The 70,865-nt window shown below is 48.2% G+C and overlaps 1 protein-coding gene and 1 long non-coding RNA gene across 2 annotated transcripts; both read left to right on the top strand.

The window, feature by feature from the left end:
- Positions 1 to 18,446: 18,446 nt before the first annotated feature.
- On the top strand, positions 18,447 to 32,274 carry LOC118998937 (uncharacterized). The gene is made up of 2 exons (XR_005069004.1): positions 18,447 to 18,721; positions 31,936 to 32,274. It is a non-coding gene; the product is annotated as an uncharacterized LOC118998937 (long non-coding RNA).
- Positions 32,275 to 33,663: 1,389 nt separating this feature from the next.
- PNPLA1 (patatin like domain 1, omega-hydroxyceramide transacylase) lies at positions 33,664 to 70,163 on the top strand. The gene is given in 9 exon segments (XM_037063308.1): positions 33,664 to 34,211; positions 53,572 to 53,804; positions 55,273 to 55,338; positions 56,908 to 57,117; positions 58,035 to 58,095; positions 64,997 to 65,587; positions 68,803 to 68,920; positions 70,033 to 70,108; positions 70,110 to 70,163. Coding segments are annotated over 9 exon segments (1,614 nt in total). The 5' UTR covers positions 33,664 to 34,006.
- The last annotated feature ends 702 nt before the right edge of the window (positions 70,164 to 70,865 follow it).

Here is a 70,865-nt window from a genome sequence, read left to right as displayed (position 1 = left end):
CGCGGTTGCAGGTTCCATCCCTGGTCAGGGCACACACAAGAATCGGCAAATGAATGCATAAATAAGTGGAACAGCAAATCCCATGTTTCTATCTCTCCCTCTCAAACCAATTTTTGAAAAAAACCTCCATTGTGCTGACAGTCCTTGTATTACACATTGGGCATGCGAAGCTACGCCCCAACACACAGATCATAGCCAACTCTGAATGAGGCGGGTGTGGGGCTCCCCGGTGGGAGGAGCTGGGGAGAGAGGCTTGTTTGGTTGGGGGAATAACCAGAACTTTCAGAAGAATGAAGCAATTAGTTCAAGCCTTGAAAAACCAAGTTAAAAATTCCTATTTATAAATTTCTTTTTTGAATTGCAAAGGCAATTTAAAGCGAAATTACAATCTCATCCTAAAAAAAACATTTTGAAAACAAAGTAAAAGAAAAATGACTGGATAGGCAGGATTTTAGCTGGCAAGGAGAAAGAGAAGGCGATGTAAATCTATGAAGTGGCCGAAGCAAAGGCAGGGCTCAGAGATAGTGCTCCATATTCCAATAACCACCACCTGTTCCCTTAGACTGAAAGCCCTGTCACTCTGGCTGTGTGACCTTAGGCAAGGTCTTCTACACCTCTGAGTCTCTCAGAGACTGACTTCCTAGAGGGTGCTGAGGCCAGGGCGAGGCATGAGTGCATTGCGGGCAGCAGCATCCATTGAAGAACTGGAACAGGGAAAAGGCTTGGCAAACAAGCAGACACCAGAGGCAAAACGAAGCAATGTTAAGACAGGGTCTCTGGGTGGGTTTGGGCGGAGGAGGAAGAGTTTGGTTTTTGATGAGTTTGCCTACAGGACATCCGAGAAAAAGCCCCAGCAAGCAGATGGTGCTGGGCTGGGCTCAAGAGGAAGGTAGTAGATGGCAGAAATGTGGGGGCACTGGAGCCCCCACCAGGTCAGTTACCAGAATGTCCAAGGAGAGAGAGTAGGGAGGACGGACCTGAGGAAAGCCCCTTACATTTGGAGTCGGAGGGTGGAGACAGTGCCTGCAGAGGGTCTTGTCCCCAGGGTCTGGTCCCCAGGGCCTGGCACAGAATGTCAAGCTTTAAGGATCCAGGCGCACCGACTCATCTCACAGAGGGGCAGCACAGATGTGCAGCATTGCAGACCAGGAAGGGCTGGTGCTGGGCGCTAACCCAGCATTTTCCACTCTCTTCAGGCCCACGACTCAGCCCTCGAGGTGAGCAGAAGTGCCCTTAGGCTATTTTATCAATACTTAGATTGAAATTCATGTACTTGAGTCTGAAATATGATATTGGAGCATGGGGTAGGGGGCACTCTGACTCTTAATAGAAAATCTTATTTTTCTAACAAGTTTAAAAATACCATGACAAGCATTTGCCGAAACTCTGGTCAGCTTGGCCACTTCCTTTAATGTGTCAGTTTCCACTAACACTTGAGTGTGAACTTGCCTTCCAGATGGATTCTTCTGTCCTGGCTGGGCTGTGAGCTTTGACTTCGAGAAAAGAGGGGTGAGTGGTGGGAGGGAGGAAGATGGGACTCAGCTTGGCTACCCTGGGTCTGCAGGGCGGCCGCAGCCAGCCTGGCCTTTCCCAGCGCTGGACAGGGAAGGAGGTCTTTGGAGGAGAGAAATGGTTTCTCCGAAAGAGGGTGCAGAAGTTTCTGCCTCACGGTGTGGTGTGGAAGTGGGGCCGGCGAGGTGTGGGTCTGCTGGCCCTGAGCTGGAGGGAGCACTGACTTGACCTTGGCCCTTCGGGTGCCCTTCTGCTTGCCCTTTCCCTTCAAGGGTGGCAGAGGGCACTAGGGGTGAAAGAAAAAGAAAGTATATATATTACTATTCTCTACAATTTTACTATTCTTAAGAGGACTGGGACTCACAGGCATCCAGAGTAGGAAAAGCTAACTTTTTATAGTTATTCTATAATAATACTATTATAATAATGCCATATCATATTATGTGTAGTGATATTATATAGTATCATAATACTGTAGTTAATAACACTATATAAAATATTGCACATTGGAAAGTGGCTCAGAAAGTAGTAAATCTTATATTCATCAGAAGAAAAAGTCTGTAGCTATATGAGGTGATGGATGCTAACTAAACTTACTGTGGTAATCATTTTGCAGTATGTACAAAGATAATTATGTTGCACACCTGACACTAATAAAATGTTTGTCAATTATACCTCAATTTTTTAAAAAAGTTGCTTGTCCCCACATTCCAGCAGAGTGCCGATGTGGTTATTTCAGAGGATGCGGTGTGCCCTGGGCTTCCTGACTGGAAGCGGCAGGTGCCCGTCTAACTCCCCCACTTCTGAAGCAGGGTCTGCGTGCCTGCCTCTTCCTTTCTGCTTTGCATTGGCCCCTTTCAGGGACATAGAGGCAAGACTGGGGTTGCTGGGCAAGGGTGCAGGATACAAGGGGGCCGAGGGGAGGGCCACTCCCCAGCTTTAAAGTCCAGAAAGACCCCTGAAGGATTTTATCTGAACTGGTCATGAGAGAATATAAAATTTGTTCTTGTTAAGAAGTTAAAAGGAGGAACTAAGATGATCCTAACCACCCAGAAATAACTATTCCCACCATATTAATGTAATTCTTTATAGGCTCTTATTTTTCCTAAGTAGAGGGTGTATTTTAGTTTCTTGTACGAGCAACTGAGGGTCGGCTGCTCTGAGAGGCTGTTGGCTGCCTGCCATCTCTGCAGAAGTGTTTGGTATGACTGGAGCCCAAGGCCTGACACGCCTCTGCCCCAGTGTGGGGCATCCTCACTTGCTGTGTATGGTGAACTGGGCCATGCCCACCTTTGCCAGTTATTTTTTTTACCCTGCTTTGTTTTACTAAAATCTTTGATAGTCTCCAGCAGTTGGAATCGAAATGCAGACTGGTGCAGCCACTGTGGAAAACAGTACGGAATTCCCTCAGAAAACTAAAAATGGACCTGCTTTTTGATCCAGCAATTCCACTACTGGGATTATACCCTAAGAGCCCTGAAACGCCAATCCAAAAGAACCTATGCACCCCAATGTTCACAGGAGCACAATTTACAATAGCCAAGTTCTGGAAGCAACCTAAGGGCCCATCAGTAAATGAGTGGATCAAAAAACTGTGATACATTTACACAATGGAATACTACACAGCAGAGAGAAAGAAGGAGCTTATACCCTTTGCAACAGCATGTTTGGAACTGGAGAGCATTATGCTAAGTGGAATAAGCCAGGCAGTGAGGGACAAATAACATGTGATCTCATTTTTAACTGGAACGTAATCTACAAACAAAAGCAAATGAAATATAAGCAGAGTCATTGAAAATAAGAACAATCTAACAATAGCCAAAGGGCAGGGGCAAAGGGACAGAGAGGAGAAAGGTTTTCAGGAACTACTATAAAGGGCACATGGACAAACCCAAGGGGGAGAATGGAAGCAAGGGGGTGGGTTTGGAGGGGGTGAGGGGGTGAGGGTGAGGAGGAAACAGACAACTGTAATTGAACAATAAAATAATTTTTTAAAAAAGAAAGGGAGCTATATATCTCCATCCCAAGAACTTTGCTATTGGGAGTGCATTTCCATGGAAATAAGTCCTGTTCCAAATTCTAGGAGTAAGGAGGACCCCAAATGGCCATAGAATTTCTTCTGCAGCTTGAGAAGCCCTGGGGCTTGGCCCTCAGGTGCAGCTCCAGCACCTGGCAGGAAAGGTCACTCCAGGGTGCACACCACACTCTTCCGAGGGGAAGACCAGCTGCCAAGTGGTCAGGGCCGGGGGCAGGAGCAGGGGGGCTTTACACCTGGAATATTTATTATTGTTTTAGATTCAACTTTACATATAGTAATTAAGGTACACAAACCTTAAGTTTAATCTCCATGCATTTTACCCATCCATGAAACCATCACCCAGATCAAAATATAGAACATTTCCAGCGCCCTAGAGAGTTCCCAGTGTTTCCTCCCAGGCACCATCTCCCCTCCAAGGGTAACTACCGTCTAGACTTCTATAGTCACAGAGCAGTATTGCCGCTCTTGACCCTCATGCAAATGGGACCATGCAGTGTGTGCTCCTTTGTGTCTGCTTCTTTCATTCAGCACTATGTCTCTGAAATTCTTCCGAGTTTTGCGTATCATTACTGTTTGTTTTTGTAATTTCTGAGTGGTATTCCACTATACAAACACACTGGAGTTTGTTTAACCAACCGTGTTTGGTCCTCAGCTCCTCAGCTCTGGCCATTGGACTTGGGGTTCTGAGCCCAGCCTTAGGGGCCCATTTTCTTCTCCAGCCCAAGCGGCCACTTCATCCTCTTGTGCTTAGGCACCCTAAACACAAGCAGGGCAGAGGGCACCCCCTGCACACTGGGTCCACATCTTTCCTTGCCCACTGCCTGATGCCTGAAACTCCATTAGCACTTCATGTCTTTACTGCTCAAGGCCGTGATCCTTGGAGAGCTGCCTGTGATCCTCCTTTCCTTCGAATTTTTGATATTCCAGTGTGAATGAAGAATATGGGAGCAGGTCTTGATGAGGCAGTATAGCAAGTGACCCTGAGTCCTTGAGGATTAAAAAGGGGATGAAAGGGCCCATTTGCTGTTGACTGACTTGGGTGACAGACACATTTCAGAGTCATCGAGGATGAAGGCTCAGAAGACTGAAGCAACTGCAAAGGAATTGCTCAGGTCATCCGTGGGGCGAAGGTCTGAGATGAGAAGGCAGGGTCAGGAAAAGAGACCGAGGGAGCCCAGACTGGGAACAACGCTGTGGAAACAAAAGATTGTAGAGCCAGAGTTCACGCCGGCAACTCTTTGAAGCCAGCCCCATCCTCAGGTGCAAGGGCAGGGTCTGGGTCTGGGTCTGGGTCTGGGTCTGGGCCAAGTGGAGTGTGAAGACACAGGCTTTCCCAGGTGGCTGTGGGGCTCCTGGCTCCACGTGAGTCTGAGCAAAGCTGGGTTTTGTGCCTGGAGTGCAGCCAGCCCTCCCGTCCCTCCCCCCTCCCACCCTCCCTCCCTCACACCCTCTGGTCCTTTCCTCCTTCCCCTCCCTGTCTCCCTCTTAGTCTCTCTCTCTTAAAATTTTATTATTTTGAATTTCAATTGCTTATGTGATTTAAATTTTAAAAAATTCAGAAACATCTCCCTCCTTGTCCCCAGCCTCCCAGTTTCCTCTCACAGGCAACCAGTTTTTCCAGTTGCACATGTAACTGCCCAGAGCTACTTCAGTTCCGCAAGAGGAGGCTTTTCTGCCTCGGCTGCTGCCATGGCGCCTGTGGGAAAGCTGGTGATGAGGGGGCAGGGGCAGAGTGGTCCCGAAGTTTCCCCTTGACTGCACCACCTTGTAGAAGATGGAATTATGGGCGCTGCTAATCTTGAGCAGTTTTCACAGGAGTCAAAGTGGGTGGAAAAGCTGGGAATCTCTGTGAAGGGTTATAACCATTGGAAGGAGCAATAGCAGATCACTGTAACTTCTGCGGGGCCTTTTTCCAAAAGGTGTTTGATATGTCTCACTAAACACTATCTGAAGAAGAATAAGCTGAGACTGGTTGCACATAGTTGTTAACAGAAGAGAGTTATGAATTGCATTACTTACAGATTAACCAGGATAAAGGAGAGGAGGAAGATGAGGATTAAAACTCATTTATCTGGTTCTGGCCAGGATGGAAGTGTAGGTAGAGACCCTTTGCTTCCTCACACAACCAAAAGGAGGATAACGACCAATATGAAATCAATAAACAACCCAAAGTGCCAGAAAAATCAAACTGCATGGAACTCCAACAACAAAGGAATTTAAAAAATCAGCCAGAACAACCAGACCAGCAAGGCAGCGGACCGAGCTGACCAACTCAGAAAAACCATGGTGACATGGCGCACCATGGGGTCAGGGCTGGGTGTGGCTCTTGGTGGGCTATGCAGGGGGGGCTGACTTAAGGAGACTCAGAGTTGGCTGTGGGCTACTGCGGGCGTAGGAGCAGCTCCCAGTCTCACATGAGGGAGAGTGTTGAAAAGTGCACTGGAGAGGAGCAGGCAAGCTGCATTGTTCCCTCTCTGGCCCCTCCCCCACAGGCAGCACCACAGGGCAAGGAGGTGCCCGGCCCTGGTGAATACCTGAGGCCCCACCCCCTTACAACTTATCAGCTGCACCCAGACAAAGAAATATGGCCTAAATGAAAGAGCAGAGTAAAGCCTCAGTAAAGAGAGCTAAGCAATGAGGAGATTGCCAACCTATCTGATGGAGAATTTAAAGCCCTGGTAATCAAAATGCTCACAGATCTGATTGAGCTTGGTTGAAAAATGAAAAAACAAATGAAGGATACCCAATGTGAAATAAAGCCGAATGTTCAGGGAACCAACAGTGACAGGAAGAAAACCAGGACTAAAAGCAATGGTTTGGAGCAGAAGATAAAAATAAATATCCATCCAGAACAAATGAAGAAACAAGAGTTTTAAAAAATGAAGAGATTCTTACAAACCTCTGGGAAAACTTGAAACGTTCAAATGTCCAAATTATAGGGGTGCCGGAAGGAGAAGGGGAAGACCAAGAAATTGAAAACATATTTGAACAAATAATGAAGGAAAACTTCTCCAATATGGCAAAAGAAATAGACTTCCAGGAAATCCAGGAAGTTCAGAGAATTCCAAAGAAATTGGACCCAAGGAGGAACACACCAAGGCACATCATTGTTAAGTTACCCAAGATTAAAGATAAGGAGATAAATCTAAAAGAAGCAAGAGGAAAGGAGAGAATTGCCTACAAAGGAGTTCCCATGAGACTATCAGCTGATTTCTCAAAAGAAACCCTTCAGGCAAGAAGGGTCTGGAAAGAAGTATTCCAAGTCATGAAAGGCAAGGACCTCCATCCAAGATTGCTCTATCCAGCAAAGCTCTCTATTTAACTCTCTATTCATTTAGAATGGAAGGACAGATAAAGTGCTTCCCAGATCAGGTCAAGTTAAAGGAGTTCATCATCACCCAGCCCTTATTATATGAAATGTTAAAGGGACTTATCTAAGAAAAAGAAGATCAAAAATATGAACAGTAAAATGACAACGAATTCACAGCTATCAATAAATGAACCTAAAAGGAAAGAAAGACAATGGAAACAAAAGCTAAGCAAACAACCAGAACAGAAACAGAATCAGAGAAATGGACATCACACAAAGGGAGTTCAGTGGGGAGGGGGAAGGGAGAAATGGGAAAAGGTACAGGGAAGAAGAAGCATGGTTAGTAGGCATAAGGTAGACGGGCAGAGATTAAAAAATGGTATAGAACAGAGGACTCACAGAACTTATATGTACAACCATAGACACGAACTAAGGCCAAGGGGGATGCTGGAAGGTTGAGGGGGCAGGGTTGAGGGGGGATAGTGGGAGAAAAATTGGGAACATCGGAATGGCATGATCAATCAAAAATATTTAAAAACTCATTTATCTGGCATATTTTGTATGTTTTTTTAATGATGATGGTTTGGAACTCCAACTTTATTTTTTTTATTGATTCTAGAGAGAGGAGAAGGGGAGGAGAGAGGGAAAGAATCATTGATGTGAGAGAGAAACATTGATCAGTTGCCTCTTGTACATGCTCCAACCGAGGACTGAATCTGCAACTCCGGCACGTGTCCTGACCGGGGATCAAAATGGCGACGTTTGGCTTTACAGGATGACGCCCAACCAGATGAGCCACACCAGCCAGGGCTGCATTGTATGCGTTGGCTAAAACTTAGCAACCGTTGAAAACCCAGCACAGGTGTGTGTGTGTGTGCATGTGCGTGTCCCCTTTCCATACGAATGGTAACATACTGTTCACACAAGTCTAGGCCTCATTTTTAAAAGTTTGTTTATTAAATACTGAGTAGATACAAAAATAGTAGTTATACAATATATATAAATTCTTTTAAAAACCACAATGCAGTAAGCCACCTGGTCCTCACCACCTGCCCCAGACAAAGGAGCAGAACTTTTAAAATCCTCTCTGGGGCCCTTCCCCACCCTGGGTCTTCTTCCCCTAAATACTACCCTAAGTGTCATGCTTATCATGCCCTGTTTTATTTATAGTCCTGCCACACATTTTTGTCACCACAGAATAAATGTTGTGTGGTGTCTCAGCTTTTTAGATTTTGAGAAGAAAGTATGTATAGCATGGAGCTTTCTGCCACTTCTTTCCCCCATCCCCACCACGGGTCCTGAGATTCGGTCGTGCTGGTACAACGGCTACGCGAGTTCCTTTTCACTCCGGTACGGAGTCCTTGGTAATCAGATAACACAACTTTTTGTTGTACTAGTTAAGGACATGTGTGTTGCTGCCAATATTTTGCTTCTAGAAACAGCCCTGGTGTGAATGTTCTTTTCAATTACAGTTGATGTTCAACATTAGTTTCAGATGTATAGTGGTTAGACATCTATATAGCTCACCAAGTGTCCCCCTGATAAATCTAGCACCCGCCAGGCACCACACATAGTTATCACAATATCGTTGACTGTATGCCCTGTGCTGGACTTTACATCCCTGTGACTCCTTTGTAACTGCCAGTTTGTACTCTTAACCCCTTCACCTTTCAGCCAGTCCCCTAAGCCCCTCCCATCCGGCAACCATCAGTCTGTTGTCTGTGCCTGTGAGTCTGTTTCTATTCTGATTGTTCAATAATTTTTATTTTTGTTTTTTAGATTCTACATATAAGTGAAAGCATATGGTATTTGTCTTTCTTTGGCTGACATTCCAGCCATGTTGTTCAAATGGTAATATTTCATCCTTTTTGTGGCCAAATAATATTCCATTGTGTGTATGTGCCATGTCTTCTTTATCCGGTCGGTCGTCTACTGACGGACACTTAGGGTTTCCCCAGGGTGTTTGCGGGGCCCGAGGCTACACACGTTCCAACTTCAGGAGACGACACCACACTGTTTTCCAGAGTGGTTGTGTTGATTTGCACACCTGCCACTGTGTTTGAGAGCTCTCTTTGCTCCGCTTCCTCACCAACACTTGGAAGTACTAGTTCTTAAAATTTGCCAAACTGATACATGTGAAACTGTAACTCGTGGTGATTTAAATTTTCATTTCCCTGACTATACACATTGCATTTTTACTTAAAATACATTTTGATGATTGCTGCATATCAGAATGATGAGAAACTTCCTCCCCTTTTCCCTTCAGTTTTATTGAGAAATAACTGACATATGTCACTGTATATTTTTTAAATATATTTTATTGGTTATTGATTATGGGACAACTGTAGTTGTCCCATTTCCCCCACTTTATTCCCCTCCACCCTGCACACCCCCTCCCATCCACATTCCCCCCCTTAGTTCATGTCCATGGGTCATACATATAAGTTCTTTGACTTCTACATTTCTTATACCAGTCTTACCCTCTCCCTGTCTATTTTCTACCTACCATGTATGCTACTTATTCTCTGTACCTTTTCCCCCTCTCTCCCCCTTCCACTCCCCTGTTGATAACCCTCCATGTGATCTCCATTTATGTGGTTCTGTTCCTGTTCTAGTTGTTTGCTTAGTTTGCTCTTGTTTTTGTTTTAGGTCTGGTTGTTAATAACTGTGAGTTTGCTGTCATTTTACCATTCATAGTTTTGTTCTTCCTCTTTTTCTTAGATAAGTCCCTTTAACATTTCACATAATAAGGGCTGGGTGATGACGAATTCCTTTAACTTGACCTTATCTGGGAAGCACTTTATCTGTCCTTCCATTCTAAATGATAGCATTGATGGATAGAGTAATCTTGGATGGAGGTCCTTGCCTTTCATGACTTGGAATATTTCTTTCCAGCCTCTTCTTGCCTGAAGGGTTTCTTTTGAGAAATCAGCTGATAGTCTCATGGGAACTCCTTTGTAGGCAATTCTCTCCCTTCCTCTTTCTTCTTTTAGAATTATCTCCTTATCTTTAATCTGGGTAATTTAACGATATCTGTGCCTTGGTGTGTTCCTCCTTGGGTCCAACTTCTTTGGAATTTTCTGAGCTTCCTAGACTTCTTGGAAGTCTATTTCCTTTGCCATATTGGAGAAGTTTTCCTTCATTATTTGTTCAAATACGTTTTCAATTTCTTGGTCTTCCCCTTCTCCTTCTGGCACCGCTATGATTTGGATGTTGGAATGTTTAAAGATGTCCAGAAGGTTCCTAAGCCTATCCTCATTTTTTTGAATTCTTGTTTCTTCATTCTTTTCTGGTTGAATGTTTCTTTCTTCCTTCTGCTCCAAACCATTGATTTGAGTCCTGGTTTCCTTCCCTTAACTGTTGGTGCCCTGTACGTTATTTTTATTTCACTTTTTTTTAGTCTTCATTTTTTTCCTCTAATTTGTGATCATATTCAACCAATTCTGTGAGCATCCTTATTACCAGTATTTTGAACTGTGCACCTGATAGGGTATCTCTTTGTCATTTAGTTGTATTTTTTTCTGGAGCTTCGATCTGTTCTTCCATTTGCCCCCCCCCCTTTTTTTAGCTCAGCTCACCTGTAATGCAGTAAGGGGTGGAGCCTTAGGCTTTCGTCAGGGTGGGGCAATCCATTTGGCTTCATTGTGACCTTGTATGTGGGGAGGGGTCCAAGAGGGAACAATGCAGCTTGCTCTACTCTCTGCTGGTTTTCAGTCACTTCCTCCACTACCCACAAGCAAATTGGGCCTTTTCTGGTGTTGATTCCCATGTGGGTGGGCTTGTGTATGTTCTAGGATCCTGTGGGTCTCTCCAAAAAACTCTCCTGTGAGGCTGGGAGTTTCTCCCACTGCTGCCTCAATCCCCACAGGTGTTTTCAATCAGAGGCTTTGAGGCTTTATTTCCCTGGGCTTGGACCCTGGGTTGTGTTGTCTGTCTCACCGCCAGTTGTTGCTACCGGGTTTATCTGCATGTGAATGTGGGACTGCCCAGTCTGCCAGCCACTGCCTCACCCAGTCCACCTTGCTGCGAGCCCTCTGCGCTCCAACTGCCAGTCTGGATGAAAGTTTCTTCTTTAACTCCTTAGTTGTCGGACTTGCATACATTCCAGTTTTCTGTCAGTTCTGGTTGTTTTTTGTTTTTAAATTTGGTGTCCCTCTTTTGGTTGGGTGAGGAGGCACAGTGTGTCTACTTATGCCACCGTCTTGGCCGGGAGTCTCATTGTGTAGATTTAAGGAGTACAGTGTGATGATTTGATTTACATATATTGTGGAATGATTACCACAATAGGTTCAGCTAATATCAACCTTCTCATATAGATACAATATAAAGAAAAAAGAAAAAAATTTTCTTTGTGATAAACACTCTTAGAATTTACTCGCAACTTTCCTGTATGTCCTACAGCAGTATTAGCTATAGTCACTATGCTGTACTATATTTCTAGTACTTTTTCTCATCTCCTACCTGGGAGTCTGTACCTTTTGACCACCATCCTCCAGTTGCCCTTCCTCCCACCTCCTTCCTCTAGTAACTACAAGTCTGATCTCTTTTTCTATGTATTTTGTTTTTGTCTTTAGAAATCACATATAGAGAGATCATACAGTATTTTTCTTTCTGTCTGACTTATTTCACTTAGCACAATGCCTTCAAGTTCCATTCATGTTATTGCAATGGTAGGATTTCCTCGTGTGTTTTTTTTAAATGGCTATTCTGTGCGTGTGTGTGTGTATCACACCCTTTTGATCATTCATCCATTGATGGACACTTAGGGTGTTTCCATGTCTTGGTTATTGTAAACAATGTCACTATGAACATGGGGTTACAGGTTGCTTTTTGAGTTAGTGCTTTTGTTTCATTTGGATATATTCCCAGGAACAAGATTGCAGGATCATAGGGTCACTCTGTTTTTAATTTTTTGAGGATCCTTTATACTGTTTTCTATAGTGGCTGAACCAATTTACCAAACCAGGCCATGTGCACTGGGGTTTCTTTTTTTTCTGCATCCTTGCCAGCATTTGTTATCTCTTGTATATTTTTTAAAGATTTTGTTTGTTTGTTTTTAGAGAGAGGAGAAAGGAGGAAGAAAGACAGGGAGAGGAACATCAATGCATGGTTGTTCCTCACTTGCCTGCTACGGGGGACCTGGTCCATGACCCAGGCGTGTGCCCTGACTGGGAATCAAACCAGTGACCCTTTGGTTTGCAGACTAGCACTCAACTCACTGAGCCAGAATCTCTTGTATTTTTAATGATGGCCATTATAACAAGTGTGAGGTGATATCTCATCATGGTTTTAATTTGCAATTCCCTAATGGCTAATGATATGGAGTGTCTTTTCATGCACCTGTTGGCCTTTCATGTATCTTCTTTGGAGAAAAGTGTGTTCAGGTCCTTTGCCCATGGATCCAGTGCCTTTCTTTTATAGTGTACTCCTCCCATCTTGGCCTGGAGAGGGTTCCATTATATGAAATTCTGACTGATTTAATCAGTTCCTCACTGATAGACATTGAGTTGGCTCCAGTCTTTCACAGGCAATTCTGCAATGCACAGCTTTGTATCCAGATAGTAAAGGATGTCTGTGCCTGGGGGAGTCTATAGGCAGGTTTCTCACACAGGGACATCCTGAGAGGTTTAGATGAAAATGAGAGACAGTTTTGCTCCCTTCTGTCCCTGCATCTGTATATACCCAGCACATTCTCTTAACTCCTCAAGTTCCCCAAGGCGGGAACCAGATCTGCCTTCCTGCTTCCACACACTGTCTTTTCATCCCTCCAGGGGGGGTGACCTGATACCTCCTTCTACCACCAGCCCCATCTCGACATTAGTATTCCCAGAGGGGCTGGCCTGGTCCTGAAGGGGGGAAAAGAAGGTGACCGCCACCCTCAGAGAGCGAGCGTCTGGCCTGGGAGGGACTGACACAGACCCAAAGCCAACCAGAATGACTAGTACAGATCCCAGTCTAGCACCCATTAGCTGTCCAGTCAGGGCAAACCCCCATGTCCCTGAGCCTTGCTTCTTTAAAAAATGGGGGCAGTTCCATTTTTAGTTTTGGGGGAAATTCGATACTGTTTTCCACACTGCATTCCCACCAACAGTGCACCAGGGATCCCTTTTCTCCACAACCTTACCAGCACTTGTTTGTTGATTTATTAATGATGACCATTCTGACTGGTATGAAGTGATACCTCATTGTGGTTTTAATTTGCATCTCTCTGATGGGTAGTGATGCTGAGCATCTTTTCATATGTCTCTGGGCTCTGTATATCCTCCTTGGAGAAGTGTCTGTTCAGGTCCTTTGCTCACTTTTTAATTGGATTGTTTGTCTTCCTGGGGTAGAGTCCTGTGAGTTCTTTATACATTTTGGAGATCAAACCCTTGTCTGAGGTATCACTGGCAAACATGTTTTTTCCCGTACAGTTGGTTCCCTCTTCATTTTGCTAATGTTTTCTTTAGCTGTGCAGAAGCTTTTTAATTTGATGAAGTCCCATTTGTTTATTCTTTCCTTTATATCCCTTGCTCTAGGGGACATATCGGTGAAGATGTTGTTGTGTGGGATATCTGAATTTTTCTTGTCTATGTTCTCCTCCAGAACTTTTATGGTGTTGTGACTTATATTATACCCTAATAATCCTGAAACACCAATACAAAAGAACCTATGCACCCCAATGTTCATAGCAGCACAATTTACAATACCCAAGTACTGGAAGCAACCTAGGTGACCATCAGTAAATCAGTGTATCAAAAAACAATGGTACATTTAAACAATAAAATACTATGCAACAGAAAGAAAGAAGGAGCTCCCACCCTTTGCAACAGCGTGGATGAAACTGGAGAGCATTGTGCTAAGTGAAATAAGCCAGGCAGTGAAAGAGAAATACCATATGATCTCACCTACAAGTGGAACCTAATCAACAAAACAAGCAAGCAAAATAAAACCAGAGACAAGGAAACAAAAAACAAACTGCCCGTAACCAGCTGGGAGGAGAGAGGAGGATAACTGGGCAACAAAGGGGAAGGGTCATCAAGGAACATGAATAAGGGGTGCATGGACAAAGACAACGGCAGTGCAGGGTGGATTGAATGTAGGAGTTGGGATGGACAGGGCAGGGGAGAGTAATGAGGGAAATGGGGACATCTGTAATTGCACAGCAATAAAAAAAGGAGGGAAGAAAAATGTGTTACATAAATTAACAGGCAATTCTTATCATTCATTTACGAAATAATCTCAATAAAAACTCTATGCTCTGCTCAATTAAAGAAAAACATGACAATTACACTCCTTTGGGGCTTGGGGTACAGGCGGCGGTATTTTCAAAGCACCTCACATTCATGCACTTGAATATCATAGCTTTCCTTGTTATGACGAATCCTTCTAGTTCAAGGACACCATGATAGTGCTGTGATAGATGCAGATTCAGAGTCTGTGAGCACCTGGAGGAAGGAGAGGGAAGCCTGAACTGGAGGGCTTCCTGGGGGAGCAGATATTCGAGCTGCATCTGTCTAGACAGGCATCGTTAAAGCAAGTGGGAAAGCTCTCCTGTGATCCTGGAAATCAGAAGAGTGGAGGGGAAGGTACAAACGCTGTGGTGTGCCTGAGGACTAGCGAGTAGTTTGGGGAGAAGCATGGAGGGTAAAGGGGGTGGCACTGAGCGATAGACAGGTGGCTGCAGCCCCATTTGCAGGCCTAAATGGGCAAAATGGGGTCCTAGGGTGGGCCCAGCAATCTGGTTTGCACCAGCAATTCCAATGCACACTCGTGTTTGAGAATTGCTATTTTCAACAGAGTGAGGAGGCGCAGGCAGGGTGGAGAGATGTGGGGTCAGTAGAGCTGGACTTGGTTACCAGACAGCCCAGCAGATGGCCTGCATGCAGAGCTTTTCCTCTGGAAAGAAGTATGAGAGGAGCATTTTATTGCATTTGACACAGGACACCCCACAACTCCCACTCTCCTTTGACCTGGTGTTGAAGGTGCAGCGATTCTCAAGGCTGGATGCCTGGGGCAATGCATGTGAAAGGGAAAGTCAAACCACGAAAGTCCTCTGGGAAGTTTGGAAGTTGATCTGGAGCATGGGAAGCCCTGGCTGGTTAAGCAGCTATAGCAACCATTTTCCATCCAGTGCGTCAGACTTACCGGACTCAATCTTCCCACAGGCAAGGTGGGTTGGAGGCATCATCATATTATCATGCCCCTTTCGCGCAGAAACTGAGCCTCAGAAAGGCTGAGTAACTTGTGCAAGGTCACATAGCTGGGAAGTGGTGGATCTGGGAGTCATGCCCAGCCATCCGATTCTGGAGTGAACACACAGTGTTCCTCTCTCCCTCCCCCACACTCCCCACCCCACAGCTATTGCATGTTTATGTCTCAGACCAGAAGGTGCAAACAGATATGCAGTGATATTCCTCTTCCTACCCCTGTGTCCCAGTTTCCCTTCCTAGAGGGGAAACTAATAAGACTAGTTTCTTATAACTAATGCTAGACTATTCTATGCATACACAGACACGTAAATTCTCTAGATATTATTCTCCCCTGCTCTTTTACACAACATATGGTAGCATCCTACAGTCCTGTTTTGTGTCCCACTTTTTTCTTTCTTCATTCAGTGTTTCCCCTGTCAGTTCACAAAGGGCTTTTTCTTTTTCTCCTTTCTGTCGCATCTCTCTTTAGTGGGTGAGTCGGAGCTTCTGAACCTATTCAGCTATAAACCGTTCCGAACAGCCATGGTCCCACGTCATGTTGCATGAGCAGAAACATCTGTTGGAAAACTGCGGGCCACCCTCCACATCATTCATTATATCTTCCCCAAATCTGTTCATAAACTTAACCGTAAAAATACTTATACCTTCCATAGTCCAACCCTGGCCCCCCAGTGCCTTCTCCCATAGACTCTGGTTCTCTGGTAAACGTCCTGTCTTCTGGGTGCTGCTCTGGGAGGGTGCAGGCTGAATTTCAAACCACAGCAGGCAGACACCCAAACCAGTGAGTCGCACACACCCTTCCCACGATCTGCCATTTTCCTTCATGGGACAGTTCCTCATTTGGTGCTCAAAACCATCTTGTGTGGGCCTGGCAGAATCGTCCCCACTTTACAGATGGGCAGACTGAGGCTCAGAGACACCCTGCCTTGCCTTCAGCCATAGTTGGTCGTGTCCTTGAAGGCTGAGGAAGAGGGGAAACCTAAGGCTCCTGACTGCTGGCACAGCCCTGCTCCCCGTGGGCCACACTGCCTCCCAGCGGCTGTTGAAATGCAATAAACAGAAATGCAATTAACTTTCTGGTTGGTTTTCCATACACAGAAATACTAATGGCACATGGCCTTCAAAGCCTGTTTTTGCCAACAAAGATTAGACTATCTGGCCAACATTTTTTGAGTCCTTACACAGTCTAGTCTCTACATGTATTAGCTCATTTGCTTCTCAGAAACAGGAGGGATAGGTGTTGTTACTATGCCCATGGTGCAGATGAGGGTAAATGACTAATAAATAGCAGGGCTGAGATTTAAACCCATGTTCTTAACACCCCTGCACATTGCTTTTGATACATGATACTAATAAATTTTCGTTACGATATTATTTCAAGCCTCCTGAAATAGTGGCTATCTCCTTGGTATTTCAGGGATGTCAGGAAGTTCCTTCACCCTTACAGAGCTACGGCCATGTGATTGCACAAGAAGCGCTACATGCCCTTGGCTGGCAGCCTTGATCTTGACGAAACAACATACTCCCAGGTATTTCGTAACCAAACGCTCAGGCCTGCTTTACCTGACATCAGCAGCTCCCTCTCTTTCTGTAGTTCTTATAAAAACAAAAGTTTTCCTCAAATGCATCATTATATCACACTATTAAATATGTCTTCACAAACCTCACGCTCACTGCTGCCCCTGCTTTACAGACTCCCAGAGGGCCTCAGCTCCCGCCCCTCTGCCCTCCTGAGCTCATCCTGCCACCATGCTGGGTGCTTTCGCCACCCACCATGCCCTGGCCTTCCAGTTCCTAGTCCTTCTCTCTGGCCATGACCTCATCTCCCCTGGATCAGCTGCTCCACTCCCCGGTCAAGCTCTAGGCCCTCCAAAGATACCAAGTTCAAACTTCTTTGTAGCTTGTTCCTTCAAGCCTACACCCCCATGGGCCCCACAGTCTGCAGACCTCACTGCCCCCTTCAAATCCCCCCTCCCCTCCTAGCCCAGTCTCAATTCCATGGTCAGTTATTACAACTCCTTTCCTGTCTACACCCTCCCCCCTCACACCTTGAGCTTGCTAGATCATATTCACTGTGCAAAACTCCAACCAGTTAACTCCATCTCTCCACTACTCCACCTGCTCTGCTGTATGTCCATGTTTATTCTGCTTCATTCTGCCCCTGCCCCCGCTACAAGGTCAGCCCCACGAGACTGGGGAGTCTTCAGTACACCCACTGTGTACCAGGTATTCCTCTGGGGGTGAGACTTTGGTCCACCCCCAGAGGAGTGCCTGGCACACAGTGGGTGCATATTTGGTGAATGTGCATGTTTGTTGAATGAATTTCAGAGTGTGGGGAAGGGTCTGAGAGCAAGTTTACGGTACTATGTGTGGGGGAAAGGTGGAAGATGGAAGTCACATTTTGTCGGAGCAGGGCCAGAGGAGGGTGGGAGGGCAGAACAAGGAGCACAGGCCTGGGGACTCCTCAAGTCTGCCCCAGGGCTGCTATTGGCTGTCCTAATTGGCTCTCCTTGGTGCGGGGTGGGGGGACTTGAAAGAGTTCTTCATTCTGGAATCCAAATTCCAGGATTCTGAACTTTTGCTGAATTTGGTGGTCTTGGTGACTTAAGCTTCTGAGATGATGTTTGGGTTGCTGTGATTAGTGAGAACATCCAAGGCCAGGAGGGACCTGACCCATGACCCCTTCTACCCCGAGACTTTACAAACAGGGATCTGAAGCTGAGACAGAAGGATGCGTAAGCAGTGACGAAAGAGCAGGGACTCCAGCCCAGTCTCCTGCCCCGAAGCCTTGGGTCCTCTGCTGCTGCCTCACTCTGCCACCTCACTCTGCTGTCACAGGCAGTCACTTGCCCAATTGTCCCTATGTTAAAAGAAGCAAAGAAAATGTGTTGTGTAAGCCACACTGAAGGTCGGATGAAACACGCTGTGGAAGGCCTTCTAGGACCTGGCAAGGCTCCAGCATCTGTATGATGTGCTGACCCGGGACACACAGACCTCAGACCTGTGCTCACACTCCGCACCGAGTCCCCACAGCCGCCCCGAGGTGGCTACTCCTTTCGACCCCATTGTGTTGCTAGGGAAACTGAGGCACGAGAAGGGCGCACAGCCACACACAAAGTGAGGAAATGGCAGAGTCTAGATTCAAACCCCCATGTGATTCAAGAGCCTGTGCTTATAACCTTTACTCCCCTGGGCTTAAATGCCCCACCAAAGTGACTTTCCACTTTAAGCAAACTTTTTCCTTAAGAGATTTGAGTTCTGTTGACAAAACACGTCACGGCTTGTGATTTAACAGGACGCTTGCTTGTTCAACTGGCATTTCAGGCCCAAGTCTGAGGGGTTAGCAGCAGGAACCGAGAAAGGGAGCCGACGCCATAGGCCGAGCCGCGTTCGCACCAGGTCAGCTGCACTTCACTCTGACGTGGGCCCGGCGGCCACCGGTGAGTCACGCAGCTCACGCAGCGCATGCAGAGCGGGATCCGCCCTAGGAAAGGCTTCCCCGGACAGGACGGGTTCAGACGCGCCATGGGGAGGCACTTCCGGGTCAGAAGTTCGGAGTCGGAAGCAACCCGGGTGAGTCCGGGGGAGGTTCTCTGACCATGGCCTTCTTTCTTCCTGTTGCTGAAGAGCTCAAAAATATTGTGCAGACTGGAGTTTGCACCGAGAGAGGTAAAAGATTTTGAAGTATCTAGTCATCAACTTTTGATTCCAAAAATGGAAACAGCTTGTCCTAATTTGCCAAGCCTTGAGTATTAACTAAAAGTATTTACATGCTTTTAAACTGAATTGTCCATGGAACTCCAAGTTTGGCCATTTGTCTTTTGAAAGATCAGTGAACTGATGTGAGGTTTCTAAACAAAAGCAACCCAGGGTGATAGAACCGGGGCCTGGGAGCCCTGGGTCCTGGGCCTGGCTCTGACGTGCACTTGCTGTGTGGCCTTGAGCTGGTCAGCTCCCACCTCTGGGCCTCAGCTCCATGAAATTACAGGGCTCGGCTCTGAGAGGCCCTCTGTGCCCCTCTGGACCTGAAGTTCTAGGACAGGAACATGGGCTCTGGGGTCAGACGCTGGAGTTCGAACCCCTGTTGCATCACTTACTAGCTGGTAAGTGAACCAGTTGGACAAGTTGCTTGACTACTCTGCAATTTAATTTCTTCATATGTAAAACAGATGGATAATACCTGTGTCACAGGTATTGCGAAGAGTAAATGAACAAATTCAAATACTATGCTTCGCATAGTGCCTGGCACAAACAGGAGATGTACTCAGCGTCACAACAGCGCTTAGTGTTCTTTGTATATTTTTTAAAAATCAATAAAACCACTATGCCATACACCTGAAACTAATATAAAATAATATTGGACATAGACTATAATTGAAAAAAAACATTTTTAAATCAGTAAAGAACCAAGTCATAAAAATATGAACTCCCCCCAGTAAATATTTATTGAGCACATATTCTCCATTTCAGTGAACACTGTCGGTTGGCCATGCAAACCATTCCAGGCCCTTGTTGCCATTTCCAACCACAGAGCCTGGAAATCCAGAGCCCAGCCTTGCTCGAAGCTTAGGATGGCCATGTGATCCATGTTTTGGCCTTGAGACATAGGCTACTGGTGGCTTCTAGGGACCATCACCAGAGGAGAGCCCCTTGCCACTGTCCCTTCTGTTTCTTCCAACCTTATATAAATATTATATGTGGAGCAGTGGCACAATCACACGGAGGAAAAGTCAACAAGCCAGGCATGTCCGCGTGTAAGGTTGGAAAGAGCTGGGCCCTGGGTGAACGGAACAGACACACCAACCACAGCAGCTGCTGGCTGTTAGACTTCTCCCCGTGTGAAAATACAAACGGTTTATTTAAGCCTCTGTCAGCCAGGCTTCCTGTTCCTTATAGCTGAGCCCATCTTCTCTCATACCTCATTCGGCAAACGTTTATTAAGTTTCTAGTCATGCTAGGCACCATTCCAGGTATTAGGTTTTACAGCCTATTTAGGCAGACAGCCAAGTCCTTTAAAAAAATGCAGTAAAACGTGTAACAGGTGGTACAATTGAAGTATTTATGTGGTAGCATGAAGGCATGAAGGCAGGAAGAGATTATTCCTTTCAGACTGTAAATGCTTTTAGAACAGATGCTTTGTTCTTACCAATCCGTCTCCAGCCCCTTACCTAGCATATAGTCGAAGCTCAGTTTGTTCAATGTGGTAACTGTTAGTGCTGCTCCCTTGTGAAGTTAGGTGTGGCTATGCGACTTGCTTTAGCCAATGAAATGTGAGGAGGACTGATACATGTTAATTTCAGGCGGAAGCAGATAAGAGCTGGTACAGATCTCTATGCTGTCTTTCTCTCTGCTGCGGTGGCCAGTGAAAATCAACCCTGATGTTCCAAGCTACTGGTAGTTGAAGAGTGTTACTGGAACATAAGCTAGCCAAACCTGATGGACCAACCCAATGGATGAATCATTAATTAAATGAATTTATAACTAGATAATGGCGGCGTTGGGAATGGATTAAAGGGGTGCGGAAACCCAAGCAGGGAGTCTGAGACAGGCACCCGTGTCCCCTCCCCTATGCAGACTGCCCCTTCACCCTTCTCTCCTTCCTGCTGGCAAGCCTTCATTCCTCTACAGAGAAAGCAAATGCCCTCTGGTGGTTTTCCCAGCCTCCCCTGCAGCTAAGGCATGGATGTGTGACCCAGTGCTGGCCAGTGGACCCTGAGGAAAAGTCACTTGGAGAGCTTCCTCATTATTTAGGCTACTCTGCAGTGAGTTTTTTGTTACTTGCTTGGGAAAATATCCTAACTGATATAGTGTTGCTAGCTATAATGTTGCAGGAATCCTCCTGAGAGATGAGCACAGCTTTTCCTAGAAAGGATAGAGAAGGGAGGAAGCTAAGAAAAACTAGAAAGTGAAACTATTAGGATTTGGTGGTTGATTGTATGCAGGGGTTGAGCTGTGTGCTGTGCAGAGGAAAAGAGGTCTAAAGCCTCAGACATAACGTCAGGGATCCCGGTGTGAGACACATAATGAAAACACCAACTGTACAAGGCAGCCCATGCATGCAAGGGCCTGTACAAGTCGGACAATGAATTGGCAAACGTTCCAAAAGACAATATAAGAAGTGTTACTTTTCTGTTCTGAATCTAATGTCAGGGAACCTTTGGGTTGTGTTCTGAACATTGCAAATGATACATTGTAAAGAGTCTGGATTCCTTTTGTTCTTCTGAAGAGTATTGCTTTTTAAATTTATTTTTTGTTTGTTTGTTTTAGCAGTCAGCTCATTTGGCTGAACTGTCCAACCGCAGGTACTGTCTCCTCTCTGGTAGATGGGAGCTGAAATCTTCGAGTCTGCCCTGCACAGGTGGGGCTCTGCCTTCGTGGGTCCTTACCGTTTCCCGGGTTTCTTCTCACTCTCCAGCTGCATGGTCACCGGAACTGTGACCTGTGGCTTTTCACACCATTACCAGGGGCTTCCACCCACCCCACAGCCCAGACCAGGGCTTTTCCTCAGCCAAAAAACTACAAAAAATAACAAACTTATCCAGGGCGATTTCCTCCTCCAGAGTGCTGACTCCTCTCTGCTGCGCATGCCTGGACCGCTCTCCGGAGTCTGCCCAGCTGCTTTCCAGCGTTCTGTCGGGTGGGGGGCTGTGCTCTAAGGGGAGCTACTAGCCATTATGGAGGAACAAAGACAGGGAGAGAAACGTCGATGTGAGAGAGGAGCGTCCATCAGTTGCCTCTCATACACGCCCACCACACCCGGTGACTGAACCCACAGCCCCAGCATGTGTCCTAACAAGTCCCAACCAACTGAGCCACATGCTAGTCTCTTTTTTAAGAACAAAGATGACCCTGGCTGGTGTAGCTCAGTGGATTGAGCACGGGCCTGCAAACCACACAATTGCGGTTCGATCCCCAGTCAGGGCACATACTTGGGTTGCAGGCCAGTTCCCAGCAGGGGATTCACGAGAGGCAACCATACATTGATATTCCTCTCCTTCTCTCCTTTCCTTCCTCTCTAAAGATAAATAAATAAAAATCTTTAAAAAAAAAAAGAACAAAGATGATGACTTTCTTGGAATTCCCCCCTGAATTACTCTGGGTTTTTTGGTTTTGTTTTTTGGGGGGATTTGGTCAGAATTGTGTTTATTTGCTCTTTATTAATCCTTTTTGTTCTGGGATTTGCTGAGGAAAGGAAACAGAATTAGGGTTCAATTAGCCCAGGGAAAGGTGGGGAAGGCTGTGAAGCGGGAACCCAAGGGAACTTATCACACAGGGTTTATCAGTTGTCTTTAACATGCGTTTTACATTGTGGATCTCCAGTTTATTCCAGTCTTACCCCATATTTCTTAAATGTATTCGTTTGAATAAGAAATCCTTTACCCACAGCACCCGAGTCACAATGGGTCCTGCAGGACACACTTGGAACCCTTGTCCAAATGGAAGCAGCAAGGATGCCAGGCCGCCTCGTCCAGGCTCTCGAGGCACTTCAGCGCCCAGGCGGCCTGAGCCATGAACACCGGGCTTTGGCCACACTTCCACCTCCATGGCCGTTCCATGACCCATGGCAATGGTTCCAACCTAGATCAGAGTTTCTGGGCCCATTGCTGGGATAGACCTGTGCTGGCCAAGCAACGTTGTCTCAGTTTTGACAGACTGTCTCTAGAAGGTGAGGGCCTCGGGAAAACCCATGGGAGACTAGTCCGTCCGTGTCACCCCGGTTACACTGAGGGCCGGGGCTTGGGCTCGGTGACTCCGGAAGCTCAGCTCCGCTGGTTATTTCCATGGGCCCTGGTGCTGGGTCTGCCTTTCTCTAAAACCATTGATTAGCTCCTAAACAGCTAAAAGTATGTTTTTAAAAAACCACGGAGAAGATGACGTGCCCCACCGGTCAGGACCAGTTTGAAAACGGAAGGTCCCTGCAGTCGTCCCGCTGACGGTGGTTCTCACGGCGCAGCCCCGTACACACGCCGCGTTTATCGCAGCTGCGTTTCCTTGGCTCTAAAATTCCATTGATTTTAAGACTCAGCATTGATTTAGTAAATGCTTTTTAGGGGAAAAAACCCACAAGAGATTAGTGAGAATGCCCATTGATTGTGAGGTATATCCGATATCAGAAACTAAAATGTGTGCATGGGGGGTGGGGGCAGTGGGAACATGTGCCTTGGAATTGAGGAATATAGTAGAAAAAACACATACTGATCTATTTTACTTTGCTATGCACCAGGAAGTGTTTTTAAATTACTTGATTTTGAGTCGGAAACAGGCTCACATTTCAACACACAAAAGGGACAAAAGGGTTGTCAGTGACTTGTCCTGACTGTCCGCCCCTCAGCCCCTCCCCGGAGTTCTCCAGCTCCGCATCCCGTGTTCTTTGGCGCCCTTTTTACATTAGTGATAGTGTATTCCACTCCCTTTTCTGTACTTCACGTTTGCACTTAAATATCAGGTGGACTTCAGTCATGTCTAGAATATTTTGATTTGATTTCTTTTGATTTCTAAGGTCGCATCACAAGCCTTTCTCTATCTTCCTATGTAATCATAATGACCCCTTCCAATGACTCTTCAGCTTTGTGAGGTGGCAGGGCCATAACTTAATAACAGCCCCCTCTCATTGAGCGTTTAGGTCATTTGCAGTGTTGCTATGACAGGAACATGTGATGACCTTTGCTCATTCAACAAGTATTTATTTGGCACCATGCATTGTGATCCTCCTACTACCAGAAGTGTCTTCCTCCAAGGGGCTGACAGGCAAGCTTGGGGAGCAGCGAGCAGCATGCAAATAAGAGCACAGAAGCGGCCCCTTCCCCCAGGGAGCCTGGGATGCGGTGCGGGCTTCCACCTGGAAGGAGAGAGGAGAAGAGGTGTTGATGGATGCACCTACATGCACTGGCCGGTGTAAATGAACAAGGTGGGCTGATCATCAGGCCTGTGAGCTTGGTTACTGCACGTCCCCTCATGCACAGATCCAGTCTTCACTTGTCGGCCACTGCCATTGCCCCTGCCCCTGCCCAGGGCCCCAGCTGTGGTGAATTTACAAAGGCAGTAAATAAAGAAAGAATTACAATGGTTAGGACCTTGTAAGCACCTACCATATGCCAACACAACCCTCTATGGGTTAAGTATGATCATTTCCCCATTTTACAGGTAAGAAAACCAAGGCACCAAGTGTTAAGTAACTTGCCTAAGGTCGACCTAGACTTGATTTGAACCCAGAGAGCCCAGTGCCTCTCGACCAGCTACTCAGCACCACCCTGGGGAAGGGGGTGGGACTTAATCCTGAGCACATTTGTCTCTGTTCTGTGGATGTCCACCCCTTTTTTTTTCCTCAACAAGGGTAGTAAGATTGGAAGCCTGAAGTTCTCATTTACTGGATGAGCATTTTTCCTAGGCTGAGCCTGACTTTGTTCTTCCTTCCTCTCCAGAGAATTGCCTGCCAGAAGCTTTGAGGTGGGGGCTTCCCTCCTCCACAGGCTTCCTACCCTGCTGCCACCGTGCCTAGAGTGGTCCAGACCAAGGGGCTCAGACGGCCAGTCTTGGGGCTGCAAGGACCTGAAGGGATCCCCTTGATTCACACCTGCCCCAACCTTCTGTCCTCTTTCTTCTGTCACCCCCACTCCCATCCCAGGGACACGGGCAAACCCCATTTCTCCCAGCCCCTCCCCCTGGCTCACAGACACCCCCACCCCCGCCTGCCCCCAGACAAGAGCAAGCCTGAATCTCGTCAACCCCCACGCGCTGTGAGCCCTGCACTTCACGCCTTCCGACTAGCCGCAGCTCCGTCTGAGCCTGTCCGATGGTGCCCAGTCTCCTGGTAATTCCATTCCTTCCCAGCTACTGGAACAAAAGGCCCTCTTCACCTCAGAACATTTCACATGCCGAAACAAATAGCAACTTGCAGCACGTGGACCCATCCACTGCAACTCTGCTTTGTTTGCTGTGACGGGAGTGACAGTGACGGTGACGGTGACGACAGCGCAAATGACGGACAGTGAAAAGTGGGTTTCCCTCCCACCCTCAAGCCCTGGTCCCCCTCCCCCCACAAGTAATCTTCCTCCGTGGTTTTATTTCTGAAATGTACATGGATATACATAGCGAATAGTTTTTTTTTCCTTTTTGTCATAAATGACAGCATACATACTATTTGCATCTTCTTAATTTTATTTTTCATGCTTACAAACATATTTTGGAGAACTTTCCACATGACCACTTCCAAGTCTCCCTTATTCTTTTCTATGACTACAGAGAATTACATTACATTGCTATATCGTAATTCATTTAACTAGCTTTCCACTGATACTTAGGGCACCTCTAGATTCATGCTATTACAGTTGGCGCCATACTTAACAACCCTGTGTATATACTTTTGGGCACTCCCATGAGTATTTGTGCAATATAAATTTCTGAAAGTATTTATTTAAAAATAGGTGGTGCCCAAATTGCCCACCAGACTGCAGTTTTTCCATGGAGACTGAACAAATAGCTTAGGCTTAATGGTTAAATCATTTAAAATAATCAAGACTCTATTTTCTATGGAAGAGCATCTTTATGACTTTAAGACACAAAAAACATAAATCATAAAGGAAGAAAATGATACAGTTTAAACCTCTGTACTGTAGAGACAATATAAGAAGGTTAAAAGTGGCAAAGTAGGAGAGGATATTTGCAATGAATTCAACTGCTAGTATTCACATCATTAATATTAGCTAGTATTAGTACCAACATTTATACATTATTTTTTAAATTTGTATTTATTGATTTTAGAGAGAAAGAGAAATATCGATTTGTGGTTCCACTTACTTATACAATCATTGGTTGATACTTCTGCCTGTGCCCCAGCAAGAGGTGGAACCCACAACCTTGGTGTATCAGGGGGGCGCTCTGACCAACTGAGCTCCCTGGCCAGGGCCTCGCAACATCTACACACTGTTAACAAGACAAACACTGGCTCCACCCCAGTGGAAAAAGGCTAAGAATTTTTTTTCTGAAAAGTAATTCAGAGAAGAGGAAACTGGAATGAGGAATGGATGAGTGAAATGATACCCAGCCTCACAAATAATGAGGATAACAATGGGATAGCTTTTCACATCCCCCAGACTGGCAAAAGTTCTTTTATTCTGGCATTACCAACAGAAGCAAAGCAATCAGATTTCTTAGAAACTCTCAGTGGGGGTGTAAATTACTGTGGAGAGTAAATTGCCAGCACCTAGTCAAACTGAAGAAATGCCCACTGGATTAACTGGATTTTCTTATTTTGTATATTCTTGATGCTGTGGCATTTGTGGCCTCCCTGAGCGGAAAGAGACCGACCCTCCCAGGGCTAGCCAATTCTTGGTGACAGCCGAGGGCTGGGAGCCCTCTCCCTGCGCACACGATCCAGTGCAGAGCCTCCCTCCTCTGTGGAGCTGCAGGAAGCAATATTCCCCCGCCCTGCTCACCCAGGGCTGGGTACCAGGCACCTAGAGAGCCAGCCGACATCATCAAATCAGCCAGTCCTACGCTGTTTGCTCTGCTCTGCCTGCCTTTCTCACAGAAAACAAAACCAAGGCTCTGGGCCCTGCTTTCTGCACATCCCTCCTGCCTCCTGCCCAGACCCGTGGCTTCCCCGTGCGGCACAGACTGCCCCCTTGTCTCCCGGAGTGAAAGTAATAAAAACCTTCTTTCAAGGACATTAGCCTCACCATGCTGTCACTCAGTCACCTCCATAAATTAAAGTCCCATGGGTACAATAGATACACCCCCATTGTCACCTGAGAAATTCCTATATGATGGGAACCACTCGAATGTCTGAAGAGAATGGTTACTACATTGTCCCACAGTCTTATGATAGGTTACCAGACGCAGTAGAGTGGAAAAGACTAGAGGCGTGTATCACAATGCTGAATGAAAGTGGCAAATTACAGAATAAATGAATGTGTTTGCTTACTTGAAATTTAAAAAGATTTGTAAAACAATACGATGCATTCTTTATAAATTTTCATGTACTGAGAATGTGAAAACGTGGAAGGGAAAGATTCTCTCACCTAGAAGGCAGTCTCCCCTGGGAGGGAGACCAGGCGATCAGGAAAGAATGCAAAGGAGGCTTCACCTGCAACTGTGATGTTTCACTTCCTTTTCACCTCTACTGTGATGTTTTATTTCTTTAAAACCAAACAAATATTTTTCTGAGGCGTGGTGAAACGTTAAGATTTGTTCAACCTGCCTGAGAGGTGCATGGATATTTGCTGTTCTATTTTTGACACTTTACTGTATGTCTGAGCTATTTCACCACAAGAAGAAGACGTGATTTAGGCTGCATGATAAGCTCAAGGCCACGTAACAAACACCATGAAAGGATGTCCAATGTCAACTGTGTCATGATTTCTCCTCTCTCCTTAAGTCTTATTTTATTTTCAAGTTGCTGACCTTTTAGAAAAGTTACAGCACTTGCACCCCACAGAGGATATACCTATATGTCAGTCAGGAGTTCAAAGATGACATCACATCTCAAAAAGCAAGTTCAATTAATTAACAGAACCCTACTTTCTTTTTCAGGAAAAACAAGAAGGAGAAAGATATTCTTTTTCTTCTAACAAAAGTAATAGTTGTTAAACAATTTCTATAAGGTATAATAAAAATTTCCTGACTACATTTTTCAGAATCTTCGTGAATCAGAATTATTTCACCTATAATAACAAACCATGTATACCTCAAAGTATTTCTTCTGTTTTTACTAAAAGCAAAGGGCATGTTTTGTTTGTTTTTCTGAAGAGAACATTTCCACATTTTGGTAGAAATATTTAATAGTCCTTGCATTAGTCATGAGGTTTTCGGCAGCGAATATCTAATGAACAATGGCTGAAACAACAAAGATGTTCAACTAACTGACTAAACAGGGAGGAGACAAATGGCGTGGGGCCTGGTATAGTTGCTAACAACCTCCTCGAGGACCCAGGATCTTTGTCTTCTGCTACCCTCAGAAGTTTGTAGCAGCCATCATCCAAATTGTCCAGACCGGCCCCTAGTGATCTCCACCTTCTGGTGTTCACACCCCTCTCCCCCTGCTTACCTGGGCTGGTCTGTGTGGCCTTAGCCCTGGTAAAATGTGGGAAGGGTGCAAATATGGCAGGAGAGGTGTCCTCACCTATGAGATTAAGTTATATAAAAAGACTACAGCTTCCATCTCAGATTCACACTATTTCTTGTTCTCTCTCTCTCTCTCCTTTGCCTCTTACTCTGGGAAAAGCAAGCTGTCGTGTTGTAAGAAGCCCCATGGAAGCTGAAGCACTGAAGCTGGCCGTTGACAGCCAGTGAAGAACGATGCCTACCAACAAGCATGGTGGTGTGTTTGGAAGTGGGTTCTTCCAACCCAGTGACCCTTGAGATGATTACAACCCTTGCCAGCAGTTTGGCTACTGAGGCACCCTGAGCCACTATGCCCAGCTAAGCCATTTCTGGGTTCCTAATCCACCATAATTGTGTGATATAATAAATGTTTGTTCTTTGAAGACATTAGTTTTTAGGTAATTTGTGGCACAGCAAAGAGAACTAATATACTCAGTGTCTGCCATGTTCCCCTGACGGTCACTGCCCAGCTCCCACACCATGTTCTCCCAGGACAGCATCTCAGGCAGGAAGAAAGGGTGATGGGGCTAAAAGGGCTCATTTTATGTTCCTTTCTCCTTTTATCAAGGAGGAAAATCTTTCATAGAAGCCACTCAGCAGATTTCCTCTTACTTCCCATTGGCCAGAACTGCGTCTCTGGTAGCCTCTACCTGCAAGGGAGGCTGAGAAATCAATAATATTGGGATAAGGTTGTGTAGTGCCAGGTGGGTACTGGAAACACTGGGGGTGGGGAACACTTTGTAAAGTATATGATTATCTAACCACCTGAAATTAATACAAAATAACACTGAATGTAAACTGGAATTGGGAAAACACATTTGGGCCTTTTAGGTCTTTATGGGGAAGTGGGCACAAAACATACAGGCTGGGAATGGCTGCTCTCTCGCAACAACAGCGTCTACCAGCCCTTCCTGCCATTTCAGTGTGTCTGGCTGTTTTCACCTGGGATCGTTTTACTGGTGACTTCAGACTGTATTCACTGTAGACTGGAAGTTGGCCTCGATTACGTTCAGGTTAAAGGTTATTGCTAAGATTACTCACAGGTGATGCCGTGACCTTCATACTGTCCCATCAAGAAGCAACCAGGATCTTCTGTACACAAACATTTTACAAGATTTAAGAAGAGGGTGATGGAGCTTTAAGGCTAACCTGGAATCCAGAGGAGCCGTGACCTGAGAGGCTTCACTTGTAGTTGTAGAAATTCTGCGTTTGTCTATAAATTCATCTTGGGTTGTGCTGTGGGAATCGTGAGAGATAAGCAGTCTCAGTTACTTACTTTTAACTCCTTGTGGGCTGCTGAGTCATACACTCAGTGCTAACTTGATTTAAAATACCTGAGAAGGAGAGTCCCAAAGAAGTTGGACCCAAGAAGGAACATCAGAATTACATTAGCCAAGATTAAAATGAAGGAGAGAATCCTAGAAGCAGCAAGAGATAAGGGGACAGTCACCTACAAAGGAGTTCCCATCAGACTGTCAGCGAATTTCTCAAAAGAGACCTTCCAGGCAAGAAGGGGCTGGAAAGAAGTATTCCAAGTCATGAAATCCAAAGACCTACATCCAAGATTGCTTTATCCAGCAAAGCTTTCATTCAGAATGGAAGGGCAGATAAAGTGCTTCTCAGATAAGATCAAATTCAAGGAGTTCATCATCACCAAGCCCTTATCCATATGAAATGTTAAGGGGACTTATGTAAGAAAAAGAAGATGAAAAATATGAACAGTGAAAGGACAGCAAACTCACAGTTACTAACAACCACACCTAAAACAAAAGCAAACCAAGAGGACAGCTAGATCAGGAGTGGAGCCATAGAAATGAAGAACACATGGAGGCTTAGCAACAGGGGAGCAGGAGGAGGAGAAGGGGGGAGAAGGTACAGAAAATAGCATATAGACAGTAGGTAGGAAATAGATACGGGGGAGGGCAAGAATAGTAAGGGAAATACAGAATCTAAAGAAGTTGAGACACATGGTCATAAACTAAAGAGGGGGCAATNAGTGGAAACTGTAAGCGGATTTCTCAAAAGAGACCTTCCAGGCAAGAAGGAGCTGGAAAGAAGTATTCCAAGTCATGAAATCCAAAGACCTACATCCAAGATTGCTTTATCCAGCAAAGCTTTAATTTAGAATGGAAGGACAGATAAAGTGCTTCTCAGATAAGGTCAAGTTCAAGGAGTTTATCATCACCAAGCCCTTATTCTATGAAATGCTAAAGGGACTTATATAAGAAAAAGAAGATAAAAAATATGAACAGTGAAAGGACAGCAAACTCACAGTTATTAACAACCACACCTAAAACAAAAGCAAACTAAGTGGACGGCTAGATCCGGAGCAGAACCATAGAAATGAAGAACACATGGAGGGTTAGCAACAGGCGAATGGGAGGAGGAGAAGGGGGGAGAAGATACAGAAAATAAGTAGTATAGATGGTAGGTAGAAAATAGATAGGGGGGCAAGAATAGTATGGGAAATATAGAATCTAAAGAACTTGAGACACGTGGTTACAAACTAAGGGGGGGAGAATGGTGGGGGAGGGGGTGTACAGGGTGGAGGGGAATGAAGGGGGGGAATAGAACAACTGTAATGGTATAATCAATAAAATACATATATTAAAAAACAAAAACCACCTGAGAGGTTATGCGCTGACTTTAAAAATCAAATGCAGAAATGTTGGATTGTGGCCCTTTTATGATGTCATCCACTTGAAGTTTGTAGGGCTTCAGGGGTATCATCAGGAACAAGGAGAATAAGACACACCTTCTCAATTGTTTAACTGAGGCACAGGACAAGCAAGCCCTGCGGCCTGTGGTCAGGTGTGCAGGGTGCCCTGCCCAGGTCAGGGCTTGGTGAACACAGTAACAGCTCCTATGGGACCTTCTCATGCGCCATGGTGAATTTCTAGTTAGGTTGTTTGCACTTGCTGTGGTTTCCACTGTCCCCATCCCCATGGAACTGAAGAACATGTTTTCTCAGTGAAGGCCAGGGCCTACTCTGACAGCCAGGCCTGAAGAGCAGGAAGGCCAGCGGCTGTGTTAGAGGACAAAGCTCTGTCCTTGAAAGCGTGGAGGCCCCCAGGCTTCTGGCACCCCAGTAGCCCATGGAGAGCAAGGTGGGCCCGCTTCCCATTTCACTGGGCATTTCGAGATGACACGGAAGGGGGATGCTTATTCCAGGTTGTCTTTCTTCTCCATGACCCTGTGCCACCTCCACCTGCCTACCCTTCTCTGTAGCCCCATTGGCAGGGGACTCTTTCCCCCTCTCTGAAGTCACCTCTCCGCCTCCCAGCTCCAGTGTCTTGCTGTCATCTCAGACTCATCTTAAAGATAACTCATCCTCCACCCAGTTTTCCCAAGTCAGTAAGAAGCAACCCACTCCTCCCAGCCCCCAGGGTGAGGGCCTTGATGCGTCCCGCCCAGCCAGCCAGTCCCCTTGTCCTGCAAGTCTTTGCAGTGGTGGTTTCATTAACTCGTCACCCCGCCTTCAGCCCCGCCCCCAGGCCCTGCCACCGGCATCCCTAGGAGGATGCAGCACCTTCCTCCTCCCTCTCCTTCCCTCGCTGGTCTCCTTGCCCCTGCAGGCTTCCCGCCTGAGAGCCCTCCCAGCTCCTCCCGACTGCGTGGCAATGGCACCCTTTGTTCCGTCTCTCCTCCCCGGCCCACCTGTCTGAGAGCCTTAGCCCTTCTATCCTTGATAATAATAGACACACCACATGCCAGACATTTTACAGCCATATCTTTAACCTTTAAACTCCTGTGTACCATAGGTGTTATTGTCCCTTTTACAGATGAGGAAAACTAAGGCTTGGAGAGGTTACACAGGTCAGGCTGCCTGTAAACAGCAGACCTGGGATTTGACCCATGTCTGTCTGATCTGAAGCCCTTCATACCGTGTGACTGCCCACCATCCCACCCCTGCCTCTCTCTCCGTGGGGCTTGTGCTGTTCCCTGTCACGATGCCCCCCTCCCCCGACAGCTCCTTCAAATCCCACAACCCACAGCTCTGCCACATAGCAGAGCTGGTGGTTCCAGCCCACACTGCTCACCCTGTCTCTCAATTTTTCTGGCAGGAATCCCAGTCTGTACAATTCAGTACTTAATTATAAACTGCCTGTCTGGTGACTTCACATTTGCTTGTCTTGTTCCCAGGAAGTCGAGAAATGCCTGAGTTCAGGGATGGGGCTTACTCTCATTCCTGTCCCCAAGAGCCTGACACAGAGATGGGGGTGCAAATACTCAGTGGAGTGGACCTGTTTCCCAGAGTCATGACCCTCCAATAGCTGGATGGACTGCACCCTGGCACACCCCACCCCCACCCCAGGGGTAAGCCTCAAATCTCGCAGGCACACACACACTTTCTCTATTGGTACACACACATTCAATCAAAAGGCCTCTCTCCAGAGGGAGGCAATTCGACACCTGAACTACCTACCCAAGAGACAGAGTGCCCTCCTACCTGAGTGCTGCGCGTGGCCCTCACTGGAAATCCAGCATGGACCAGTGCTGGTCCATGGACCAGTGGTGGCAGAGTTGGCGGAGCTCCCTGGGGAAGGTGAAGCTTTGCTATCACATCCCAACAGGGCATGGAGCGGCCTGGCCACTGGGTAGGGTGCTTAGTGTCTCAATTCTGATTCTGGTCCTGCCTCGGGATGGACTGGGGCTGAGGGGGGATCACTTGCTGTAAATTTTCAGGTCGTGAGAAATAATCCCCTCTCCAGAGCCGAGCTTCGCAGCCCCAGAGGGGGCGGGAACGGTGCTCCCTGGTTCTGTGCTAGCCCCCGTGCACCACCTCCCTCCTTCTGGGTTTCAAAACACCTCTGCTCTGACCCCCAGGCCCCCATATCTGCTCTCTCAAGCTGTTCCTTCTTGGGATTGAATGGCCCCATCTCAAACTTCTTGTTCCAAAGTGGGGAGCAGAACATTGTAATATGAAGCCCCACACACTTTGAATGATCTAGATTTTAGATTAATTTTGTTCATGGGCACTTAGGAGACAGCATGAGGTTCAGGGTTTGGTGAGAGGGTGCTGACCAAGGGCCAGCAGGTCAGTGAAGGGCAGGAGAGAGAAGAAGACAGTGAGGATGGAGAGTCAGTGCTGGGTGGGGCCCCGGAAGCCCAGCTTGTCTTCCTGTACAATTTTGCTCGTGGCCAGTCCTAACATGTGAACAAAAAAGTGATTAAGCAAAGGGGAGCTTATGTAAGAAGGACAAATAAAAACAATTGTGCAACATACCCCCCCGAGCCTGGAGAAGGAGCCCAGGGAAGGCATCACTGCAGGGGGCATGGGCAGTAGGACCATGTCCCCTTCAAACACAAGGGCCGCCCTGCCAGTCCTGCCGAGGGCGGGGAGGGGACACCGTCCTCCTGGAGGGAGGCCAGCATTTAATTCCTGTACTGCCACAGTGCCTGAGGGAGAGAGGCACCCTCTGATAACCATCTGTGGGAGTTTCGAAACACGTGTGTGCATCCTTCTGGGCCGAGGGCTGAGCAGTGCCCGCCTCCTTGGGCCTGGCCCTGTGCGGCAGCTCAAATGCCGTAGGTGCACCTGGCGTGGGCAGAGGGCCAAGGACTCTGCCAGAGATGAATCCAGACATGCGATGAAGCCAAGGGGCCCTCAGACCAGCTGCTGCTCGCGCACCCGGGGGCTTCTTCACCTCGTCCTAGCAGAGCTCAACAGGACCAGGTGCGCTGCCTGAGCCACCCGTGGGAGCCCCAGCCAACTGGGAAGAGCTGGCAGCATTCCAGGCTCCGAGCTGGCAGGGAAGCTTGGCAGCCAGTTCCAACAGGAGGGAGGCCCCAGCTAGGGCAGGCCAGCTCTGAGGAGTGACTTCTCACTACAGGAAGCCCCAGTCTGAGGAGATGGAAGAACAAGTGTTCAAGGGGGATCCGGACACCCCTCACTCCATCTCCTTCTCGGGAAGTGGCTTCCTCTCCTTCTACCAGGCTGGGGTGGTGGACGCCCTGCGGGACCTGGCCCCCAGGATGCTGGAAACCACCCACCGCATCGCTGGGACATCGGCAGGTGCCGTGATTGCAGCCCTGGTCACCTGCGGGATTGAGATGGGTAAGGCCTTTGTCCTGGGTTCCCTGGGGAGCCTCGGTGGCATCCCCCACAGCGGAGCCTCAGGAGTGCTCTGAGATGCTTTTGGGAGCAAAGCCTGGACTTGTGGGAGACAGGAGAGGATGAAGTGGGTCCAGTGGGACGGTGGGCAGCTATGAGTTTTAAAGCTGGGGTCTGCCAGTCATTGACCCAGCAGCTGAGCTTGGACCCATTTCTCTGTCTCTCTCAATGCTCCTACCCATGATGCCTAGTCTCCCTCAGTTTGAGGCAGGACCTCCTGCAAACATGCGTCTCGGAGATTATGCCGTGGCACAGTCAGACGTGGGGGTGAAGTGTTCCCCTGCCGGCCTCATGTCAAGCACACCCATCCTGGGAAGGGCTGCACTCCCTGTCTGGATCGCCTTGGCGGGGATGGGTTTGTCAGACCTGCTTCCAGGTGGCTGGGAAGATGAAAACTGGGGACTGGGGGTGGAGACAGGGCCGGGATGGGGGGGAACTAGGAAGGAATGTGGAAGCTCACACTTCACCTCCTGCCCTGCTAGTACAGTGGCCCCAGAGGGCCGTACCATTGACCCAGAGGGCAGGAGCGCCATCCCATGCAGGGGGCGTCGACAGATTCCTAGCAGCCCCAGACAGCAGGCCTAGAGCTGGCACTAGAGAGGCCCAATGTCCACCCACATGGGCCACCTTGGGCACATTTATTCATTTACTGTGCTGCAGTTTTGTGTCCAGCTCTGTTCCAGGCACAAGGGACAGAGTCCCTGTCCTCATGGAGCAGAAATTCTAGGAGGGGGGATACATAATAAACAATCATATAAGTAGCCTTATGATGTCACATCAGGAAGTGCAGCTTCTATGAGTAAAATTACCACAGGAAAAGGTCAGGGGGTGAAGTAGGTACTATTCTAGAAAGGGTGGCCAGGGAAAGCCTCTTGGAGGAGGTGACACTCAAGCAGAGACTCGAGTGAGATGAGTGAAGAAGCCATTGGAAGATCAGGAAGGAAAGAACATTCTAGGTGAAGTAGCAGCCAGGGAGCCGGTGGGGCTGGGGAGTGGCAGGTGAGGAGGAGGGGGTGGGGACGGGATGGAGAGGCTGGCAGGGCTGGGTCGTGTGCGGCCTGGCAGCCAGAGTGGCAGGCCCTGATTCCTCTGAGAGAGGTAGGAGCACAGACAGGCTGTGAGTGAGGCCCTGTGGGGGCAGCTAAGGGCACACACGCCACCTGGGTTGGATCCCAGCCCGACCATTTCACAACATGCGAACCCTCCGTGCCTCAGTTTCTGCATCTGTAAATTGACGATTCTACTCATACCTACTTCCCAGGGTAGAAACAAGGAAGCTGTTGTAGCTCTAGGCGGGGCGGGGGTGGGTGGGGGGTTGAGCGTAGCAGGTGCAGGGCGTTGAGGGTGGTGAGAAGCGATTGGGTGATTAGATCAAGGATGTACTTTGAAGGTAGAGTCAGTGAGACTTCCCGACAGGCCACAGTGCATGCCCCCCACCCCCCACCCCGAATTCCTGCCCTTGGACACATCCTGTCTCCAGATTCTCTCCTTTTCCGGGTGTCTGTGTTGCTTACTCGCTCCATTGCTCCCACCCTCCTCATGTCGTTATTTTAACTTCTTCAAATAACCATCTGAAAGACTCAATGGAGTCCTCATCCTCTGGCACTCAAAGACTTTTCAGAACTAATTCAGTTATATCAGTTCCGTAAATACTGCCCCAAACCTACTTGGTCAGGCTGCGATGAGCCTGGACAGTAGGGGAAAGGAACTAACACCCATGAGAGGGACACCTGACAAGAGGTGTGACCAAGGACTGGATCACATGCTGCCCGTGATTCGGAGAAAAGTTCAGGGAACGGTGAGATGCAGGTGGGACATGCATCCTGTTTACGGGATGCGCCCACATCACTCCAGCCTACTGCGTTCATTTTAACTGCCACGTAATTTACTACTAACCAATGCTTCCTTGATATCAGACGCAGTTTTAAGTCTTTGGGGTATGAACTCATTCAGTCCGCACACCCACCTCTGAGGTGAAATCTGTTATTATCTCCACTTCACAGAAGAGGAAACCGAGCGACAGAAAGCTTTAATATCTTGCCTACGGCCATACAAACAGTAAATGGTAAAGCTGGGATTTGAACCCAGTCTGGCCAGAGTCTCCACACTCACCCTTTAAACCACTCTGCTTCTTGACCAAGAGGTGTCGGGATGTAGATGCTGGTTGTATAAACAGTGGGGACAGGGAAATCTCTCTCAGCTGGTGGAGCTTGCACTCAGACCCGGGCAGGTAATCTCTACTCGGAGGGACAAGTGACTTGTGTAATGTCTGTCATCAGTTAGAAGCACAAGAGCCAGGACTTGGTCTCCTGTCTCTGAGGCTCTTTACCTCTCCCAGTTTACATTTCATTTAGCCGTTCTGTCAGTGGGCATGGCCCGCGTCTGTTGCTCTAAGCAGCACTGCAGTGCGCATCTGTGTTTGCGTCCGCCATGCCCACAAGGAAGGTTTCCCTTGGGTATGCGCCACGTTAACTGCACCAGATTTGGTTTACTTACTCTCCAAAGTGGTTGTACCGACTCCAACTCTGATTGCCCCACAATGTCATTGACCCTTGGTGCTGTCCGAGAGCAAAGTTTTAATTCAATCTAATGAACGTGAAATTATGCCTCATTTTATTTAACCTGATCTCCTGATTACCAGGGATGTTATCACTGTGTTTCCTCTTCTGTAACTTGCCTGCTCATGACCTTTTCCTATTTTTTCTATGGAATTAGCCTTTTCTCTTTAATTCGTAGATGTTCTCTCCATTGCCTGTACACTCATCATTTGTCACTTACAGACACCAGTTTCTTATTCCATCCATGTCTTGTTGTTATTTTGTTTAAAATGTTTCTTGTCCTTCAGAAAATTTTCATTTTAATGAGCCAAATGTATTAATCTTTCCTCTAGCAATTTGTGTTTCTTAATATCTTTATTTTGTTACCATGATGTCTTCTTCATTTTCTTTCAAAAGGTTTAAGGTTTTGTTCTTTCATATTTAGATTAATCCAGCTGGAACTCATTTCATAGCTATTTTGAGGTAGAAGTCCACATTTTTCTTGATTCGTCCATGTGCTGACCTACCCAGTTATCCCCCAGCATTGGGGTGGCCCTCCCCTCACTTGTCTGCGCGCTGCCTCTGGCTCACGCAGGTTCCCGGCCTCTCCTCTGTCCCACTGGCCAGTCTGTCTGCGTCTGCGCCACATCACACTGCTTTGGTCACCAGAGCCTCGTAAGGAGGGTGAATCGTATATGGAAGTCCCTCCCCTCCTCCTCTCCCAACTCCATCCTCAAACACTGCCTCTATGATTCCCGACACTTTTCCGACCCGTGTGAAAAGCTCTGTTGGGATTTTGATTGAAATGACATTTTTCCATTCATAAACATAGTCTGTCTCTCTGTTCATTCTGGCCTTCCTGTCCTTTAGTGAAGATTTTGTATGTCTTTTATTAGATATGCTAGTTTTTGTTGCTATGGAGAATGGGATCTTTCTTCTATGGCATTTTCTAATCTAATTGATTATTGCTGATATAAAGAATGTTGACTCTTCTGCACATTAATTTTTTGAGCAACCTGTTGAACTTCGTAACAGTCCTAAAAGTTTGTTGGCGGAATATCCGATATTTTACGTGTAAACAATCGCACTACCCACATGCAACTAGAGGTTTATCTCTTTTCAACAAAATTCTTCACCATGGGAGCCCTGGGGCTTCTCTCTTACTCCAGGCTGGGCTTTCCTGTCCTGAGACCGTTCTGTTCTCGTGAAGGCCAAGGTGGCAGTAGGTTCATCTGGGGATGTGTGCCTCACACTGTGACAGGAACAGATCGGGGATGTGTGGAAAAGTGTGTAAAAACACCTACCACGGTGCCTGCTTTTATTAAAGATGCAGTAAGTGTTCGTTCACTCATTCACCCAAGGGGAGATGCTCTCCATGACAACCTACGGGGAATTCAGGATTTCCAGTCTGGTCAGAAGTGGGGATGGGTGGGAACTTGCACAATTCTGAAAAATAAAAATAAAAATTTCTCCCATAAAAAATGGGGATTTGGTGGACTTACATCCCTATCCCAACCGAAGCTACTAGTTGGCACCTTCCCTTCTGTAAAAACTGCATGGCAAGCCAATCGTTCATGTCACACGTGTTCGCAGAGCATATAGTAGACCCTGCGGAGGACACAGAGATACGACACAAAATGCAACTCTGGCCTTGCTCTCAAGGAGCTGGCAGTCAGTCTGCTCAAACTCGACAGCAGCCAGCAGTCAGCTACTCATAATACAAGACAGCTCCTACTGAACATTAGCAAATTAAAAGGCACTGGTGTGCAGAGGGAGGGAGCAAATGCCTCAAATCACGGAGGGCCTCATGGAATTGGCATTTGAGCTGGTGCGTGAAAGGCGAGTGGAGTGGACACCTGACAGGTAGGGACAGGCTGGGCCGGAGCCTAGGCTTCTAGTGAGGACCGGACATGATGCCAATCACAGACCCTGGGCGAGAGTGTGGTGCGTGTGGGGGTGGGGAGAGTGCAGACCCCCTGGTGTCAGGGGTTGGTGTGAAAAGTTTCACGATAGAATACTGTACTCTAGGCCATAATTTTGGTATTCTGTCTTAGTTGTTTAGAAAATTCATTAAATCAATGGTCCTCAGTCCTGGTTGCACATTCGAGTCACTAGGGAGCTTTAAAATGCGCATTGCCCAGGCTTCTCTGAAAACAAATTAACTCGGGTCTGTGGGGGCAGGGCCTGGGAACCCAGGGAGTTTCCATGTGCAGCCGTGGATGAAACCCAGTGACCTTTGGGACACTACGATGCCGTGGGCGCATGACCAGGTGGTGGAAGCCTGTAAGGTGCCCACCACAGACCTGTACTGATGAGAATTCTGTACCTGATTACTCATGGGGAGTGGCTTTCTCCAAGGCAGAGAGGAACGGTTTCATTATAGTGGCTTTAGGCTGGCTTAGTTCCCTATGAAGGCCTCTGTCTGGGCCACAAATGAGGAAGACTGTCATCGGTTAGGGGCCAGTGCTGGTTCCCCTCATCCCCTTGGCTGACACCCACACCCAGTCCACTTTTCAGAGAAAGGGTGAAGACCCTGGGCCCACAGCCTCTCCTGGTGGTTTTTCTCCTCTTGCTCTTTTCTTCTTTTTTTTTTTTTAATTTTTCAAAATAGCTTTTGAAATACAATTCACATAGCACACAATTCACCATTTAAAGCATACAACTCAATGGCCTTTAATATATTCACAAAATTGTCCATCCATTATCAAAATAAATTATAGAACATTTTAATTATCGCCAAAGAAACCTATACTCCTTAGCTGGCACCTCTCAATTCCTTCATTCCCCCAAGCACCTGGCAGCCGCTAATGGACTTTGTGTCTCTGTGGGTTTGCCTACCCTGGACATTTCACATTAACAGGCCGTGTGCCATTGAGGTCCATCAGCCTGTGGCACGGCTCAGTGCTCACTCCTGCTCATTCATTGCCAGGAAGTGTCCTACGGGGTGGAGAGGCCACATTCCACTTGTCCACTCACCAAGGGATGGACATGTGGGTTGTTTCTTCTTTGGGCTATTATAAGTCATGACTTTAATGGTCTTTTTAATAGGAAAATGTTTAACATATTGGAAAGAATAATATAATGAACCTCAAAGAACCCATCCTCTAATTTCCACAATTATCAGCATCCACCTACTGGGTTTCATCTATTTAGCCCCCACCTGGCTTTGTTTGCTGCCTACCTTGTGTATTTGAAAATCACGTTACACTCGCACAGAAGCTGCGTGTAGGCTCACTGGCCTTGTTTTTCAGAGAGCCCTTCAGCTCCTGTATCGCTCTGCAGACAAGGCGCTGAAAGGTGCTTGTGTTCGAGGGCCCAGGTGCGGAGGCTGGTGGACCCCACCCCACAGCAGGGAGGGTGCTGGCCAGGGGCGGGGACGACCAAGGACTGCGCTGACTTTCAGCGGAGCTTATCAGGTGACTTTGTTTTCACCTCTAACAGTAATTATTTTACAATACATCTCACCCTGCCCCCTCAACAATGCCAACCCCAACCTCCCCCAGTGAACACCAAATCCAACCGTTCAGGGGTGGGGCTGAGGGTGAGCGGGGCTGGGAGCTCTTCCCCCCACTGCACAGTGGTCTCAGAGTGCTCCGAGTCTCTGTGCCTTTGCTCCAGCTGCTCCCTCTCCCCCCTGAAGCTGTCCCCTCTCTTCTCTCCCTCTGTTACGTCTCCCCATCCTCTGAGGCCAACCTCAGAGGTCACCTCTTCTGTGTTCCTCCTGATCCCCAGCAGGTGCTAAATCCTTGGCGTTCTGACAGCCTTGGAGACCAGCATTGCCCTGGGGGAAAGCACAGACTAGGAATATGGCTTTCTGGACTCTGAGAGCAAGGGCTACCAAAGTGTCTTGCAGTCAAATCCTGAGCCTAGCTTGCCACACACACTCTTGTCACGTGTTGTTTCAGAGTGGGGCTTANCTGTGCCTTTGCTCCAGCTGCTCCCTGCCCCCCCCCCCCGAAGCTGTCCCCTCTCTTCTCTCCCTCTGTTACGTCTCCCCATCCTCTGAGGCCAACCTCAGAGGTCACCTCTTCTGTGTTCCCCCTGATCCCCAGCAGGTGCTAAATCCTTGGCGTTCTGACAGCCTTGGAGACCAGCATTGCCCTGAGAGAAAGCACAGACTAGGAATATGGCTTTCTGGACTCTGAGAGCAAGGGCTACCAAAGTGTCTTGCAGTCAAATCCTGAGCCTAGCTTGCCACACACACTCTTGTCACGTGGTGTTTCAGAGTGGGGCTTAGCAAGGAGGGAGGAAAGGTGCAGACCAAAGCTGGTCCTGCAAACAGTGAGTGACCTGGGACAAGACACCTGGAGCCTCAGCTCGGCCACTGTACAATGGGAAAGAATAATTTCTGCCTCCCCTCCCCCATGGCTGGCTCTGGGGATCAGCAGGGGTGCCTATGAATGAGCTTTGCAAACTGAGGGATTGATGTTGTAACTGCATTGGTTGGGATAGCAGAGACGTTAATGAAACAGAAGAGCACTGCTTACTTACGTGGCCTTTGTGCCCCAGCCCCCCAAGGCTGGTGCGGTGGCTCCACCTAGTTAGGACCCAGGTTCTTTCCATTGTGTTGCTCACCATCCGAGAGGACTCGCCGCCACGTCTGCATTCCAGTTAGTGGGGGTGGGGGAGGGGGGCATACCTCTCTCCTTTAAGGGCAGGCGTTGGAGGGGACACACATCAGTGACCCTACAGCCTGTGGATCAGAACGTGGCCACACCGAATGTAGAGGAGCCTGGAAAATGTAGACTTTATTTTGGAAGGCCATGTGTCCAGCTAAAAATTGGGACTTTGATTACTAAGGAAGAAGGATAAATGTATATTGGGGACAACTAGCAGTCTCTGCCACGATAACAATCATTGGTGACATGATGATGATGGAGAGACTCTGCCTGGGGCCAAAGCCATGCCTCCACAGCCATGAGGTCAAGTCCAGTCTGTTGGCTGGGGCAGGGCTCGGCTCTGAGCTGCTGGCCGGCTGCCCCCCTGACAGCTCGGGGCATGAGCACCTCAGTCCCACCCGGGGCCCTGGGTCATGGGCCATAGCGCCCATTGTGTGCCCTGTCTAGAATGACCTTCAGCTCTTCTCCCCAGAGGTATCGCCTCCTCCCAGGAGATCCACTGGGTGTCTTTCCTTGGTCTCCGGTTTGCCCCCAGTATCCGTCCACCCGCTCTAGCACTTGATGTGATCTGTGCTGCCTTGATTTTTCAGACACCGTTTCTCGTTCCATCAACTACACTGGCTGGGCGATCTGAGGTCTTATGGGTCCCCTGGCTCCCACAAATTGCTCTTCAGATAAGAGCGGCTCGGTAAACTCCTGACGCTTGCCGGCTGTTGGCAGGCATGCCAATGAATGTGTCTTTGCCATTTCTGTTTTGGGGTTTACCCAGCTCTGAATAATTTTTCTGCAGTTATGGATATGACTTATAATACTAGAATGTCATAGATGGAAGGTCAGTGAGTCCAACTCATTTGCTTTTATAAATAGCTATATTTAGACTTTGGGAGAGGAAGTGACTAGTTGGAGGTGGAACACACTTAGGCCAGTGGTTTCCAAACTGTGTTCCGAGGAGCCCCAGGGTTCTATGGGGCGGGAGGGGCGGGAGCAGGGAGCAGCGAGAGGACACATGCTGAGCCCCGGGGCCGCAAGTGTAGCCCTGCCGTCGTCTGTCTCATGCACGGGTTTATTTTCATTGAAAGAAAGTGTTCCAGTAATTTTTTCTTTTAATTTGAAAGTGTCTGTTTGAGACAAAGAGGTTGAGGACCAGATTCTGACTGAATTGCAAAGATAAAACAGGCCACCCCTTCCAGGTGCTGGGGCTCCAGTGGTGAACAAGACAGCTGTCTGCCCGCATGGAACTAGCGTTCTCTCAGTGAGATCAAGCCATAAATCGCCAAAAATTGTCAGCATACATGCTCAAAGGAGAAAATAAAGCCGGAGAAGGGCGTGGTGAGTGATCAAAAGGTGAAGTTTCAGGCGGGCGTTCAGGGGAGGCTGAGGCAGAGGAAAGGGAGGGAGAGCCAGGTGTGCTCTGTGTTTCCAGCTGAGAGCCCAGCAGGTGCAACAGCCCTGTGGCACAAACGCACTCGCCCTCTCGGAAGGAGGGTCTTCTGGACAGGGATTGGGCTTCTAAAGAACATTTCAAAGCGCATGAGCAGGTCATGGAGCAGTGGGGCCCCCCCTTCAACGTGGGCACAGCGGGACCCCACATGACTCCCCCCTGAGGGGGGGAGGATGCCACAGGTGTTTTTGTCTGCCCCCCACACCTGGTCAGGCACTGCTTTGGGCGGCTCCTGCCATGCCACTGACCAAAGGCTTCCCGGGGCACTGGAGTCAAGGGCAGCTGAAGTTACTGTCATTAGCAGGTGGCTCAGGTGTGTTCTGGGCAGTAGGCCCATTGGGACACAGCAGCCAAGGCTGCCAGATCAAGACTACCTCTGTGAGAACCTTGGCTCAGGTAATTCCTTTCCTCAGTCACCCATGGGCCCTTGCCATTCAGTCGAGGAATAAGACACCCCAGGGCTGATGGAGAATGCAGCTCCCAGGAGGGAGAAGGACTGGGCTGGAGAACAGCAGGTGTAACATCCCTGTGGAGAACATGCGCTGCATTTTCAGGAAGGAAGGAAGGCCTCTGTCCTTCTGGACAGGAAATGGCCCTGCCAATAGCTGCTGTGTGTCCTTGACCAGCCAGCGACCTGCCTCGCCCTGGTTTTTCCCACCTGTAACTTGGAGTGGGAACACATCCCTTGGACATTATGGTGAGGGCCAAAAGAGGTCGTGGATGTTCCAGACACAGTGCTTGGCAAATACTAGTCAAAAAATAAGTCTGATGAATGAATGTCGAATGAATGGATGAATGAGTAAAGAGAAAATTATCTTGGAAAAAAAAGGCATAGGTAAAGCAGCACTGTTCGAACTTAACTAAGAATGTTCTATAGAATTTACCAAGCTTGTTAAAGCAAAGATCCCAGGTTCCAATCTGGCCTGATTAATATTTTTAATACTTTAATCGTGAGCTTTAGCCCACACAAGGTTTTCCCGTGGGAATTCTGTGTGGCCTGGACCAAGGAAGAACCCATCTGAGCTGGTTTGCAGTGGCCCTGGCCAGGCGCCCCAGACTCACCGCCAACCGGGGACCAAGCTTCACGGTAACTACCTCGCAGGTTGTACCACTTCGAGCTCTAAATCACCAGCGAGGCAGACCCGGGGCCTCGAGCTTTTACGGGAGAGCCCCAGGCAGAAACAAGCCACTGGCACCATCCCTGTCAGGGTGGGGGGGCCTGGCGTTAGCAGGGCTCCTGTTCAACTCCCCTCACAGGCCCAGGGCCCAGCCCCGAGGCCGTGTCACCAGGTTTCTCCCCCAAGTGGGGGCTTTCAGTCCCTCCTCCTCTTTCTTCTTGTGAGTTTGGCCATGTCTATTTTATTTTAATCAGGCTTTTTGCTGTTGCTATGGTTCTTGAAGCTGAGGCGGTTTCTTTTTAACTTAGCTCTATTGCTCAAGCTGGAAGTCTGTCCAGAGTTCCCTGAAACATAATGGAAACCTCCATCTTTTTCATTTTACAAGGGTGTGTATGTGTGTGTTTCCGAGGCAAAGATGTTTCCCTGGCTGCAGGTGCACTTTCAGAATCAAAATGTTTTCATCAAAAATCATTCTCAGTGTGGTGATTGCGGGAGTGTGGTGATTGCGGGAGGCGGGGGTGGAGGCATAAGAAGGTAACGAAGATAAATGGTAGTGGGAAAAATACAATAAAAAATAAACTAAAAAAATCATCCCCACCTCTGGCTGGGTGGCTCAGTTGGTTGGAGCACCACCCAGTACCCCAAAAGGTTGTGGGTTCAGTTCCCAGTCAGGGTAGATAGCTAGGTTTCAGGTTTGATCCCTATTCGAGGAGACCACCAATCTCTCTCCCTCTCTCTCTCACCAGTAAATGAGGGGGGGGCTTTTCCCACAAGTCCCCCCGTCTGCCAGGGATGAAAGTAAACATAATGAGGTATTCAAACAAGGCATGATCTGCTTGGGGAGGAGAGGTGGCCGTTCCCTCAAAAGGGAAGGGCCTCCAGCCCTCTCCTCCAGGAGCTTTTATTGGGTTGTAGTACACAGGAATACAGGGCAGCAAGGATCAAGTAGTAGATAACATTTCAAAGAAATCTGAGGGCTAAGTCTGAGTCAGAGTCTGTCAGGAAAGGAGTTTTGCAGAAACTTTACGGTTTCTTGCTCGAACCCTTAACATATGAATGAAAGCACTCTTAGCAGAGCAGATTTCACAAGTTTTTCAGGAATTATTTGTGATGCCAGATTTTCTCCCACCCCAGACATGCTCTAGCAAGGCAAGGAGCTGCACCTCTCCCCATCACAGGTTTTCAGGCTTAAGTGGATTAGAGCCAAGAAGCGCTTCTCCCAGAGCACTGGGGACTCGGGCTATGTCACATAGCTGGGGGGGCACGGGTCTATTGCTTGCTCTTTGTTGCAGCCCCCTGAGTCCTTCCATGATGGCCTCCCAAGTGATCGAGTCTGGCTTAGGTTGCCCCTCCTCTGAGAGGAGACCTACCCACCAACAACATAGACCATGCTTTGGGGACAGGGAGAGGAAACTGCGGCAGCATTTGCTACCAGAGACAAGCCTTGTCCCCTGCAGCTCGCATTCTGGAGGTCGCTTACTCCTCCTTAGCCATGGGGGGTAGAGTTACAATCCTGGAACCAGGAGGAGCATCCACAACATGTGAACATACCCTCAGCTGATGATTTAAAAGCAAAATCATTCCCAGAGTTATTTATCTGCCTGAGATGGCGGTGTTTTCTGTAAAAGGTACTCTGCTCTGACTCCCAGCTTAGAGTCACGCGACAGCAGCTACATACTTACCAAGCACTTACCAGGCGCCAGGCTCTGCACTCAGTGCGTTGCAGGAATCACTCACTTTAACCCTCTCACAACTCCATCAAGTAGATACTACCTCTAGACCCCTTTGTACCAAAGGAAGAAACAGGTATTGAGGACAGTTAGATAACTTCCCAGGTTTCTACGGCAGAGCCGGGCCTGGGACCCCGCTTAATGTCTACATTCTGCATCCACCCTAATCATGGTTTCAGAAGGCACTTTGCAAGCACCACGACGGTTTTCCTGCCAGACTCCATGGCCAGGCAATCCTTTGCACACTGATCAAGAAAGTAAGATCAAATGACATGACATATATGAAAAAGACTTTTTATAACATGCTACAGAAATACTGGCACTGTGTGGCTGTGAGTCCACAGTGGAATCGCTGTCTTTCAATTCCAAGTCACTTGCATCTACATGTTTAGCCTCTACAGCCAAGTGGATGAAGATATTTTTCTTCTCCAAACAATCCTTTGGTGTCTTTTTAAAAAAGATTTTATTAATTTTATTTCTAGATTGAGGGGAAGAGGGAGAGAAACATCAATGTGTGGTTGCCTCTTTCACACCCCTTACTGGGGACCTAGCCCGAAACCCAGGCCTGTGCCCTCACTGGGAATTGAACCAAGACCCTGTGGTTCACAGGTCGGCCCCCAATCCACTGAGCCACACCAGCTAGGGCCAATCCTTTGGAACCTTGATGAGAAGAAACTTGAATGGAGAATCTGGCAAAATTTCTGAATGTGTTGGTCTCACCACAGAAACATCTAATTGCTGGGGAGCATCCCATGCAGGTGACACACATGGACACCTTCCCCAGCATCAGCAGGCAGACCCTAGCCCAGGCTGGGTGGCAAGCAAGCACTGTGTGTCTGACAGCTTTGTTCAATCTGTTCTTTACTGTTCTCATCTTTCTGGAATAATGTTATATTTAGAGGAAAGTTGCTGATACATACAGAGAGTTCCGTATATCCGTCAGCATTAAGACATCAACATTGGTGCATCACTATTAACTATAGATTCCTCCAGTTTTTCTACTAATCTTCTCTTTCGTCCCCAGGATCCAACCCAGGATCCTGCATTGCATCTTAGATCCATTTTTAAACCAGCTCAGTCAAGAGTATTAGAATAGCATTTTCTTTGCTTCACTTAGGGATCAGATTCAGCCAAGACAGTTGAGCTGCGTCTCCAATGCTACAGGGAAAACAGGCAAATGGACAGTACACAAACCTGTCGGTTGACCCAGGGTGCTGAGGGTGACCCGACTCCATCCTCGCAAGACCACCACATACGAGAGTCTCCTGCCTGGTGCCAGCTCTGGGTCTTGTGTCCATCTGTGTGGGAACAGGAGTTAGGACCAGGCTTGACAGAGCAAACTGCTGTGTCCGCCCTTCACACCCCCACAGAGTTAGAAAGATTCCCATCAGCCCAGCAGAGAGGGCACTCTTTGATCTCCACTCCAATTGTTCACTCATTCATTTTTTTACCATTCATTATTCATTTATTCAACAAACATTTTTAAACATATTTCTAACTTATTGACTTGAAAGAAACATCAATTTGTTGTTCCACTTATTTACATATTCACTGGCTGATTCTTGAATGTACCTGACCAGGGATCAAACCCGAAACCTTGCGAATTAAAATGACACTTTAAGCAATTGACCTAAAGTGCTTTTTGGCAAACGTTTATTAAGTATCTACAGTGGGCCACATGGCCACATACTGAGTTAAACGCTAGGGGCATAATGGGGTACAAAACAGAAATAGCTCCTCCTTGTAGAACATTAAATAATTTATTCATTCTTGGATACTCACTAAGTGTTCAACACCAAGCTAGACAATAATAGGGGAGAAGGGTGTTTTTGATGTAGGCCCTATCCTTCAGTGCAAAGCTGGGTGGATCGCTCCTGGATTCTGAGGGAGGGGCCATAGGGACTGGGCAAGGGCCCAGGTCCTGGGAAAGTGCAGCCAAAGCACCTTGATAGGAACCCAGGAGATGGACCAGTAGGAGGCACGACTGTTTCCACGGCAACACGATGTAAGACAATCTGGACTTTTAAAGCCAGGTCTTAGTAAACTCTTAGGGTGAGAGAACAGTATGTGTGGAAGATTGTGACTACCCATAAAAAGTAGTATTGTGTTATTCTTTTTAAGTGCCTACTAGGTCAGAGTTGTTTCGCTTTTGGCTGAAGCCTAAAATGCATTCAGAACAGAGTAGAAAAATGAGTTTCTCATACATTCTAATTCTGGGTCATGCTAACAGGGACTGTGAGACCTAGGGTATACATTCTTCATTCATTTTCCATCCATCCAAACAGCCAGCCAGCCAGCCAGCCATTCGGCCATGGCTATGGAGTTTAACCTTCATTCTGAGCTGGGTTTCTTGCCCTTAAAATGAGAGAATTAGTCTAGCGTAGTGTTTTTGGTTTGACCTATGCTCCTAGAATTTTAGAGCTCTCAGGGCTGTGCATACAGGGGCTTCCTTCTCAGGGCGCGGTGGGGCAGACAGGGCTGAGACTCCGCTTGATCCCAACCCAGAAGAGCCCTGTGTTTCGCTGTTCCGTGTATTGGGTTTCCGCTTAAGATTTCTTTTGAGCGAAGTCTCGCTGACTGAAAAACCACTGCCCCAGAGGGTCTCTGTGGCTCTGCCTGTGGCGACACTGCAGCCTGAAGCCGAGTTGTTTTCCATCAATGCCCCTGCAGAGCCGGGGATATAATAAAATAGTGAATAACCAGGGTCTCTGCCCCACAGGGGCTTGCTGCCACTGTGAGGATAAACTGAGATCGTAAATGTGAAAACCTGGCTGAGTAAACGACCGTTGTTAAGATAATTATTATTATTATTACAGTGGAGTCAGGCAGTCAAGACATACCCACAGGGAAATGCAGCCTACAATTCAGGTTACAATTAGGGACCAGGCGGGAGCAGCAGACTTCTAGGTCTGAGTAAGGGACTCTGAGACACTTATCTCAGGGACTCTGAGAATCCCTGAGCTTTCCTGGGAACGCAGCTCTGCTCACCCTCCTCCCTCCAGGGGCTTCGGCGTCCCTGCTTCCCGGTGCCTGCTGCGCTCCTTCGAGAAGCGCCTTGCAGTGACTGGCTGAGCCTGAGGTTGTTGCTAGGCTACCGGTCCGGGAGACTGAGGCCCCAGAGTCCCATCCCCCAGGGCACATCCATCCTACACAACCGACCCAATTCGGGCACCCTCTAAACGGGATACCCAGCCGTTTAAATTGTCAGCTACCAAATGCCTATCTTTCTAGGATTTTTCACTTAGCAAGGGGCCTTGTGGAGGATGGAAAAAGAGATATCGATTTTATTGAGTCATTTTGAATAGCTGCTTCTCTGTCATGACCTCGGTGTCCTCCTTCCATTGCTGGGGCTCATTCATTTATTCATTATTCAAGTACGAATTCATGTTTATTAAGTGCCTACCACGTTCCAGGCGCTTTATCAGGTGCTAGGGACAAAGAGATGAACAAGAGAGAGACCATCCTTGCACTCACAAAGGGAGAAACATCAGGCCCTTAAGCAAATAAAGAAGACAAACACACATCTGATTATCCCTTTCCTTCCCTATCAATGATTCTTCTGCCCCCACATTCCTTACTAGATCTGTAGGACGCCCCACGCTGACAGGGCAGAAATGCCTCGGCCACCCCTGCCTGTGCTACATGGCACCAGGAAACACACCCGCACTCTGAAACGGGGTACACACCCTCACCTCCACAGTGCTTCAGCTCTGCTCTTTTGCATCCACTCGTGAGCCTCAGCACACCTTGATAAAGGTGAGGGGCAGGGAGCATTATGCCTTGTTCAGGTGAGAAAGCTGATAGGCAGAAGCATTAAGAAGGCTTTCCTGTGGTCACATGGGGAATTATTGGCATACCAATATTGAGCACTTACTACATGGGAGCACTTCAAATACCACCTGCCTCAGAACAACCCAGTGAAGTAAGTACCATTAGTCCCAATTTATAGGTGGCAAATTGAGGCTGGAGGAAGTTATATCACTTGCCAGTGATGGTCCAGAGAGCATGTAGCAAAACTGGGATTTGAACCAAGTCTGTCTGGCTCCAATGCCTGAGCTCTTTCCAAGAAATGGATGTGGCCATAGCAAACAGTAAAAGACTCTGAGTGGCTGAGGTTGAAGCAGCTTCCAAATGACCTCAAAACTTCCCTGAGGATCTTATTTATTTGTTTGTTTGTTTGTTTGTTTGTTTGTTTGTTTTCTTACTGGAGTTTTTAGCACTACAGACTCAAAACCTGATGAATTGGCCATACTTACCAATATGGTTAACTCTGTTTTCTATCCACCCATCTGGGATGATCTTGCCTTCAAGCTTTTATTGGGTGACTAAGTCAAGTAGCTCTTCCTTGTGAATATCTCCATTATTTGCTTTGCCTCCCTGTCAGGTTTTCTTTTCCTTTGTTCACACACTGAACAAACATTGAGCAGCCACCAATCAGTCGTGGCTGGCAGAGGTGAGTATGGTTCATCTCTGCCCTTGAGCAGTTCCCAGCTTATAGCAAAGGCTTCTGAAGGGCCTTCTATGGGCAAAGCACCACGGTAGGCCATCGAGGGAAAGGACCACAAGAACCAGCCGCCCTCAGAGAATCTCCTTGGCTTGGGAGACAAACCCACCACCCTTAGATAATACAAAGGTGCAAAAGGACCTGGCGAATGTGGGCTGGGGTGGGAAGAGCCAATCCTGAGTTTCCGGAGGTGCTGTTTTTAAATCCTGCCTTGCCGTGGTCGGTGTGGGACACTCTCAGAGGCCAGCAGCCTGCAGCTTGGAAGGAGGCCTTTAAATGGGAGAAGCTGCTGGGAACTACAGAGAAGCAAGTTAAATTTATCCCTCCTTGCAGCACCCAACAATTGCAATGCTTAACACTTGACTTCCTACCAACAGAGACTTGCTAACCAGATTAGTTGTTTTTCCCACACCTGGGGGTGGGGAATAGAGAGAGAGAGAGAGACTCTGAAGACAGAGACACACAGAGACCTGAAGGGAAGGAAGGAGAAGCAGAGATAAAGGCATCTGTTGATATGGGTCCCCCTTGAGCAGCAGGAAAGGACATTAAACTGGGCACCTGAGTGGGAGAAATCAGACCATCTCCTGTCCCTTCCCTCCCTGCCTACAGGATTCTGGCCAGAGCATTGCTAACTTCCAGGTAGCGCTGCTTTTAGATGTATGTGTACTGAAGATGTCTGTACTATTTCTATTATCTTGGCCACTGCTCTGTCCTCTCACCTACCACAACCCCTGAATAGCTGAGTTGACTGTAATTGGATAACATAAAAAAGCCATGATTAAAATAAGCATTACAAGACTAATTATGCACATGCCCCTAACCTAGCATTGCCACCTCTACTCCCATCCTAAGGAAAATAAGAAAGGACACAGGCAGAGAATTCAACATGAGATTTTTAATTACAGCATTGTTTATAAAAGCAAGAAGACAAACTAAACAGCAACCCCTTTTGGGGACCTGCTCAATAGACAACCTTATGACCTTAGAGTAGCTCTCCGTGCTGCCTATAAATTAGGTTGTAAGTGGGGACTTATTGGTGGGAAAGACATGATTTATTAGGTGGAAAAAGCAAATCACAAAGCAGTATGAATAAACTGACTCCATAAAAGTATTCTTGTAAGTAAGAATACATATAAAATACATAGTTAATTTCTGGGTGAAGGGATTCTAAGTCATTTAATTTTTTTTCTTGTTGCTATCTGTGTTTTTAAAACTGTCCCCACAATGGACATGCATTTCTTATGCAATAGGAACACATTTCCTCCCGTCCGTCCCAGCGAGTGCCTCCTGCCGGTGGTCCAGGCCCGTATGAGCACACTGAACGAGTCACTCCTGGCTCCCACGCCTTGTGGGAAAAGCCACCAGCCCTTTTGTGACCACTTCAAGTTGCTCATTAAGAATTCCAAAACCAGCATGTCCCCACCCTAGTCTGACTCCTCATCCCAGCTGGTCTTGTAGACTCAGTGACCCACCACCTTGGTATCCAAATGTCCAGTTGTTTCATTACCTGCTGGTGGGTTGGCCACCACCTTCCCTTGAGGGAAAATGCTGTTTGTGCAAGTTGACACATGGAAAAGCTAACCTTGCTAAAACCGCAGATGCTTCCCACCTCCCAGGAGCACCCTCCCCTCTAAAGGGATGAAATTAAGATGCTCTGTTGCTCAGACCAATCCCTACCACACACATGCAGCTGCGATTCTAAATGCTGGTGAGAAAGGTTGTCACCATGGCAACTCAGGCTCGATCAGCCTCTGGGATGGGCCCAATACCAGGGAAAGAAGGTGGGGTGGGAGTCAAAACAAACACCGCCTGGCTGTCTCACCTCAGGAAGGACACCTAGCGATTCTCAGACTCAGTTTCTGTATCTGCAAAGTGATGTGGAAGCTCCTTACCCTGTCTACCTCCAGGATGAATGAGGAGTAACCTGTGACCATAAAACACAAGAGGAGTAGAGCATCAGTGGCCTTGGTTTGTCCCCACATCACTGTGTGTTGGGCCGGTCACTCAACCTTTCTGTGCCACAGCCGCTCTATAAACAGAGAGACAGTGTTCACTGTGATAACTTCCCAGATACATTGCCAAGCTCCCATGAGAACCTCAGAATCTCAAAATTAGAAAGAATCTTAACCCTAACCGCCCAGCCAGGAATCCCTTTGGTAAGTTCTCTGAGGTACTTGTCCTGCCTCTGCTTGATTACCTCTAGTGGCAGAGAGTTCATGACTACGCAACTTCCCGACAGCCATTGCTACATGATGCTGATTGTAAGACAGTTCTTCTATATGGGATGTTTTACAGTTAAATATTTGTTTACAAATTTTAGCAGTTCTTTCTAGAGCTGTTTTCAGTCCTGCCTTTACCAGAGAGTTCCCACAAGGTAGAAAATAGAGCAATGAGCAAGCTGCAGGAGTAGGCCTGGCTCTGGAAGCTTACGGCTTAGTTGAGTGGAAGGAGTATGGGTTCCAGGACCACATATCATCTATGTCAAAATCCCACCCTGTCCACTTTTACCAGGTAGTTGGTCTTGGGCCAGTTATATTACCTCTCTGAACCTCAGGCTCCTGATCGGTAGGGTGAGGAGAGAAATACCTACTTCATAGTACTTCTTAGCAAGCCTATAACCCAAACTTCCACAGCAGATTCTGGAGATTGTGGGGGTGGGGTGCTTACACCTTCCTCTGCCACACCCCTGAACAACACATCTGCCCTCGGAGCCCCAGAAGGCCTGTCTCCCCCTCCGGGGGCGCCTGCAGCACAGCTGTCTCCCATGGGTCAGGGCCTTCTTCGCCTTGAGCCTGTTCCAGGAGTCAAAATTGAAGATGATGCCACGGTTTCAGGACAAAGTTCACCGCCCATCTCTACCGCCGCTCCCTCGCCCAGTAATTCCTCTGCCTCAAGGCCTGCACCCCCGCCCTGCACACAGATTAGCTGGCACTAAATCAGTGTGCCAGGGGGTCACTTGGTGAGGGCTTTCAACTGTGTCCTGTTTTGATAGGAACCTCAAATAGGACAAAGCCTCTAAGACTCCAGAAGAATGTAGTCCGGTGGTAGACTGCCAGGCACGGGGATGGGACGTCGGGGAAAGCTCTTTTGGGATGGGAAGGTGGTCCTTTGCCTCAGTGGGAATGGAGTCAGGATGCCTTGGTCTAGTTTTGCTGTTGACTAGCTGTGGGATCTCCGGAGCCAGTGACTTGATTTTTCAGGGCCTTGCTCTCCTCCTGTGCAGCATGGCAGGTGGGCTCCTGAGCTCTTCCCTGCTTTAGAATTCTACATTTTTCCGTATGTTGGATGCAGGATTAGATGAAAAATCGCTGTCGCCGGGTGCTGACCTCCCACTCCTCTCTGCTTTCTCCACAGGCGAGTACCTCAGATTCCTTAATGTGGGCGTGGCTGAAGTGAAGAAATACTTCCTGGGACCCCTGGCCCCCTCCTGCAAGATGGTGCAGATGATGAGGCAGTTTCTGTACCATGCCCTGCCCGAGGACTCCTACAAGGCTGCCACCGGGAAGCTCCACGTGGCCCTCACCCGGCTCACGGATGGAGAGAGTGTTGTGGTCTCAGAGTATAGGTCCAAAGAAGAGCTCATTGAGGCAAGGGGGTTGGGCGGGGGCAGGGGAGTAGGCGGGGCCCAGAGTAGGGGCGGGGCCTTGGAGTGGGACGCGGGAGGAGAGGTTGGAGGGTTAACTGGTCCTGCTTCTCTTGACTGGCCCGTGGGATGATCTACCTGTCTTCCTCCCTTCCATCTATTTTCTGCTTTCCTAATCCTTCCCTTCATGCACCCTCCCGACAGCTCTCTGTGTCAGGCACACTGTTAGAGGAGATGGACAGAGACACATCCAAGACAAATCCAACGTGGTCACCATACCCAGGACTTCAGCACCAGGCGTCCCCAGGGGCTCGGCCCCTCCTTTTGCCTCTGCCCTGCCCTGGCGCTAATCCTGGAGCTTCCCAGAGGCCGGGTGTTACCAGCAGAGGTCCTTGTCTCCCTTAGGGCCTCTCAGTTTGACTTACTTCCAGTTTGTGGCTACAGCCTTCCTCTCTACCTCCCTCTTCCAATGGTCCTTGACAAAAGGATTGAATTACCGCTAAATGGGTTATCACTTAGGAAAGTGCTCTCTAACAGTGACTGTTCTAACCTCATTAATATAAAATTTAGCTATGAATTACTATTGCTGGAGAATGCTGTGGATATACCCAATTTTCATTCATGACAAAGGGGTTAAGCTGCATGACCCTCTGTCTTATATTTTTATTTCCCACCCCTCCCCTGAATACAAGGCCATTGCCACATGTCCTCACATCCCCACACTGGCCTGGCCATGATCCTGGGCGGGGAGGATGAGTAGGCAATGGGCATGGAGACTTCTTTCACCCACCTCATATCCACCTGGGTTGGTTAGCACCAGCTCTTCAAGACTTTTCTCTCCAGTCTTACTCCATCACCTTCCACTTCTATCCACACCAACCAGAGCAAACCACACAGCAGGTCTTTGTGCCTTTGTGCCTGCTGCGCCCTCTGCCGGGGAGGCCCCTCTCTCCTTCTCACTCCCCTTCACCCGCTTAAGAAGACTCCAGCCACTCCTGCTGGGGAACTTGCCTTCATCATCTGCTTGCCCCATAGCCCCCTCGGTTGGGTGCTCCTCCTTTGGGGCCACAGTGCCCATGCTCACCTCCATCACAGCACCTGTCACCCCTACTTGCTTACTATTCCCCTCTTTCGACGTTCCCAAGGTGGGCATCGAACCCTCCTTTGAGGCCAGGGCCTGACCCAAGCCAGATTTACATTGATGCTTGTTGAATACCGTTGGGTTTATGAAAATTTAGTGCTGGAAGGGACCCTGGAGACCATCAAGGTCCCCCTTTCCCTTTAAAGCTGGGACATCAGGCCCAGACTGACCAACTTGGTTACCAAGGACCCAGCTGATTAGGGCCAGGACAGGGACGAAACTTGGGAGGAAGGCAGTGCCTCCACCTTGGGTTTAAGGGAGGCCATGCTGGCAGTGCCCCCAAGGCCCCATGGCCTCAGGCACCTCAGCCTTGTTCTCCTCCCCACCGCAGGCCCTCTACTGCAGCTGCTTTGTCCCCGTGTACTGTGGTCTCATCCCCCCGACTTACCGTGGTGTGGTGAGTGCTTCAATGTGGGAGGGGGGCGAGCCAGGATCCAGGGGTGCCTCAGAGCCCCTGTGACCCACATCTGGGAGAACAGAGGGGTGGTCTCAGAAGCCAGTGGGAAGAACAAGACTGGGAAAGGTTCCTATATTCTTCTACTCAGAATTCCCCCCCTAAATAGGTTTCTGGGGCTTTCAGATGAACTTTCCCAACTAGATTGGGCTTCTCTCTGGACACACCAATTGTTTCCTGAACCTGGCAAATCAAGATGCCACAGGCCTTCCAGATTTGCACAGACTCAGAAGAGAGTGTAAATGCAGACCTTGCCCTGGCTAGTGTGGCTTAGTGGCTGGAAGGTCCTGTAACTGAAAGGTGTAGCTTCAGTTCCTGGGCAGGGCACACACCTAGGTTGCAGGTTCATGCTCAGTATGGGTGAGGGCCTATAAGACCCCTGGTCCAGATGTGTAGGGTCACTGGTCCTGGCCTGGATCCCCAGTCTGGGGATTGGAAAGCAACCAGTCGGTGCTTCTCTCCCATTGATATTTCTTTCTTTCCCTTCCTCTCCCTCTAAAAAAGCAAATGAAAGTGTCCTCAGGTGAGGACAACATATTTTTATAAATAAAAAGTAAAAAAATACAGACCCTGCAACACTGGGACCTGAAACCTTGAATGATTGACACCTTCAGGGTCATCTAGACTAATGCCTCCCAATTTTTCACGTGCCCAAGAGTCCCTTAGGAATCTTGCAAAATAATGCAAACTCTTATCCAAGTCAGCCTGGGGTAGGGACGAGACTCTGCACCTCTGACAAGCTTTGACTGATGTCTGAGCTTCTGGTCCCCTGCAGGTCCCCTGCTGGTCCCCAGACCATGGCCTGAGCAGGAGGGTCTAACCGATGGCCCCCTCTTCATTTTGTATGTAGAGAAAATGAGACCCAGACACTGAGGTTCGGCTAGCAGATGGAGCCCAGCTTGCATGTCACCATGTACTTCTCAGTTACCCCAGAGAGTTAGAGCCCCAGTATTTGTGGTCCTTTATTCATAGCGGAGGAAATAGAAGCCCCAGGGGGAAGGGACTCGAGGGCGAACACATGGTGGCCAGTCAGGGGTGCTCTGAAGAGTGTCAGAGGGGCCTGACCTCATCATGGGGCAGGTTAGTACTGTGGCCATCTGGAGAGAGGCCTTCCCAAGCTGCTCAGACCCACCATGCACGCTCCTCCTCCTCAGGCCGTGGGGATGACCTCTGTTCCCCAAGCCTCCCCTCAGCCACTGAGTGACCCCAGGAGGGGTAGTCTGAGATGGGTAGCTGTGACGGGGAGCACCCGCTCCTGCTCTATCCAGTGTACGGATGCTTCCTCCCCACAGAGGCCTGGGAGCCTCATCTCAGCACCAATAAGATGACTGAGGGGAGCTCCTGCAGGAACAGAGCAGGGTGGTCCAGAAGACACGGTGGGCTCACCCTGCCACCTTGGGCACACCACTCACCCGCCCCCACCGCCGTCTCGAGGCTTGTCCCGAGGGACCCATTTCCTTGGTGTACCCCCCTCTGACCCCACGTGAGCATTTCTGCCTCCACCTCCTACAGCGGTACATTGATGGAGGCTTCACGGGCATGCAACCCTGCTCCTTCTGGACTGACTCCATCACCATCTCCACCTTCAGCGGGCAGCAGGACATCTGCCCCCGGGACTGCCCCGCCATTTTCCATGACTTCCGCATGTTCAACTACTCCTTCCAGTTCTCCCTGGAGAACATCACTAGGATGACCCATGCCCTGTTCCCCCCAGACCTGATGGTGAGAGAGAGGGACGTGGAGGGGTGGGGGATGGGGACGGTGGCAGGGACTGGGGTGCCATGGGGGATCTGTGGGGCCCACTCTGTTTCCTCTGTGTCTCCTCCCCTCAAATGATCCCTTAAACTTCCTCCTCAACCTGTGTCCTGGCCTTTTCCCTAATGAGCTATGGGATCTTGGACGAATCCCCTAGGGCTCCCAGCCCCAATATTCTCCCCTGCAAAATGAGGTGATGTCAGAATCACTGCTGGGAATGTTAACTAAACTCTGATGTGTAATGTCGGGTCAGCAAACTATGGCCCATGGGCCAAACCCAGCCTATGGCTTGTTTTTGTACAACCTGTGAGCTAAGAATGGGCTTTTCATTTCTAAAGGGCTGTAGAAAGAGAAGAAGAAATGACTGGGACTGTATGTGGCCTCCAAAGCCCCAAATATTTACTACTGGGCCTTTACAGAAAAGGCTTTGTGGGTACATACTTGTGACCCTTCAGCATCCTCTGCAATAGATATTATTATTATCCCCATTTTACAGATGAAGAAACTGAGATCATAGAGATTACACTCACACAGCCACATAGGCAATAGGTGGAAACACTGGGATTTGAACCCAGTCTCCACACTTTGCTCATCATATGGCCCAAATGCACCATCTCTGCTTCTACTATAAACACCTCACCATCTCCCACCTGGGGGAAGCTGATGGCCGAGTTAACACATTGACACAGCATCACCATGGACACATGACCAGGAACTGCTCCCAGTCCTTAGCAAAGAGTTAAGGATGGGACACCAGACGCGTACGTTTTGAAGAGCCCATCAAATAAAGCCCAAGAGCGACGAAAGCAGCTTCCCTGGGTGAGGGGACAGCGGCTGTCGCTGTCACTGGGCCTGAGTGTCTTCCCGGTGTGCCCACCTTGCAGGTCCTGCACAATTACTACTACCGAGGGTACGAAGATGCCGTTTCGTACTTGAGGAGGCTGAGTAAGTACCATGCGGAGTCCGAGGAGGGGGGCCTGGAGGGTGGGCAAAGACAGAAAGTAGAAGGGCTGAGTAAAGGAACATCCTCCCCAAATTTGTGACCTAAAGGTGCCTTTCACCCAGGACAGCCAGACCTGGGCGCAGGGACCAGACAGCCTGCTGTGTAGGACAGGCCACTGCGGCCAGAACGGGAGTCTCCGTGGGACAGGGGCTGTTAGGGCAACCGACGGAAAGGTGTCCTGGGCTTCGTACACATGTGTTTCTGGATTTAAAAACTATATTAAAAAATACATAGCTCCTATCTTCTATTCTCATGTCATTTTGTTCTCTTCCATTTTTATTCTCTTTCCAATAGAATCGTATTGTTAATGTAGAAATAGGTGCAACTAATTTATACTTATGTAAGACTTTAATGACATATTGATCAACAAACGAGAAAGAAGAGCCCTTCCCCTATGTTGGTTTGGAAATAGTAAATGAGAACGGAAAAGTTACAATAAAAAATAAACTACTAAAAAGGGAGAGAAAGAAATCGTGGTGCCCACCCCTGTGGGTCATTGGGCAGAAGGAAGATTCTAATGACACGTGTCACCCACTCAACATGGCGAAAGTCACGGCGAGCACCTCTCTTAAAAGGAAGGAAAAAAGCTTTTCCACATTGAGAGTTAATTCCATAGACCGTATTTCCAAAACCAAGGGATTGCTGGCTCAGAGGTCGCTTCCCAGTGTTCTGTCATGTATTCTCCGTGTTGTCATGTGATCTTTAGAACTGTTTGGGGGGGGAAGTTGTGTAACATTTCACCACTGTTGCACGGAAAACTTTGCTCATTCCTCTGCGTTTCCAACTGTTCAGTAAGCACTGCTGGTGTGTTCTTTTTGTGTACATGGATTTTAAAAATATTTGGAGAGTGAGATTAAGGGGTTGAATAAGGTTTTTTCCTAGGGTATATTCACTTTTTTTGTCTTTCAAAATTGCTTCCTGCTTTCCCAAGCTCCCCTTGTCCTGACCCTTTGCTTTCTCCTGACAAGGGCGAGGGTGGGGGTCACAAGAGCAGGATGGAGAGAACGTGGGCTCCAGAGGGTGCCCACCCCTCTGGCTGTGTGAGCTCAGGGTGATCACTCCCCTGCTCTGGGCCTTGGTTTCCTTATCTGTAAAAAAGTTTAGAACCTGGTTCCTGACACCTACCCACTGCAACCAGGCAGTTAACCTGGAGCTTCAGGGCTCTCATCTGGTCACGGAAGCTACCTTGGAGGTCATTGTGAAAGTTAAAGGAGAAAAGCCACCTGCAGCCCTTAGCACAGTGCTGGAATAACTGGTAGTTCCTGCAATGACATCAGACTTCTATGTCCTTGCTGTGGTCAGTCCAGTCCCCTGCCCCCTGTGACCTCCAAGAGATGACCCTCCCCCACCCCCCCATCCCCGCAGGACAGACTCCTTCTAACCCTGACTCTCCTCTGGCAACTCCTCGTCCTCCACATTCGCACAGGTGATGTTAAAGTGGTGAAAAGTGAGCCCCAGCTATCCAAGAGTGAATGACTTGAGGGGTGTTGTGGGGGGGGGTAGGGATAGGGCCTCAGGAAGAGAAGGGGCCGGCTGGGGCCTAGGGTCCTTTCACCACCCACTAGGGAACCCTCCATGCTTTCCTCAGTGGTGGTGTAGGCTGAGGACCCAGGGTTTGGGGGACCCTCTGATGTGGGGCTCGGACCTTGGAGCAGACACCAATGTCCTGCCCCAGGAGACCCCTCTCCACCCCAGGTTACGGCCTGGCCACTGGCTGCTTCATACCAGTGCCCCCTCTAGAAACTGTCCTTTCGCTTCCTACAGGGCAAGCCCCGGCAGAGTCACAAAGTGGGTGCTTAAGCAGCTCTGGTTCCCTTCCCCCATTTCTCAGTAGCACCTCCTTCCACACTTCCGCCTCTGGGAAGGGCCCAGTGTCTTCCACCCTTAGCTGGCGCGGGCATTTTCGCAGGTAGGAACGGTGGTCCTAAACCCAAGGATGAAACTCTAATAGTAGCGTTCCAGGCATCCACTCCTGACTTGGGTCGGGATAAGGAGGGCGGCGGGATTTCCCAACGGACCTGGGGCCACTCCAGGTGGGAACAGGGCAGGTCACAAGGGAGACCAGCTGGTTTTACCTCCTCTTCCGGTTTGCCAGGGTGTGTGTGACTTTCTAGAGCAAGTTTCAGTGCCACCACCTAAAGCCTCTTGGGTTTGGTTGGGCTGGATTTTTCTCTCGTCGCTGCCGCGTGCAGGAGGTACTGACGGCCTGAATAAGTGGGGTTTCAATCTCTACTCGCCATCTGGGAACAGAAAAGGGGAGTATACCCCAGCCTCTCGCCAAACTGCTTTCTGGGGTACGGGGGGTTGGGGGTCAGCTCCAGCAGGAAGCCGCATCCACAGGTGTCACCCTCAACTGGACCCACACCCTGGCTCCTCTTCCCCCTCCCTCCTAAGAGCTCACATCCATTTCATTATCCCTGCTGCCGGGCAAGTCGCCCTCTCTATGCCTGGCCTCCCTGGCAGCAGCCTTCTGCCAAGGGAAGGGCGAGCTCGCTGGTGGGCTTGAACGCCCGCCTCTCCACACAACTGCAGTGGGCGTTGAGTGAGGTCGAAGCTCAGATGGTGCCATGTTTAAAAATAGCCATTTGGCCTCCAGGTTCCTCCAGCCAAACCTACCTACCTCCCTTCTTCCCTCCTTCCCTTCCCCCCTGCTTTCCTGGCATTCTTCCTTTTCTCTCCCTCCCTTCCTACCTCTCACAGTTTGGTGTTTTCACACACACAGCCCTGTGAAATAGCACCACCATCAGGGCAGTGAACAACCCATCATGCCACACTCACACACACACACACACACACACACACCTGTGGACAGCCCCAGATCAGGGCAGGAAACAACCCACCAAGCCTGAAGTTTCCTCACGTCCCGCAGCGACGCCCACCCTCCCTCGCCCACTCCCACCCCCCAAGCACACACACCCTGATCTACTTTCTGTCATTATAGATTAATTGTATTTTCTAGAGGTTTTGGTAAGTAGAGTCTTACAGTATGAAATCTTTTTTGTCTGCATTCTTTTAACTCAGAGTAATTATGCTAAGATTCACCCATGTCATTATAGCATGGTATAACTAGTTCATCCCTTTCCACATTCCATTCCATTGTATGAATACGCCACGGCTCACTTAGCCATTTACCTGTGAGTGGACATGTACGTTGTGCCCACTTCAGACTGTTATGAGTGAAGCTGCCGTAAACATTTGTGTATGTGTCTTTGTATGGTCAGGATGCTTTTATTTATCTTGGGTAAATACCTAGCAGTGGAATGATTATATCATGTGGTAGATGTGTTGTATTTATATAAATAAAATTATATACAATTATGTGTAACTCTACTATATAATTATATATAATTTGTATACATAAAATTATGATAAAATCACACAGTATAAATTTGCCACCTTAACCACCTCTAAGTACACAGTTCAGTAGCGTTGAGCACATTGACATTGTTGTAAATTCCAGGACTTTTCAGCTTGCAGAGCTGAACTCTGTCCCCGTTGGCCAGTGACTCCCCCTCCTCCCCACCCAGTCCCTGGCAACTGCCCCTCTACTTGCTATTTCCATGAGTTTGGCTGCCTTAGATACCTCATGTAAGTGAAGCATACACAGTATTTGTAACGTTCTCCAGGTTTAAACATGTTGTAGCATGAGACAGGACTTTCTTCATTTTTAAGGCTGAGTGATATTCCAACACGTGCACATACATTTTCTTTGTTCATTTAGTCACCAATAGACATATGGTTTGCTTCCACCTCTCGGCTGTTGTAGATGGTGCTGGAATGGACATGGGTGTGCAAAGATCTCTTTGAGATTCAATGTTTAATTCTTTGGGTGGTCTTATGAATGGAAACAGTGTATCATTTTACACTCTCACCAACAGTATATGAAAGTTTCAGTTTCCCCGACTTTCACCAGCCTTTGGCAGGGCAGGCCTTTTTATTTTATTTTATTTTATTTATGTATCTTTTTAGAGGGGAAGGGAAGGAGAGAGGAAAGAAACATCAATGAATGGTTGCTTCTCGTGCATCCCCTGCAGGGAACTGGCCCCTGCCAGAAACTGGCCTGCAACCCAGGCATGTGCCCTGACTGGGAATCGAACCGCGATCATCTGGTTCGCAGGCCCACGCTCAATCCACTGAGCTACACCAGCCAGGGCCAGGGCAGGCCTTTTTAATGTGAGCCTTCCTGACATGTGTGTGGTGACATCTCACTGTGGTTTGGATGTGCCTTTCCTCAATGACGAGTGATGCTGACCATCCTTCATTTGCTTGTTCGCTGTCCAGATAGCCTCTTTGGTGGAGTGTCTGTACAGCTCTTTTGCCCGTTTCCCCCTAGACCTTCAATAAGCTTTATTTTTTTAAAAATATTTTATTTATTTATTTTTAGAGAGAGGGGAAGGGAAGGAGAAAGTAGGAGAGAAACATCCCAGGCATCTGCTATTAGGGACTTGGCCTGCAACCCAGGCATGTGCCCTGACTGGGAATCGAACCAGCAATCCCTTGCTTCACAGGTCCGTGCTCAATCCACTGAGCTACACCAGCCAGGGCAATAAGCTTTATTTTTTAAACCAGTTTTAGATATACAGAAAAAGTATGAAAATAGTGCATCCAGGTGTCCCCATTATTATGTTTCACACTTATTAGATGTTATAGTACATAGTGTGGTACAAAACCCATAGTATAGTACAAAACCCATAGTACTGTTTATAATTGATGAACCAATATTGACAAATTATTATCAACTAAACCTATACCCTATTCAAATTTTCTTAGTTTTTACCTAATGTTCTTTTTCTGATTCAGGATCTTATCCTGGATAGCACCTTACATTTAGTCGTCATGTCTCCTGGGGCTCCTCGTGTTTGTGACTTGTTTTTAATGACTTCCGTGGGTTTTAGTCCTGGCCAGGTATTTTGCAGAGTGCCCTCAGTTGGGGTTTGTCCGATGTTTTCCCCGTGATTACACTGGGGTTGTGGGTCTGAGTAGGAAGACCACCGAGGCGAAGTGCCACTCTCCTCACATTATCAAGGGTGCCTGCTACCCACAGGATGGACACATCGCTGGTGATGTTGACCTTGCTCACCTGGCTGCAGTGGCGTTTGTCAGGTGCTCCACTGTACAGTTACTCTTTCTCCTCTTTCCATTCTGTGCTTTTGGGAAGGAAGTCACTACACATAGTTTACAATGAAACAGTTAGGGATTAAACTCCATTTCCTTAGGGTCAGGATGTCTGCATAAATTGTTTAGACATCTGCATGGAAGATTCATCTCTTCTGCCCCATTACTTAGTCAACCACTTGTCTATATATGTATGAACTCATGGACATGTATTTTATACTTTGGGTTATACTCTTTATATATTTTTAATCAAATTATTCCAGCTTCAACCATTGGGTGCTATTTCAGTTGACTCTTTTGCCCATTTTTTAAAAAAAGCTGAATTGTTTGTTTCGTTATTTAAGAGCTTTTTGTTTTCTAGATAAATGCCCTTTGTCAGGAATATTGTTTCTAAATATTTTCTCTCAGTCTGTGATTTCTCTTACCAGCAACTTTTAAATTGACCCCAGTCTTATCTATCTTAGAAAGCTGGCCCCGGGTCCCCTCGCTCTCCTGTCTCCCAACACAATCCTGGCCCCTCCCTCTTCTCACTCTGAGTGGCCTCCCTAGGCAGTCTCGTCCACAGCCACATACAGCTTCCGTTCCGCCTGAGGCGGGGCTCCCAAATACAGGTATCTCTAACCCTCACCTCTTCTCAGAGATCTAAACCCATACACACAACTGCCCCCTTGTCATCTCTCCTTGGGCCTCTCCAAGGCCCCCTAAACTCAACATGTCCCCTAACAAGCTCATGACTTGTGCTCTCCCCGCTCCCCACCCCCCTCTCTCCCATGGTCACAGTCTCAGCAGATGGCACCAACATCCATCAATTGGGCCAGCCACCTACCTCCCCACACCCCCAAATCAATCCACCACCAAGTCTCATTCATTTACCTCCTATACAGAATCTCCCACTGATTTCTACCTTCTTCCAGGTACAAACCCAAACACCTGTCCACAGTACCCTGACAGGTTTCCCTGGGTCCCCTATACCCTTGTCAGTGAGCCCCACACAGCAGCCACAGTGACTTGTCAAAGCCACAGTCAGGTCAGCACATCCCTGCCTAGAAGTCTCCGTGGCCTCCGTGAAAACCAAGCGTCCTCAATGCGGCCTACATGACCCTACGTGATCTGGTCCCTGGGCCTGCTCAGCCCCTTCTCCCACTGCAGTGCCCCACACGGCTCCAGCCACACTACCTCTCCCACCCTCAACCTCCTGGTGCTCCTTTGAAACCCCACCTTTGTGTGTGCTCTTCCCTCCACCTGAAATAGTACTCCCACTGCACGCCGACCTTCCCCTGCACCACTCGCCCTTCAGATCTCAGCCTAGATGCCCCGCCCTCAGGGAAGCCCCCCAGTTAGGTCCTCCCTGACTCCCTGTCTCCTAGTTCTGTTTTCTCCCTCGCCCAACTCTTGTCTTGATTAAAACCTGAGTTTATCTGAGAGGTCAGGGCCTGCCCCAACACTGAGCAGTAAGCTCAGGACCAGTCCTACCTGTCTTGGTCTCCTTCGCCTCCTCAGTGCCTGGGAGAATATCTGGCACATATAAGCACTTAATAAATATTCACTGAATCACTGAATTAATCCACAATCAAATACTCAGTGTAAATTCAAGTAAGTAAAGAGGCCATTGATGAGAATTAATTCTATTTCTAAAAATAATTTGAAAAAAATAACTTTTTGCAAACACCACGCTGATGTCGGACGTTAGTAACGCCACCTGTGACCCCATGCTCTTGTTTTTTCCAGATGCCGCTTACATTAATTCTCCCTCCAAGAGAGTGATTTTCCCCCGAGTGGAAGTGTACTGCCAGATAGAACTTGCCCTTGGCAATGACTGTCCAGAACGCAATGAACCAAGCCGCCAATCTGAGCAGGCCAGTCTGGAAGAACCCATACAACTTCACACTCAACAGGCTCCCAAAGGGGAAGGAAGAGGTGGCTACAGTCCACCTGTGTCCCCACCTGAATGGACACCTGAATCCACACATGAGTGGCCTGTGGAGTCGCCTGTTTCACCACCCGTCTCTTCATTTGAGCAGTCACCAGCATCGCCACTGGCCTCCTCATCCTCACATTCTCCGGCTGACTTGCTACCTGTATCACTTCCAGCTGTGCCCTCACCACCCAGCTCAGTACCCAGTCTACCATCTGTGTCGCCACGGCAGCAGGCACCACTGGCCGGATCCCCACCCAGATCCCCACCCTCCCAGGCATCTATGTCACTCAGGCCACCTGTGGGGCCTTCAGTGATGGGGACACCTCAAGCATTGCCTCCATGTTCTTCCACATCGCCTGCACAGCCGCCTGTGGAGGACCTGGGCTCAGAACAGCCCCAAGGTATGGACCCCCTGGCTCCTCATGGCTTCCTCGTGTCTGGAGCCCCTTGGCAAGCATATGACAACGTGGTGGCTGATAACCACTGCTTCGGAGGGCTGTGCTGGTGGAGTCAGGCTTAGCTGCAGAGGCTCTCCCTGGAAGGAGAACAGGCCACCACAGGGGGCAGTGTACTTGACATTTGTTCCTTTCTTTATCCCAGTGATTCTCGAAGTGTGGTTTCCAACCAGCAACAATGTGTCACTTGAGAACTCATTAGAAATGAGAATGTTCAGGCCCTCCCACAAACCTGCTAAATCACAGACTCTGGAAGTGGGGGGACCCAGCTGTCTGTTTTACATGCCCTCTGGGTGATCCTTTTGCCTGCTTATGTTTGAGAAATGCTGTTCTGGTAAATTTTTGTTGTGAAGGCCGCTGTGCCAAGGCAGTGCCACTCCACGCATGGCCGTCCCCCAACTATCGCTACTAGTTCACAACGAAATGAGTGCAGGGGTCGAGAGCAAGCAGTTAGAAATGTTTATAGCAATAAGATACTGCCATGGCGTCGAAGAATTTACCTAATTCATTTGATTGCACTTTTCAAAAGTACTGGTCTCTTATAAATTGCAAATAAGTGTTTACAAAAGCAGGTCCTTTGCTGGGGATGGTCTGAGAAGCGCCGTTCTAGAGGCTGCAGAGATGGGTGGTTCTCAGGTCCTCGCTGTGGGGGGCGACTTCTTTTGCAAGTCAACCCAGGTGCCACGGATGAGAATGAATTGTGATTCAGATATGACGTGATCTGCTTGGGGAGGAGAAGTGAGCTGTGGCCAGTTTCTCAGGGGAGACAAAGGCCAGCAGCGGCCAGTTTCTCCGAGGAGAATAAGGCCTCGAGCCCCCACCTCCAGGGCTTTTATTGGGTTGTAATACACAGGAATACAGGGTGGCAAGGATCAAACAGTAGATAACATTTCAAAGAAATCTGAAACATATGAATGAAAGCACTCTTAGCAGAGCAGATTTCACAGGTTTATCAGGAAGTCTTTGTGGTGCCAGATTTTTCCCCAGGACACGCTCTAGCAAGGCAAAGAAGTGGAGCCTCTCCCAACAGGTTTTCAGGCTTAAGGGGATTAGAGCCAGGAAGCACTTCTCCCAGAGCACTGGGGACTCGGGCTATATCAAAGCCAGGGGTCGAGCGTCCATTGCTCTTTGTTGCAGCCCCGCACCCCCCTGCCCCCCAGTCCTTCCATGAAAGCCTCCCAAGTGATTGAGGCTGGCTTAGGTTGCCCCCCACTGTGAGGGATCTTACCTGTCATTGACTTCCGACCAAGCTTTGGGGGCAGGGAGAGGAAACTGAGGCAGCATTTGCTACCAGAGACGAGCTTTGTCTCCTACGGCCGGCACTCCTAAGGTCATCCCTTGCCCTTAGCCACAAGGGATCAAGATACAATTCCTAGAACCAGGCAGAGCGGTCTACAACACTCGCGCTCAGGAAATCTCCCCTCTGTAGGGAGTGACGTGAATACCAACCTCAAAAAAATACAAGATAAATTATTAAGTTCTGTATTACTAACAAAAACATGCTGGGGGTATTCACGGAGAATGAGGTCACTTCTCTCTGGGGGGTAAGGAAGGCTCTTGGAGACTACAGCTGAGTTGAAATGGACAGGATATTGACAACCGTGGTCTGTGGGGTGGGGCTGGACAGACTGAAAAGAGTGTTTCAAATTTTGTTTATTCTAGAAGCTCAGGTACAAAGAAGGAAAGTGCAAGGTGCATTCAGGATGAAGAGGATACGGGTTTGGCCACTGTGGACGGCCAGGGTGGGGCAAAGGGGGAGGGAATGAAAGGACTCCAGGCTGTGGAGTCCTTATGGTCCATCAGCAAACTTCCACAGGTGAGCAAGCTTTCCTTCTTTTCAGACCTACCCCAAGTCACAGGTGACCCTTTCTCTGGAGTAGGTTTACTTTGATTCTTTTCATTGCGATGAGACCAAAACATAAGGACGTTAAGAGACAGAAAGTTGGTCAAAGTGTTTCACATGCTCTCTTATTTCCTGTTAAATGAAATGAATTTATTTTATGTTATCACACCATGCCTAAAGGTAGCCACCTTCAGGGCCCCGAGCAATCCTGGGCCCTAAGTCAGCGTTCCTCCCCCATACCTCATTCTGGGGTGGACAGAGGGTACGGATAGCCAGCGGGGGGCGATTTTACCCCCAGGAGACATCAGGCAATACCTGGAGGCCAGAGATGCCGCTCAACTTCCTATAGTGCACAGGACAGACCATAGCAAAGAACTGTGGCCCCTAAGGGCAGTAGTGCTGAGGGTGAGGAACCCCATTAGAGCCTGCAGCAGAGCCTCCACTGTGCCCTAAGGCAGCTGTGGGAGCTGGGCAGGGAGGGCTAGTGTGACCAGTCACGTAGCGATGGCCACATTGTTGCAAAAGGCCCAAGAAAAACCTGTAAACAAAGGAACTGCAGATGGGTTTGAGATATCCACCAGGCCTCCAAATGAAAGAGCTTCAGGTAGGAGTCTGTATTATTTCTATTTACTGTATTATATTTTTTTTTAAGATTTTATTTATTTATTTATATTTAGAGGGGAAGGAGAGAGGGAGAGAAACGTCAATGTATGGTTGCCTTTTTGTGCATCCCCTGCTGGGAGTTGGCCTGCAGGGAATTGGACTACAACCCAGGCATGTGCCCTGACTGGGAATGGAACCGCGATCCTCTGGTTCGCAGGCCCGCGCTCAATCCACTGAGCTACACCAGCCAGGGCTGTATTATATTATTAGATAGCAATCTTCATGTATTATATATCCCTGTACTCTGAAAATATACAAAGGGATTATGTAAGAACGAGGGTCATAAAACTATTAATATTTTCTGTTGCGACAGCAACAACAACCAGAAAAATGCATTACATAAAGCAGGTGAAGGACGGTCAGCCCCTGTGGGGTTTTCCCTGAAAACGCTCCCTAGCTCAGCGGCTTTTTGTGAGGGGATCGGCGATGATGTTGCGTGAAGGTCAGCATCGGCCCTCTGCAGAAACCACTGCACTGTTGTCGAATCCAACAACATGACTTTGGTCCTAAACAGGCAAATTTGACAATGAGAGTGTTCTTTGCTCTTTCTGAACACTCTCAATTACTTCCTATTGTTCCATGGAAAGTGGCTGAGTACCCCTGCCCCTCTCATCTCACTCCTGTCTCCCACATTTTTATTTACTTTTTGCTGCAGTTCCTCTTGCTTCTTTGAGTCCCCAGAGTACGGGGCCTCTGGTGAATGTGAAGGAACCCACCAGCAAGCTGAAGCCCCTGGCGAATGTGAAGGAATCCACTAGCAAGCCGAGCACCTTGTAAGTTTCTCCTTCAATGAGAATGCGTTCTTTCCTCTGATGGGGGCGGGGCAGCAAGTGACATTTTCCATCCTGTCAGCTGCCTTAGGAACATTGGGGTCCTTTTCTAGTTTGTGTGATTGCAGACCACCATCCCTCTCCTGTCTTCCTCGGTGGGGACAGTGTTTGAGAAATGGGCCTGTTTGTGCTGACGACATCATTCTCTTTAGTTTCCTGCTGCAGCGCAGCGCGCTGGGGGGCGTATCTTCTCCGAGTGCAGTGGGACACTCGCGTGACATCTCAGTTCAAGAGAGCAAGCAGGCTTCTGCATCCTGGCCCTGGAGAGCCACTGCATGCTATGAACTGAGGGCCTCCCTTAATCCAAAAGATTTTTTATTGGCATGATTAGGAGGCTAATATTCCTGTGTTGTAGATTGTCCCCAGAAAAACCATACTTACAATGCACATCAATCGTCTGGGTTGTGTAATACGCTCCACGATTATCTTTGCGGCCATTAGGAGCGGGCCTGAGCGTCTCTATACTTTTGAGTTCCCAGGCTCCCTTTCTGGCTGTATAGCAGCTGGGTTAGTCAGTGGGAGGCCAACGGGAGGTCATGGGTGGGTCAAGGGCATTTCTGCCCCGAACCTCATGTCTGCCTGCCCGGCTGCTCTGGCAGTGGCTGGGTTCCTCTCTGGCCACAGCGAGACTGAGGGGAGAGCCGGGCCTGCTACTTTTGAGGTTCCCACCCCATAGCATGTCGTATCAAATACATTGAAATATACCTGATCCTTTCACTTAGTATAATTTTTATTATAAAACTTTCTATAAGAGTTTGCATATACTTAAGAATTTTGTGCTTGGGCATACATTATGCTTTTTGTTCACATGATTTAAACTATTGTCTTGACAAACAACTATGTCAAAGTTTGACTTTCTATTGACTAGTTAGCACGATGTTACTCAGATAAATATTCACTGATTATGAAATAAAGGTCACGGGGAACTCTGATGCTCCCGGGACTGAGAAGCACAGCACAGGAGTGTGTGATACCTTCTGAGCTGGAGCAGGGCCCTGAGAGTGGAGGACACAGGACGAGCATTGACACACCACTCACTCCCTCTCTCTGCCCAGGGCGAGCCCTACTGCAGGGTCCCGTTGGACCTGCAAGGTATTCAAGAGGAACAAACCAAAGGCAAGTGGCACCGTGAAAAGGCTTCCCAAGACAACCATGATCCAAAAAACCAGGCAGCAAAGTGCAGTGAGTATGACTAATGTTTCTTAAATTCCACAGGCAGGAGCAGCTTTGGGAGTGGTCTGCAGGAAGATTACAAGGGATGGGGGTGGTCAAATGTGAGGGCTAGGAGCTGGGCTTTGGAGTAGGATGCACCCAAAATGGAATCTGTGATCTGCCACGGTCTCACTTAGCATGCTTAGGATACGTGGCCTCTCTGAGCCTCTATTTCTCGATCTGTAAAATAGAGATAATACCATCTCATAAAGCTGTTGTGAGCGTTTGGTACAGTCAATCATGTACATTGCTTCACAGAGAGCAAGATGTATAACAGCACTCAATAATTAGTAGATACCACAGTTCTATAACTCCCCGAGGTTGACTACCTACCTCTCAGCTTCTGAAGAGAACTGTACTAGAAAACCAAACTAGAGAGGTTGGTCCCCACATTACCCTCAACATGTCAAGCTCCTAACTGTTTCCACCCTCCAACTAAAAGCCCTAATCAATGTAGGCCAGCTTCTTATCGCTTTTTGACTATATTATATTGTCATTGATTTATTCAATTGACGTTTATTACCTAGTAAGTGCCAAGCACTCTCCTGAGCTCTGGGGAAATCAAAGATAAATTAAACTCGATCCCTAAGTCTTAAGAGTTTATCTTGAACTTTGAACTTCAGACCAAAGACCAGAATAAAACCTACTAATTTGGTGAACTAGAAGCCCCATATAA

This window comes from Sturnira hondurensis, unplaced genomic scaffold, assembly GCF_014824575.4.
Source record: "Sturnira hondurensis isolate 20B ecotype Veracruz unplaced genomic scaffold, ASM1482457v3 Scaffold0014430, whole genome shotgun sequence".
Taxonomy (NCBI): Eukaryota; Metazoa; Chordata; class Mammalia; order Chiroptera; family Phyllostomidae; genus Sturnira; species Sturnira hondurensis.
The sequence above is the reverse complement of the archived record's forward strand: the minus strand, read 5'-3'. Positions and strand labels throughout refer to the sequence as shown.